The sequence below is a fragment of the Triturus cristatus genome, chromosome 8 (assembly GCF_964204655.1).
Source record: "Triturus cristatus chromosome 8, aTriCri1.1, whole genome shotgun sequence".
Taxonomy (NCBI): domain Eukaryota; kingdom Metazoa; phylum Chordata; class Amphibia; order Caudata; family Salamandridae; genus Triturus; species Triturus cristatus.
The window spans coordinates 154344081-154416169 of NC_140591.1; the positions used below are offsets into that span (position 1 = coordinate 154344081).

At 43.8% G+C, this 72089-nt stretch overlaps 1 protein-coding gene across 1 annotated transcript; it reads right to left on the reverse strand.

The window, feature by feature from the left end:
* Positions 1-988: 988 nt before the first annotated feature.
* On the reverse strand, positions 989-36956 carry LOC146801733 (uncharacterized). The gene is made up of 6 exons (XM_085621198.1): positions 36855-36956; positions 34052-34192; positions 32584-32730; positions 12869-13018; positions 8013-8159; positions 989-1273 (listed from the first exon to the last, which is right to left on the reverse strand). The coding sequence occupies exons 1-6, from the start codon at positions 36934-36936 to the stop codon at positions 1260-1262; spliced, it is 681 nt and encodes a 226-aa protein (XP_085477324.1). The 5' UTR covers positions 36937-36956; the 3' UTR covers positions 989-1259.
* Between the last annotated feature and the right edge of the window lie 35133 nt (positions 36957-72089).

A 72089-nucleotide genomic window follows, 5' to 3' on the forward strand; every position in this document is an offset into this window, starting at 1 on the left:
GAAAAGGTTTATTGCTTAACAAAGAAAGTCCTGGAGGGATGGCAGTTAACTAATGCTAATTGTAATCACCAATACTGAAAATTCAAGTGTAGAAGGTTTTGTCTTTCTTCTTTGGCACTCAAGACTAGGTAAGATTATACAATGACCATGTGCAGTGCTCCTTTGCCTTTTTACTAGGTTTGCACTATAGAAATACCTTATAGTTGCACACAAACATTCATATATATATTTTTAGCTCTCTTTCTTCTCTCCCTTTTTTCCTTCTTTTTCTTCTTGTCCTAATGTCTATTGTTGTTAAACTTTACATTTTGAAAATCTCAGAAATTAATGAAATGATTGATTGAACTCAGTAGTTGCCTTTTTTAAGGACATGTCATTGCAAAAAGTACTTCACAGTGACTGACACAATATTCTGCATAGTCTGTGAGACAATGTCAAGTATAAAAACAAAAACACAAATAGTTGTGTACTTTTCACCGAGTTGTTCTTTAAAATGTAGAAAGTAAAGATGGAAAAATGTTATGGGCACTTTAAAATGGACACTCTGGACTGCAGGACTCTATGTTCCTGTGGAAGGCAAGCACCGAAATGGGTTGACTGTCCCTGCAAAAATTGCACTAATGGTGATGTAAATAAAGTATGGAACATCTAGCCCTGCGGTGCCGCTTTATTCTTACTGCATTGAGAGAAAGCAGTAGAACGAATCCAAACGTATATATATGTACATACATACGAATAATTTATATTGTTCCTTCCATAAGACAAAATTGTTGACTTAGAAAACAGTTGAACTTGATGATTGTCTTGCTTTAACTACAAAAGCCAGGCCTCTCAGAGAATGCTACACACAATTTCCCCTTAATGTTGGGAGTAAGTGAATAAAAAGATTAAGAATATGAAAAGAACATTCATTATCCTTCAGTCAGTTCCTTTTGATAACTATGATTTGGCAAGAGACACGTTTTTTGATGGCAGAAAAACATTGCACTTTATTCTCAATGTATGTTTATTGGTTTTATCTTGATGCAAAGCAAACATTGTGAAGTTAAAGCAGACATTAGGAAATGATTACTTAGTAAAAGCATTACATTGACAAATGGACAGACTAGCGGAAAGGCAGCAAGCCATTTGGAAGAAAAGAGTGGTGTCACCATCCATGGCTTTGTGAAAAGCAACGTTGTGTTAAATTAACTGCAGCTTGATGAGGTGGTGTCTCATGAGGGATCCTGGGCTTTTAAGGTCCTTCAGGAGGATACAAGTTAGAAGGAGATCACTAGAAACAAGAGAACAGAAGAGTAAAATTAACTGATTTCTTCATATAAAGAGTAAGTAACAATTCTTGTTCTTGAATATTAGGAATGTTGAAAGATGATCATATACATGCCTTTATTCTAACTATAGTAAACCCAGGCATATATATCTTACACAATAAATACATATCCACTAGAACTAGAGGAATCCAAATCTGAGTGGTCTATTTACGCTCATGCTGGTTATTTTCTCAATGTGCTCTATAGGCTCAATGGGTGAGACTCTTTTCCTGGTGGAAAAGTCTTCCTACTGATAAGGAACAGTGTTGTACAGAACAGCGCCCTGCGTTGATAAGGGGTCACGGCTGTGTTTGCATGTGGTACCCTAAATATAATCATAATCATCTGCCCGTTTTAAGTCATCAGTGGAGGACCAATGGTCAGAAGATTCCTGCTGGTGCATGTTACCGACAGAAACCTCTGAGATTTGCACAATGGGATGTTAGCTTATGCTTTGTATTGGGCATACCTTGTTCTGTGATCGGTGTTATGGTGTCACAGCAAATCTTAAATAACAAATGCAACTTGACTAGAACATTCTGTTTTCTATATTTGAAAAGATTCCGTGAACAAATCAGCAATTCAAAAGTCTTCGTTTATTTGTTTATTTTTGTGATCTGTTTGGCTTTTTTTTAGTGGAGTAATTTTCTACTTTAAAAACTATTTTATTTTTCATAAGTCCTCGTTTTTTTACATTTTGTGCGGGTAATGGTTTTGTACATGACTCCTTCCCACTTTTCTTATCCCTACATAAGGGTAGCTCTGTGTGTAGATGTTGTCATTTGAATGTTCTAGTTATTGTGCTATCTTAAATGCTAAGTGATGTAGCACTATGCCAATTATGTGCCATCTTGTTAAAGGGCCTATTCGAAATAAAGAACTAGGACATTGTAGCACTGATCCTCTAAGCAGAGCTAAATAGGCATTAAGATCAAGATGGGGCCAATAAGCACTCCAAGGACACCTCTACAAACCTGTAGACCTGCGATATAGAAAGTATGCTATAAGCATTGTAGGCTTTCTCCCAAAAACTCCAAGCATGCAAATCATGCTGCTTTTCTCACCCCAGAGTGTGCTTTTTAGGCTCTGCTGAGGAGTCACATACTGATGGAAATAGAGGCCAAGACATGGTTGGTTGCAGAAGAGGAAATCTGCCTACAGCCAGAACATGTGCAGTCTACTGGTTCACTCGTGGACTGAGGAACTCAGAAACCTGAAATCGAATCCCTTTTTACCTCTAGCCTAAAGACAGTTTTAGTGCTATACCAGCGCTTAGTAATCTTACAAAATCATAACTATAAATAATTCATACAGACACATACAAAGAGGGGCCTTTGGTCAGTTCACTTCGTCCATTGATCTTTTCAAGTACTTTCACATTTCTTCCTAAATCAGCTTACAATATTGTGTAGTGGGTCAGCCCACTTCAGCCAGTGGTGCAATTGCACTGTAAGTGACCGCGTTTTGTCTGTTCACATGTGCACTTCCGTCTAAAGAATAGTGCGCTTCAGGTTCAGGCCTGGTAGGACAATCTTTTACTTTTCCATTGTCTCCTTTGCCAGGTTTCTTTTCAATTGTTTAATTTATTTCTTTTGTGTCTATTTTTTATGAGGCATGTCAACTCTGTAGAGAGTGATGGAGCAGCGTAATTAAAGGCTCCACACCATTACTAATTGCATGTTAATCAAGACGCTAATATGTTAATCTGTGTGTTAACGTGTGGCTGGATAATGGTGTTATTAGGCTGCACTCATATAATCGAAGGATAATCAATGTATTACTTATAACATAGCTGAAATCATAATTAAGATTTCTAACCCCTTAGCTTGATTGCGAGCAAGAGTAAGCATGACCAAACCCTTTTTAAAGTCTTTCTCATATTTTTAATGCAATGGTCTTCTCAGAAAGTTCTCAAGCTTTCTTTCATTTTCCGTTGTCCCATCCACTTCATTAGTTAGAATGGCCTTTTGCTTATGCTGAGAAACTGTTAGATAGGGAGCACTAACAGAAACTTGGCTGTGGGTATGTAGTGTGTGGGGATGGGAGAGAGCCACCTGTACCAAGCAGGCCAGACCAGCCATACTTTCCAAGTTTGTGCAGCTGTGGTCTTCTTTGTTCGGTGATGGAAACATGGGGAGTTTACCTGTGCCCAGAAAACGGTGTAGTCTCATTGCCCCATACAGGAGTTGGTGCGGTGAAGTTTCCAGAACCTTCCATTTCGCATTAATTTTGTGTTTCTTAATATAGCTTAGCAGGCCCTGACTTTGCTGAGAGAAGTCCTTTCCTGAACTATGCTGTTTTCCACTACCCGTGCTTCATGTTTGACCACCTGCACCTATTTTTAACCCCAACCTCAACTTGGTTCATCAGATACTGAAACCTTCCTCTTAAAATTCCCCCTTGCCACTTTCAGTGCATTATTTAGCCTGGGTAAGCTCCTTTATGGAACCTATTTCCTATTTTGTACTCTGTACATTATTATAGTTTACATCTTCTTCTTCATAATTTACACATTGAAATAGCATGACCGAATGGATACATGTGCTTATTTGATGAATTGATTTACTGATTAATTGATTTGTACCTCTAACTAAATTTGTTAATAAAGCCTTCAGTGTTGGGACACCATTCTATCTGATGTTTCCATGGAGACAAATTAGTTTCACTATAATGGAAATTTTATGCTGATGCTAGCTCCTTTCATACACTCCCTGCCAATAATCAAAGGTCTATGTGACCAGTGGCGCAACTTCATAGATGACTACACTAGAGTTTTAAGACACAGTAAAGTGCACTGCATCATTGATAATGGGCTACTTCCTTGCTGGAGAACTGCTCATTTCATATGTTATGTATTTCAGCTCCAAAGGTAATCTTTTTAAGTATTTTGATTGCACATTTAATCGAAATTAGGGGTGGGTGATAAATTCCACTCCACTGGTGGAGTTTGCGGTCTTTGGCACCTCTGCATTACAAGCATAGTGCAGAGTGGAGTTTTTATCTTGCATGCAGATCGCAAATGGTAAGCTGGCAAGTGCAAGTGAGAATTGGCGTCGGGCACCCAGCAAGATTTTCTCTATGTGGGCGGTCGCGACCGCTTGAGGTGAAAAAGCTGCTGCTGAAGTAGAAATTCTACTCGAACGGTGTAGAAAACTGGATTTTTGTTGCAGTTCCCCCCACTTCTTGCCTGGTATTTGATGCAACTTTGACTGAAGTGCACTTGGTTCCTGCTAACCAGGTCCTCAGTGCCAGTGTTCTTTCCCAAAAGCTGTACAATTGTTTCTCTCAATTGGCAAAAGCTTTGCACCATCTATAAATCCTTAGTAAATGTTACCCATGGCACCTAGGTACCTGAGGTACTGAAGAGGGTTCCTAAGGGCTGCAGCACGAACTATACCACCGTAAGGGACCCCTCACCAAGCACATGCAGGGCTGCTACCGCAGACTGCATGTCTTGGTGCAGACAAAATGAAAACAGGACATGTCACACATCTCTGTGTGCCATGCCCCCTAACAATACATGTAATATTTGTAAGTCACCCCTATAGCAGGCCTGACAGCCCTAAGGCAGCGTGCTTAATATTACGTGTGAGAGCATACCTGCATGCACATGTATGCACCTGTGCTGGTAAGTCCTATTCCTGCCAGTAAAAGTGACCAGGGAAGCCATATTAAGAAATGTGCTGGACACAGGTGAAAACGAGTTCTCAAGCTACATGATGGCTTCAATGAAAATAGGGATGTTTGGTATCAAACATCTTGTATTCTTAAACCCACACTGATGCCAGTGTTGGATCTACCAATACATACACCCAGAGGGCACCTTAGTGGTGCCCCCTGAAAACCTACCAGCCCCTAGCGCTGACTGACTGGCTTTCATCAGCCTCCTACCAGAGACGAGTGACTGACCCCCAAGTGTGAGGGCCTCTGCTCTCTGGTGACAATAAACCAAGCCTGTTTGAGCAAGGGGTGCCCAGCAGCCCAGTCCACATGATGGCCTGTGGATTAGCATTCCAAGGCCGAGGAGCTTCAAAGAGGTCCACAACCTTTGGTATGTGAATCTGGTGTCTCTCACAGGGAAGGAAAACAACCCCCTTGTCCTCCCTCAGGTGAGCACCACTTCTAAACTGGTTCACCAGAAGTGGATGTGACTTTTTAGAAGTGGTCATCTTTGTGATGTCAAATTTAGGATCTCTGGGTCAGGGTTATGCACACTTCCCCCAGGAAGTGGTCATTTAGGGGCCGTAGTGTCCCAAGGAGTAAGTAACCCATTGGCTACCACCCTACAATCCCTTAATGCCCCTAAATCTAAATTCTGTATTTTTGGGAGCCCTGGGACCAGAAAATCAGATCCTGCTGACCAAAAGAAGAAGGACCAAAGAGCTGCAAAAAGCAAGAACTGTAGAAGAAGAAACTGACTTGGTGCTAACCCTGCCAGCCTGTCTACTGTTCCCGTCAATTGCTCCAAATTCGGCTCATCTGTGAGCTGTTGTGCCTCCAAAAGCCTGGGAGCACTGCCAGACCTTCTGCCATGACTCAGGAACTCCTGCGGAGCAGCAGAGCTGCTTTCCCTGCAGGCACCCAAAGAGATCTGAGAGGACTCCGGACAGCCAAAACCCAACACCTGAAAGCACTGCTGCACCAAGCTGGTCCTCCGGCCCTCCAGAGAACTTTCCAAAGCCACCTTCAGCCTCTGTTTGTAGGACGCCTCCACAGCAAGTGCTCCCTACTCCTGAAGACACTTCTGCACCCTTTGCCACTGACCCATGGAGAAGAGGACCGAAGGTTTCCCCAAATCCCCAAGCATTGTGAGAACCAAAACCCCCTTGTTGCTCAGACCGACTGATTTCCCAGTCCAAGCCTGCAGCCTCTTTTCGACTGGACCCATCCCAATAGGATAACATTAGACCCCTGACGCGGAAAAAAACTTCTCCACCCGCCGCACCAGTGCCGCTCGAGATGACCTGTTGGTGCTGCTTTGAGCCCTTGCCCCATACTCACCTTAAGTCCCGGAGATTGGTCCAGTAAGACACTGAGAAGTGCCAAATGCGGTACATGTTTTTCCTCCATAGGATAACATTGGGCACCCAATGCTGAAAAGCACCTCTGCACCCGGCTGCCCCAGTGCCGCCCTAGGTAACCTAAGGGTGCTGCCTTGGGCCTTGCCCAAATACTCACCTCAAGTCCAGAAGATTGGTCTCGTATTTCGCTGTACTGTACCGGACTGCTGATGTTTTACATTCAAAAGTATTCCTCGTAAAACGTACTTACCTAATCGTATTGATTCTAGTGCCTAAACATATATAAAGATATGTGCTATTTATATAAATTGGTGTGGATCTCCTTATTGAGTCGTGTGCATTGCTTCCTGACTATTGTGTGTATTTGCAGATAGCTAACATTCCTCTCTGCTACACCTAAGGCTGCTCATACATCCCTTAATGAGCACCTTGGGATTGCTAGAACAAGCCCCTGCCAGTAAGGGAATACCTGGACTCTTATCATGGTATGCCTCTTTTTGGTATACCATATAAAAAGCAACTTCCTATAAGCAGCAGCAAACAAGCAGCGCCCTCTGGTGAACCGTGTGGTGCTGTTCGCGTTTTCTGTGCTGAAAATCAGAGTGATGCGTCATTTTCAGCCCATTTGCAGAACTCCATAGAATCTTGCTAAGTTTCATGTAACTCCTTGGAATTCCACAGAGTGAAACTCCACAAGTGCTGCCCACGCCTAATAGAAATCCATTCTACTGTTATTCTTTTAATGCATGTTGCATGTCTTTGAAAAAAACATAAAGAAAAAAATATATACATGCATTACCTGCATTCAACTTAGCTTGCCACGGCCAGACCTATTGGATTTGCTAATGCTTGTTCTTACTTGAGAAAACAATTGATCTTAAGCAAAGCACTTTAGCTTCTTGTACCTAAGATGTATTATCTGCAAAAGGCAGATACTAATAGAAACAAATGGGATATGCATGTGTGTTTTATCAAATCTATTGGGTATTAAAATGGGAACAAAGTCATTTTTAACTGCTTTCTCCAAACTGCATGTATTCTAAAAATGTAAATGAGAAACAATATCTGAAAAGGAAATAAAGCAGACTAACAAATTAGAGACATAGCATTAGCCTAACCGCAAAACAATGGAGCTATTATATAATGTGTGGTGGGGAGTAGAGGCATGACGAGAGAATTTATTGGGGGTGCACATTAGTGGACTGGATTAGGAGATGTTAAACCAAAGAGATGAAGGGAGGGGTAGTGAAAAAGGAACAGCAGAATAAATTAAGTGGGGGTACATGGTGGACACACTGTAGGCAGGTATCAAAAGTAGAGAGCGGTTTCCTGGGATGGGTGAGGTGGAGGTGGACAGGGAGGACAAAACAGCAGGTAGCGGTAAAAGCAGGCGAGTGAAGTTGAGAGAGAGTGTTGATGAGGTTGTGGCACATCACAAAAGGGGGGGCCCATCTGGCTACATTTTTAAGGACAACAAGCTAGGGGGCGGCAGATGATCAGGTCGATAGACTGTGAAGCATGGTAGAAACCAGTGAGGAGGGTCTTCTGAGAATGATGTAAAAGGAGATAGCATTTTTCAAAATGTTAATTATTTTAAGTTCTTTGGCATATAGGGGTTTATAAATAGTTCCTTCACCGACCATAACACAGACTTGTTGCCACGCTTGAAGCAGCACATTACCTTCCTCTATGTGAGGATAGAAGCACCAAATAGTATCTGGATGACTTGAGTCGAAGCAGCACCCTTTGCTGGTGCATTGGTCACGGCTAATGCCTGGATAGCCGCAGTTGATTCTTGCTTTTGGTTGCAGGCCACATTGGACTATATCTGAAATAGAAGCACAGATTTAGCATATTTCCTCCACTCATCATTAATACCTTGAAATTTAGAAATAACCTAATTTAAAGTATGAACTCTGTATTCTGAAGTTGGTGAGTATTATTTAATTTTCACATGTGGTACTAATGCAATATCTAGTTGGAAGGGAAAGCTCTAAGTATCTTAATGAAGCAAAAGGGTTTTAAGAACCCACCTGAGTTTCTTTGTTGGTCTGCTAGGGGTGTCTACAAGCTGGGCAACAGTCTCTAAGTGATGCCTAATGACTAGTTGGTGGTGTCTGGAGATGAGATAGAGGTGTTTCAGATCTGGCTAGGTATGCATAGCTGGCAAGTCAGAAATCTCCAGAGCATGACTGAGGCATCGTCGAAGGCATTCTGGGAGTGTGAGAGTTCATGCTAAGAATTTGTGAGCCAAAGTTTCATGGGATGTTGAAGGATCAGTCATGCATCATCTAAGGGCTCCTGGTGTTTAGGTAATGGTCTCTGAAGACTACATGGAGGTAATTGAGCACCAGCTTAAGGGTCCACTGAAGTGGACGAAGCAAGGTCTTTATGGGTTGTAAGGTGGGTCAGCTGGATGACGTTTCCCCATGCCAGCACCTCTGAGGACCTCAGATCTGTGATTCAGTTTCAGATCAGAGAGGTAGCAAGAGGTGAAAGACGTGAAGCCTCGCTTTCATCAGGCCTGGTGCTGACAAGGAATGTTGTTTAAAATAACAAATGATGCTTAAAAGTTACCTCTGAACTGAGCTCTGTTTAGGGCCAGACTCTTTCGGTTTCACTTTCCACATACAGTACAATGTGGCAATCTGGCTGTGCAGAACATCTACAGCTTCTCTCCTCTGAGTACGTTTGTGTTTTTCTAACATGTACCCAATATGCTGAGTTTCGTTATAATACAGCATTTTTTACCGTGACTGCATGGAAATAACAGACCTCGAGTAGATGTGTTTTGTTCTGCTTTTTATTTAATGCGTACTCTTACCAAAAATTGACTGATTTAAAAATAACTGATTTACATTTTGAGCAATTAGGAATTAATTCACATCATTTTGCCAGAGTTTCCCATAATTACGTGAAAGCAGATTGCTCGAATTTAACACACATTTGCTGTAAATCCCTTTGCTGCTGACCTCATAATTTAATTATGGCATTTCTTTCATATTAGCTTTTCTGGTGTTTAGGTTGATATACCGCATCATTTCTTCCTCTTGAAAGCTCCTTGACTGTAGTGCAAGTTTATGGGAAAATTAAATTATGCTTCTCTCGATTTTATTCTCTAAATTTCCTTCTCAGATGTTCCCCAATGGTAGCCCGTGTACGGGAGTTTGACAAGCGGGGGGAGGATCTCATCTGATTTTTATTTTATGTTTACCATTAGTTGGTTTTCAAAACACACAAAAAATAACTAATTAGGGGGCATAATCCCACTTGCCAAGTGTCCACATTCCATGTGTGGCATCTTCAGTCAGTTGTGACCACTTTTTTATTTGAGCTAAAAGCAGTTTAAAACCTTCAGTTAGTTGCAATGCTAAACCTGCAATGAAAGGTTCCAGAATACATGTCCAGATGCCCAAAAATCCAGTCATGGTACTGGGGTGTCTTTCCTTTACAGCACGAGATAGAACAATCAGTTTATTTTACAGCTGCAGATAGAACAATCAGTTTCCTTTACAGCTGGAGATATAACAATCAATTTCCTTTACAGCACGAGATAAAACAATCAGTTTCCTTTACAGCACGAGATAGAACAATCAGTTTCCTTTACAGTTGGAGATATAACAATCAATTTCCTTAACAGCACGAGATAGAACAATCAGTTTGCTTTACAGCACGAGATAGAACAATCAGTTTCCTTTACAGTTGGAGATATAACAATCAATTTCCTTTACAGCACGAGATATAACAATCAGTTTCCTTTACAGCTGGAGATATAACAATCAATTTCCTTTACAGCGCGAGATAAAACAATCAGTTTCCTTTACAGCTGGAGATATAACAATCAATTTCCTTTACAGCACGAGATAAAACAATCAGTTTCCTTTACAGCACGAGATAGAACAATCAGTTTCCTTTTCAGCACGAGATAGAACAATCAGTTTCCTTTACAGCTGGAGATAGAACAATCAGTTTTCTTTACAGCACGAGATAGAACAATCAGTTTCCTTTACAGCTGGAGATATAACAATCAGTCATCTTATCTGTATCCTCCCATGTTTATAATACGGCATAACAGATATACTTCTGCAGTGATGACAGCAGTGTTTTGGGAGTCAGACTCAGGTGTGTGCATTGCACTCTCCCTGCCTCTGTGGTGCTGTTTTGTAGCAACAGTTAGTTGCAGCACCATTTAATTCATGTCATTGGCAAACGCTGAAAGACTAAACAGTGTCACCTCATTTGAATGTATATGCTATTTATCTTGAAAATGTGATTTAACAAATTAAAAGAGCAGAACGCAGGACCTTAATTGGCAGCAGCTGGCTGGATAAACTGTGTTATGTGAGAGAATACGATTTGAATTGCTAGAGAATTAAGATGCCAGGTGCAGGTCCATCCCTTCCATCCGTCCCAGCAAGGTTGCTTATTGTAGCCACAAAAACAAAACAAATTAGGACAAAACAACTGAAAACATTGTTTTCTTAGTGGATACAGAGCGCGGCGGAACAATGAACATCCTTACACCATTACTGTTGGGGTGAACTGATCTGTATATTACAACCCAGTCTCTCTCAAAAAAGCTAGACTCAGAGAGCTGTGTAAATACAGAAGTCTCTTCGGAATCAAATGGTCAGCCTATTTAAGAAAGCAGGTGGCCAGACACTTCCTTTCTACTGATGCATGGCCTAAATTAACATATCCTGAGTCCCTAATATGATTGGTCACTGGTTTAAAACGGGCGTGCTCTCAGTTTGTCATGAAGTAGTCTATTGAGTGTTTTTCCACATTGAAGCTTTACAGTTTTTGCCACATGGGCAAGGTTGTAGGTAGGCTAGGTGGAGATTTAAATTCAGGGTTGTATAATTTGCGTAATTTTGGGAATTCTGCATTACGCTTGTCACACAAAATTTCCCAAATGATGCAATTAAGCCATGTCACATCCTTTTTCCGCTGTCCACTCCACAATGATGGAGCAGTGGCATGGGAACAATGCGAACAACCTGAATGTGAGCGCTGTTGTTCATGTCAATAGTTTTCTTTGCGCTATTTATTTATTGTGTGCCCCCACATCCCATTTGAGAGACCTCTGTTTCATTAAAGGGAACAAGAACCTTTTATGTAGTCATGTCTTCATGGTAAGGAGTAATTTTATCTTCTCAGCCTAATGTTATTAAAATCCGCAATCCTCTGTATGCCATTATAGTATTCCATGTTTCCACCAGCTGGTTGTCACTCCATTCGAACCTCCTGATTACACCCCCATGCACCCAGCCGACAGGTGTGCTATGTAACTTGCCCCCTTCTTTCAATGCTGGCAACACTTGTTTGACCTGGTAGTGTTGAGTAGGGGTCTCGACAAGTTAAACCAATGCCAATATCCCTGAGGCTTGTCAGCGACTCACCAATGTAGATGCCTTAGTTGTACCAAATTACGAACAAGGTATATTTTAGGTCTGACGGAGCCATTAAATTTCAGGGCTCACAGTCTCAGGTACGTACTGTTAAACAGATGCACCAGAAGCATTATATGTACCCGAATGTCTTCAAGACTTTTTGGCAATACCACTAATGGCCATTTTAGTAGGGAGGATAGGGCCTGGCGTTAGCTGGTACACATGTTCTTGATACATAAGACATCTTTAGATCTCCAGAGATTTCTGGCAATTCCTCTGGTGGCCTCTTTGGCTGGGTTCCTTGGTATCATGTCCAGCTCAGTAGTATACCTGCAGAGGCCAAGTGTGAGGCACTGTATGGCAAAAACATTTAGGGGCATATTTATGGGAAGCTTGCATCACGTTTGCACCACGCAAAGTGGTACATGCGTGACGCAAGCCTAAAGACAGATTAATGAAGCCACGCAGAGCCACATTGGGTGGCTTTGAATAGCTTCATAACTCTAGAGTAAGGCGGACCCGGCGCAAATCGCAGCGTTGCCTTGCTCTGCGCAAGGAAGCAGTTCCATTGGCTTTGTGGTGGATGTTCCCACGCATATCCCATGGTTTCTGACGCATTCCCAGATTCACCAAACCTGGTAAACCTGGGAATGAGCCAAAAAGATACGTGTCCCCAGGTGAGGCGTAATGAGGAGAAACATCTTTATTTCTCCTTGTTTTTTCCTCTTTCTATGTGTGTTGCATTATGCAGCACACATAGAAAGAGAACATTGCCTCTATGGATTGTTTTTGTGCAGGAAGGTGCCTACAACAAAGGCGCTAGGCTGCCAAAACGGCACCTGCACAGGGGGAAAGGATAGTAATGCACCCTATTGCTTAAATACAGCGCACGCCTGCCCTTTCCCTGTGCCACAGGGCAGTGCAGCAAAATTAATTGCTGCACTGCCCTGCACCACTATTTTTATAAATATGCCCCAAAGTGAATATTGGTCAGGTAAGCTTCAGCACCCATTAAAAAGTTCTTAATTTCCAATCAATGCAAATTTCTAAATTGTGACAAATATCTTACATTTATTTAATTCCAGACAGAGTTGGTGATGCTTAAACAGGCAGCCCCCTGATTCCCAAAGACTTGTTATATTACCTTTCTTTATTTGAGGTTTGAAACACCAGCTCACATCTGGAACGCTGGAATCAAAGCAGCAGCCACTGTCCTTGCACTGACTTGGAGTTACACCAGGAAGACCACAGTTGATTCTGTCTTTTGGGTTTACCGTTGCGCATTCGATTACCACTGACAAAAACAAAAGACGTGTTAAAATGTATAACTTAACAACTTTTGCTATGTTCCCTCTCCCTTTTGATCACAATTTCTGTACAAGTCCTATTTCAGAGGTGTAATTGGACCAGTTCGAGCCGCACTCAGGCCGCACTAAGGCATGAAATTTTCAACATCCTGCAAGAGAAAAGTGTATTTAATCATTCCCTTATAAAAGTTATTGAAATGTTTGAGATTGCTTAAATTGGGGATCTCCCACTGCCAAAATCCCTTTTAACTAAACAAAGATAGGGAACGCAGCCAGGGGATTTGATGCCGCACAGCCTTAAACAGTCACTACACAAGACAAGGAAACAAGTAGCGTTGCCCACCTCAATGGTCAGCTGCACATTGACCATACATTAAACACATCTATATACAAAAAACGAGAGGCAACAGGAACATTTGAAGAAAATCCCTTTTAAAAAGCTTTTTGAAAAAATCTTTGCTTAAAGTAAGCACGAACAGGGATCTATTGCCCTGTACGCTTCACATGAGAAATATGGTTTTCCGAGAAAGTTGTATATGGAAAAACCCTCAGACTTACCTTATTTGGAATCTCCCTCATGGAGTGCATATACTCAATTTGTTTTAAAGCTAAATTTACTCCCTTTGCGTGTGATCATAGGGATATGGGAAGGTGTATCAAAGGAAGAGAGACTTTGTGAATTATACTCCTGTTAGGAATTGGGTCTTGATTTGGCAGAAATAGGCACCCTGTCCAAGCAGAGACCACAATCCTAGTCAAGGTAAGCTAGTTTCACACTAAAAGATAACCTGTGCTCACACTCTGGTAGCTTTACACAAAGTTGTCAGGCTTATCTAAAGAGGTAATCTGTAAAGTATTTGTGAAACACACACGCACAGTAACACAATAAATACACTACAAAAAGACTCCACACAGATTTAGAAAAATAGAGAATGTTTATCTGTGTCAAACAGGACCAAACTGCCATAAATTCAATAAGTAGAAGTTGAGACATTAATTTTTAAAGATTAAATCCAAAAACAGTATTTAGAAGTCAATAGCACTAAAAAGTAACTTGAGGTCGAGCTGGACTTGGGTAAATCCAAAGTTCAGGCCAACCGCGATAGAGGGCAGACTGGCTACAGGACCCAAGCAGGGTCTGCTGAAAAAGTACCTTGGGTGGAGCAATGTGTCAGTGTTGAGAGTCTGATGTGTTGATTCCGATTCATGCAGTCGGGTCAATGCATTAAAGTCAAGCCCTCCAGTCCAGACCTAGGATCAGCTCTACTTCATCATCAAACCTCGCAGTCGGTCCCATGTTGTCGTTGAGCTGCGCACTGAGGATTAGCACTGCGTTGGCATCCAAGGGCATTGCGTCGGTTCCGATCGGCACAATGGTGGCGATGCATCAATTTTGTAGCAAATCAGCTGCAGAACCCACTTCTGAGGTCCAGGACTGGAGGGGGCACCTCAGGCAAGTGTAAGACTCACAAATGGCAGAGGCCAGCAGCACCAGCAGAATTGATTCCTACCCTCAGACTTTTTTGAAGCTTGGATTCCTCCAGCTAGGCAAGGCTGCAGGCTTTAGCTGTTGAGGTTTGCACAAGGCTGGATAGGATACCTCCTTTGTCAGTTTTTGCTAAATAGGATTTGCTACTGCAGAGAGAAGCATATAGAGGGAGCTACAGGGATCTTTGGCCCATCAGCAATTCACCTTTGTCAAATTAGCTTGGTAGGCTGGTCTCAGTATCCCATTGGTTCTCGAAGCAGGTCCCAGGTTGCACGATTTGTGGCTAGGAGCATCATTTGACACCAGCAAATAGTCCAAGACCTTGAGAACAGCACTTAGGGGTCAGGACTCAATCTAGCAAAAGCCAACAGTAGGTTCCAGGGTAGTTTGTACTGGTCAGCTGGAAATTCAGTACAAGGTCCCTTGGAGCTTGTTGTGTACCTGTAGCAAAACGAGAGGCCAGCTGTATAATCCTTGGAGTCTACTCCTTTGCCCTGGGTGCAAGAGGGAGAGCAGGCCAATCTTCTTAACTCTGCCTGGCTCTCAGACAGCACTTCTGATCCTCTTCTGTTCTTCTGCAGCTCCAGTATGGGTTCTGATGAGAGTACAGAGGGTGCCACGTTTATGCCCAATGCTAGACTGTGGGTGGGTGAAAATCCTGGTGGTTCCCTAACCAATGTGGTAAAAGTTCTCAGGGTTGACCCTACCCACTTCTGCAGCACTTCATGTGTGTTTTAGTGCAAGCAATTCCACAGTGCCTCTCTCTCTTCTCAACACCAACATGGCTGAACCTTCCTATGCTTCTAGTGCTTCTGTGTCCACCCTTGAGGTGTGGCCAGGGAAATGAGCAACCCATGCTCTGTGGTCACTCAAAACCAGTTCTGAGGGCAGTTCCTATCCCAGTGGGCCTGCTGCCTGATTGGCTATGGGGACAAAGGAAGTGGGCAGGCCCAGGTATTAGCTCCATCTGCCTGTGATAAGTTAGACCACTTTGAATTTAAATAATAGAATTCTGTCATTTGTGCACCAAAATTGAATGTATGTGCCTAGATGGCTTTGTGAATCGAACCCATAGTGTACTGTACTTCAACCAGTGTTCAAGTATCATACATCTAAGACCACTTTGATCCAGATTTACCAGTTTCATGGCAATATTTATGCACTCTGCTTCTCATGCACTAATATATATTGGTTGACAGATCATTCTTCTCTGCGCGTCAATTTGTGCAAATCTTAAAGGTTTATACACATCCTGGGACTGGGAAGCTGTGAAAATGCTGCTGTCGCTACATGTTTTTCCAGACCTGGCTCCTATTACCGGTCTTTTCCGACAATAATGGGTAAGAAACTTAGGGTGACGAAGAAAAAACTGCTAAAGAGTTCAGGAGACTTTACACAGTCCTGAAATGTAGGCAAAGGAAGGATTCACCTTGCTTCCTTTGCACTGTTGCAATGGACCATGGTTTGCTTCATCAAGCTGTACTGCCCGACAGCTGAAAAGCTCTATTTGGATGAAATCGGAGCAGGGCCAAACCATGAAAAGAAACCACAGCACAAACTAACGATTGCTAAAAAAAAAAAAAAAAAGTCCATGTACCTCACCAATAGAAATAAACATGTTTCTGTGCCTTTAAGCAGATCATCACAAAAGTAGAATTGCTTAAACGTCTAGTATAGACGCAATATAAATTCAGTGATTCCTCCATTGGCACACAGTGTTGTCCTCAGAGTGAAAGCTACACTTAAAGTGGAAAGGTACATTTTATTCAAAAAATAAAATGTTATTTGATGTTTTAAGTTTGGCCAGTTTTGGTTACACAAACGTACTTTTATTTACCTTAGCTTCACCCTTTTTATGTTATGCTCTATTTAGGCGGTGCCTTATCTTGGAACATGCCCCCAACATTTGAAGAACGAAATCAGAAAATGAGAAAATGTCATTAAGTATGGGTAAAAAAGGTGTTTTACCAGCAAAGTATAGTAAAAGGTTGCAAATAGATCATAAAACGCAGCAGAATCTATGGATGGAGTGCTTTTAATGATCTCATGACTGCACGGGTCATGGTGGGTGACAAGGTTAGGGCAACGTCCAAATGAGACGAGGTGGCTTATTTACAAGCCCCTTGCGTCACTTTCCCCATGTTAAAAGTGACGCAAAAGTGGGGCAAGGGTCTGGTAAATCTTCCCCAAGGTGTTTTGCTTAGATAGCAGCAAGCTGAGCGGTGGTGACCATGAAACTGAACTGAAGGATGCGCACGATTCTCTGTACCACGGTAACTAGTGAGCCACTTGTCTGGCTTTCCGTGATCCAAGGGACATGAGTATTTTCTGTATGAACACAAGGAGGTGAAGTGTTAGGAATTGGGCATAAATACACTCTAAATGGACAAGGGCGCTTTCTTTGAAGTATGAAGCCTGTGACAAGCAAAATGACTGGTTACTCAGCAGGGCCGGGTGACAGAATGTAACTTTTCAGGGTAAAAATGTGTCAAATTCCATGAAATTTCACGAAATGATGCTTTTGTTGTGAAAGTGCTCTGCCAGTATTCCACGTCGTTTTCTTCTGTCTGAAATGGATCCCAAGCTAAAAAGTTTCTCGAGATAATATTATGAGACTGGTTTGAGTAGAATATATGTGTCTCTTGGTGAGAGATTTTCTACTCAAACGATCCTTCTCTGGTACCTTGTGAGACAAGCTCGGATAAAAACACACTGTACAACATTGTGTGGCTCTGACCAACTAAAAGAGAACAATGCTCACTGTGGACTGACGCCTCTGCAGTGCGCAGGCTCGGTTTTGAATCATGCTGAGACAGAATGTTTGTGCAGAACCCTGCGAAGACGAGCTTCCTAGTCCTCAAAACAGGGTAAACACGGGGTCTCGATTACCAGCCGATCAGTGCACAGACTGACCCAGCCAGATCAGGGCTGCTGCATGACAAAATGGGCTCCAGGGAAATATCCTCCCTCTTCTTTTTCCCAATGTTTTTTCAGGTGGAAGCTTTGTCGCCCCAGAATGTTGGTTCAATGTGTGTTAGGGTTTTATGGTGACAGGTAAACCCTCAAAATGTGGCCATCTTCTTCCCAGCTCCGGTACTTTGTGAACGCCCGTAAAGATGCTTCTGGTGCGCCTTCAAGGACCAAGTGCGAGTGTTGGCTGTGCTTTGACGAATAATTCAATCAAGAAATGAATGTAGCGCCAAACCTTTACAGTAGGGCATCTGAGCACTGCCCACACTGCAGACTCCTGGGAATTGTTGGCTCGTCCAATGGAGACCGAAGGCTGCTGGGAATGATAGTTGGGGATTGGGTGCCTCAGAGCTAACTATGTTTTGTTACCAGGCAGCACCAGGTTGGCACCTGGTGGCATCAACAGATAACGGGGTGGCTGACAGTGGTCTGCGCTGCCCTCGTGATGAGCATTATCTGCAAGTTAAAAGGATGCTGTGCCACGAACTACTTCTCTGGCCATCTACGCAGTACAAGGAGGGTGAGCTGAATAGCATTAAAACAAGACTGAGCATTACCCTCACCTGCTGAGTTGGGGGCTGCGACGCCCAACACATGTCGGAATCCAAATGTTTCTTCCAGGAGGTCATGCTGCTATGATGCAGCGCATAAGCTGTTCTAGATTCATCCATAGGTAAACATTTCAATATTATTTACATTTTGTAAACAATGTGGTATTGTAACCCTGTGCAAGAGTCGAGGCTTTAAAATGGAACATGTAGTTGGTTGAGTTCCGTATGATGACCAAGAATAGGTCTTCTGGGGGGCGAGAGGGCTGAAGGGCCTTCCAGTGAACAAGAGGCTCGCGCAGTGACCTGTAAATACGGCAGCAGCGCGGTGCAGCTGCAGCCAGTAACATGCTTGCACAGAGCCATTAAATGGAGCCCAGTACTGGGCAAGGCCAGTTGGTGCAAGCACTATTATCCAATGGAGAATTAGCAGGCATTGGGCAGGTGCTATTCTCTTCTGATTTAAAGCCTTTCTGACTGGAATATCCTTTACTAAGAGTGAAACTGTGCTGGGATGGCAGCTTTATCCTGCTACAAAGAAAGGGGCAAAGCATTACGTTCGTTGCAGGGTCCCATTTAGGAGTTTGCAAAGTTTTTATGACACAAGCATAGTTTCAGAAAGTCAGTAGCCTTTTTCAAGCAAGTGCATGCCCTGCTCAACTTAGCACAAATATAATTGCTTGACAAAAAGTTAGCAAAAGTCCTGATTGTCCGGTGCAAATACAACGAATTAATAACTTGCAACTTTTCAATATTTATGTAGGTTTTTATTAATGCCTTTTTTTAAAAAAAAACCTTTGCACGCTCCTTGTCCAGCTGTAGGGATCACTTAGGTAAACATCCATGACTCTCAGTGCCAAAGCACCCCTTTCAGCCCCCCCCCACAACCCCCACCGCCACCCTCCCGCATAGGGCACGGGCACCACCTTTGCTGAGTAGAGAGTGTGGGGAGACATGGTGTTTGTTTTTCTGTCTGTTACGAGCATTTCCTACTGTAAATGGTGCCGGACGAAGGGGCATATTAACAAGCGGCAGCGATAATCATCGCTGGCCGCTCTTAGCGTGAGTAATTTTATCGCCGGCTATCGCAGGAAAGTATCGCCATGCTAGCGTTGTATTAACAACGCATAGCGCAATGGCGATAATTTCCCAGTGATAGCGATGTTTTCCATGGAACATCGCTGGTTTTCCAGCGATGTTCCATGGAAAACAGAGATAACCTTGCTGATACGACCCTGTGGTTGTATCAGCATAATCCGCCCCCAATGGTAAGTATAGCTACGTCTGCATTTTAGCAGACGTTAGTTTTTGGAGAAAACATCTTTTCTCCAAAAACTAACGTCTGCTAAAACCCGTGGGCAGCCTTGTAAATATCGCGATGTGTACATCAGTGATATTTACAAGGTTGTACTGCCCAGTGACACCCACTTTGCATCTCATTAGAGATGCAAAGGGAGGCATCGGGTAAAAGGGTGCTAACATGCGATAATGCATGTTATCACCCTCTTGTAAATAGGGCGATATTTTTATCTCCGCTTTTTTGGCTTTAAAAGCAAAAAAAGCAGAGATATGGCCCTTGTAAATATGCCCCCTAGGGGCATATTTACAAGCAGGCGATAAAAAATTATCGCCGCTTTTGCGGCCGTTTTCGGCCGAAAAGTGGTGATAATTTTATCGCCGAATTAGCAAGGCCACGCTAACGCGTGAAACCTTGCTTTAGCGTGGGGATTCCTAATGCCCAGCTTTGCATCCCTAATGAGATGCAAAGTGGGCGTTCCTGACCTAACATGACAGGAGAAATGTCGCTAAGTGACATTTCTCCTATCATCAAGCCCCACGCTATGAAGCATAGCAGCAGGAAAAGTAGCGATAACCCCTGTTATCGCTACTTTCCTTACGCCTGCTTCAGGACTGACTTAGCCATGATATCCTACGGAGGGTGGATATCATGGCTAAGTTTGTGAGTCCCTATCGGCAAACTAACGCCACACTACGTGAGATTATCGCTGGGTTTCCAGCGATAAACTCACGTTAGGCAGTTAGCATGACCTTAATTGCACGTTCGAACCCCTTAGCTCGGGAGACATGATGGGGTTGGAGGAGGATGATACCAGGTGGGGTATTCCCCCCCTAAGTATTCCCCCCATCAAAAAATGGTCACAGGTTGCAATACAGCTGAATGCACTTGTCTTGGAATATGGGCTTAGGGCTGCAAATGGTAGAACAATATCAGATTCTGGCGGGGCTTGCACGTACGATAGAATTAGTTGCCCATCCCGTATTGACTATATTTTAATAGATATACGACTGTGGAGAAATATAATTGATATGGAAGTTGTCCCATCTATCGACAGCGACCACAATCCTCTTTGTTTGAGTACTAAACTCCTATGGTCCTCTCCTGGACCAGTTTCTGAGGCAATTAATAACCTAATGACCAAGGAAATAGTTCCCTCAAACAGTAGGAGACATCTTAAGTGGTCTAAAATAGTCGTCAACGAAGCCAAGATGGCCGAAATTAATCGCCTACTGGTCAAAAATGTAATAGATCTACAAGAAGCATCCATTAACCTTGGTGCACCTCAGAAAGTGCTAGATGTCTACACAAGAATGGTAGAACAGCTGGGATCCCTGTTTATGACTGCTGCTAACCACAGATCTGCAAAAGCTTGCCCAAAAGCAGTCACGCCTGTTTTTCAAAAATTTGCAGACAGAAAAGGAAGGCTTTAGTCATAGCTATTAAAAGTAAAAACATCTCCCGTGTCCAACGTGCTAGGAAGGAGTATAAGGCGACGCTGCGACGTGCTAAACTAGATTGGGACGAATCGCATTGGCAGAACCTAAAAGACACGAGTCTGGAAAACAATGCCTACTCTTTCTGGAATCTTGTTAAGGGGGCTAATAGGAATGATCCAGATGTAATTCCCAACCATATATCTAGCCAAGTCTGGTTTGATCACTTTAGGAATTTGTACACTGGGACAGTCACGACACATAAGGGTGGAGCCTGTGTTAAGTTAATTACTCGCCTAACTCCTAGTATCACAGAATATTTTAACTTAAATGAAGTGACAGCAGCAATTAATAAAATAACACCTTTAAAAGCTTCAGGACCGGATGGTCTTCCAGGGGACTTATTCCGTGCAAGTCTTAGTAACTGGGCGAAGTACATCATGCTCCTAATTAACTCTATTGCTAATGGCTGCCCCACACCTGAGTCATGGAAGGGAGCTGAAGTGGTGCCTATCTTCAAGAAGGGGGCCAAGGAGGACCCTGCCAACTATCGACCAATTAGCCTGATAGATGCTATTCAAAAAGTAGTTGGCAGGGTGTTATTCCAGAGGATTCATTCTTGGGCCGACGATGAGACCATTCTCTCCCAATTTCTGGCGAGCTTTAGGTCCAAAACTGGAACAATGGACCAGGTGTTTAGGCTCCTTCTTTTTTACTGCAAGGTAGTCGCGATAGGTGGAGGCAGCCTCAATCTTGCCTTCATCGATCTAAAGACAGCTTTCGACTTGGTCCCACGGGACCAACTATGCGAAGTCTTGGCCGAAATGGGTATGCCTGTGTTTATTTTGAATCTGCTTGTCCGACTGCATGAGGACAATTATGCCCAAGTGAGATGGGGGTCACAAGAACAGAAAACTGAAAGAATCTCAGTGAATAGAGGAGTTCGCCAGGGCTCTGTTTTGGCCCCCACCCTGTTCTCTTTATATGTGAATGGGGTGGTTAGTTTTCTTCAGGAAATTCCATCTGATGCCCCAGCCCTGGCAGGAGATAGGATACCTACACTCCTCTTCGCTGATGATACCTTGTTGATCTCTAAGACCCCGTTCGGGTTGCAGAAGCTCTTAGATAGGTATCATCTTTTCTGCTCATTAAGAGGGTTGACTATTAACACCACAAAGACTAAATTAATGACATTCAACCCCTATAAGCCCTTTAGGTACATCTTTTCTTTGGGTGGAGCATCTTTAGAAAGAGTTAGCACTTTTGACTATTTGGGTATTCGCCTTTCCGATACAATGCAATGGAAACCCCACATCAATAAGATGCTTTTGAATCATAGGCGTGTGATCGGGGCAATAGGTAGGGAACATCGTCGCTCATGTAGCAGACCTGTTGCCCCAGCGCTCACGATCTATGCAGCAAGGGCAGTAAGTTCCGCCCTGTATGGTGCGGAACTTTGGGGGTTTGACAATATGCAAGAGATCAGCAGTTCGGAACATAAGTTCTTGAGAGAGCTTGTGTCCCTCCCCTGCAATGTTCCACTCAAGCCCTTGATGAGCGATATGGGAAGATGTTCTTTTAAAGACATTGCTAGATTAAGGCCATTGCTTTTTTGGGCCTGTTTGTTACGAACCCCTGAACTTGTTTGCTATACCACCGCACTTAAGGAGGTAATTGGCCTGGATTATAATCATAGGGTCAGCTGGCTCAACAACGTCAAAAAACTTGTGTTCACTCTGGGTCTCAGAAGCTGTTGGGAAGGCCAGAATCCGCCTAGTAAGGATGAGCTCAAAAAGGCAAACTGGCTTTGGGTTGATATGCAGGAATTTAGCAATCCAAATCTGGGGAGGATGGCAGATGAATTCTACCAGTTCAAACAACATATTTCCCTAGAGCCATACCTTGATTTTATCAAAATCCCAAGAGATAGGGCACTCTATATACAGTTTAGAGTAGGCTCTCTTTTGGTACGTGAGCTTACTGTAAAATGGAACCCCCCGCGCCAGACAATTGCGGACTGCCCTTGTTGCGAGGCACCAAAAGAGAGTGTGGCTCACCTCATGTTTGTGTGTCCAGCGTATTCAAGAGCTAGATCAAAGTGGCTCAAACCAATTTGTAGACAACTGGGCACTACAGCTCACACCTCTGCCCTGCGGATTTTGAAATCAGACTCTAGAGCTCTCTTTGTATGTGGTGTGGCGAAGTATCTTGGTTGTATTTGGTTTATCAGATCCAAATTTCTGCGCAGGGAGGTGTAAAATGAAATTGAAAATGTGATTGTGCTCCTTATGTTGGCTTTTCCCATATTTGTATTCTTTTAAATGACATCTAATAGCTGTATATGAAGTACGTCTTTTTTATTCTCATTTTAACCAAATTTATTTATTATAATCTGTTAAAAATTGTTAAGTATATAAATGGTATTTTTCTGGGTATGAAATTGTTACTTTACAAACAAAACAGTTACATCCTTTTAAACTCCTTTTGGATCCATTGTATATAATTGTTCCACTTTTATCGTCTTAATGATAATTCTGCTTTTATGATATTTGTTTATCGAAATAAAGCTATTGAATACAGTTAGCGTGAGGATTTTTATCGCTGAGGAGATAAGCGTTGCTAATAGCACGCTATCTCAGCGATAAAAATCCACGTTACCCGGCGATAATTATCCTCACGCTAAGAGCGCTGAGCGATAATTATCGCCGGGTGTTGCTGATATGCCCCATTGTGCGGCTTTTCTCTCCATGCCATTTCAAAGTTTTTACTTGCCTCACTTGATGGTTGCGCAGTCTTAATTTCTTTCTCTTTTCCTGCATCGCAGCCCTCTTTCTGAGTAGCCAAGTTGCTCTTTTGTCTTGTGCCTTCAGTAGGTCTTGACATTATAGCCAAGCCCTGGCCCTTTATCTAATAGCCGTTCGCTGCTTTAAGCTTTAACTTTTCCACGGGGGATGGGAGGGGGGTGTAGCTGCCATTGGTGCAGCAGGTGCATGGCACCGGGGTCCACCGAACCCTAATTTTTGCTTTAGTTGAATTTAAACAGCGGCTAGGTGCCCATTTACTTCCTTGCAGTAGGGCCTTTGACACTGGTTACACCACTGCTCTTGACAAAAAAGCCAGGACTGTAGGAAAGAAAGGGGTAGGTGTACCAGAAGTTGCCCGTCCTTGATCAAAGGGTAGAGCCAGAGTGCTCAGATGTCCTTAGAACTGGGAATCCCCTGACCCATTGTGACGTAGTCCATAGGGAGGTGAAGGACAGAGCTGAGTGGCTAAATAATATGTTGTTTTGTAGTTCCAATATATTCAAAAAAAGGACCACTGAATGTATTGGAACTGCAAAGCAACGTCCTACATATCCCTTCAGCTCTGTCCTTCACCTCTCTATAAAAAGCCAGGACTGACTGAAGATGTCACACATGCCATGAACGAGATGCTTTTCCTGGACATTGAACAGTTCAAAGTCTGGTTCTATGTGATCTCCTGGTGAACAAGTGTTACGAGGGAAAGGGCGTGGCGAACATGGTGACCTGAACAGATGTGCAGCTTGGTGCTCTGGAGAAATCATATACAATCCTATTCACCCACTCCCCAGGGCCCATCAACATTTAGCAGCAGATGGAGCTTTCTTGGACAGACTCGGGCAGAACCCCTGGAACGAGCTTGGGGCCGGCTCTGGAGATCTGCTTGCATCGCGGCAGCCGCAAGGAGGCTGGGCACAGTCATGCGGCCTAGATGAGCCAGGGGCAAAGGCTGGTATATGGCAGTACCGGAGAATGCCACAGCTACATTGGGGGCGGTGGCACTGGACCCAGACCAATGTCAAAGTGTGGAGCATGGCACCCGCTGTCAAGGCCTGGGAGTGGGTGCTCGGAACACAGGTGGCAAATCTTGGGCTCGAGTTGAGCTGACAGATGGGGTCCACATTAGTGTACTGCGTTCTCTGGGCGTGGCTTGAAGAGGACCCTGGACCCCTACATTGGTGACCCCACCGTCACTCTAGACCAAGGTTGGTTCCAAACAGGGGGGTCTGGCACATAGAAGGCATCGCCTCCTTCGTGCAGCAAGTGAACTGAACACCACACTTCCACTCACAGCAGAAGGCCTCCTGCGTGGTGCAAGGGGGGCACTTTGAAAGCACCCATCGGAGATAGGGCAGAGGTCAGTCTCTCAAAGGACTTTGGACAGAGGGTCCTACTGGCCTTGCGTTGATGGGGGACTCTGCTGGATGAAACCCAGTGTGTTGAGCCACCGGTGCCATCCTTTACTCATACTGAACTGGAGGCTTGCCCTAGCCCTGGGGAAGTTTGTGAGGTAAACACCAGCGCCTGGCCTGAGCGTCAGGCCGAGAACACACACCTGGAAAGCATGGTGAAACCTAAAACAGACAGATTCTCGGCCATCACACCCCACGGCGCTGGGGATGCCTCTGTGCCTCATGCCCCGGACAGAGACATAGTAGGCCAGCTGGAGCTAACTTTGGAAAAACATTCCAGTCAGTTCAAACGGACCCATTCAAGAGACTAAAACTGCGCTGGAGTCAAAGGTTGACACTGTTGCTATAGAGATGTCCCTGCTACATGATGACCATAAGAAGGTGTTGGAAAGGGTCGAGGATGCTGAGTCGACTCTTGGAGTGCTCCAACCTGTAGTTCACGAGACGCAAGATCAAGTACATCAGCTCATGAGAGACATGCAACTCCTGCAGGAGCAAGTGGAAGATGCCTAAAGCTGCTCCTGGTGCAATAACTTTAGAATACTAGAGATCCCAGATTGCTCGGAAGGCGCAAGTGTGGAATTATTACTGGTGAGCTGGCTGACAGAAACAGTTCTGGCTGGAAAACCCCACAATTCTTTTCCATCGAAAGTGCGTCTCACATCCCAGGGCGTCTGCACAACCAGGGGTAGCCTCATGCCCGATCAGTTCCCATCTGTTTGACTATAGAGACAGGGACTAGATCTTGCAATTATTCAAACCACAGAACCCTGGAAGGTGGATGGCTCAACTGTCACAGCCTACCCGGATTACACAGCAATGGTTAAGCAGCAACACTCCTCTTACGCTGCAGTGACATTCCAACTACGCACTATGGACCCCTGGCCCCTTGACGCCCCTGGGCTAAGTCAGCGCCTTGATGCCCCTGGGTAAGTTTGTGCTCTACAAAACTTATATTCATTCATGAGCCTGAAATACACTCTCCAGTTTCCTGCAAAACTCAGTGCGGTGAAAGGAGATTCCGCCCATTTCTTCAGCACCCTGAGGAGGCTTGAAACTGGCTCCATTCTACAGGCACCAACATGACCCAGAAGGGCGAAACATCAGAGAGCGTCTGGGAGCATAAAAAGATAAGGAAGTGGCGGGAGCACCACTCCCAAAACTGCCTCTCAGAGGAACAGGCAGCAGGGCCCGAACCCAGGTGAAAGCTGAAGTATCACAACACCCACTTTGACCTGCTAGCATGGGAGCAATGCTCGGATTCTGAGGGAAGCACCAGCGGGTTGGGGATCTCTCATTGCCCCCAGCAGCAGGGCCCGGCTCTAACACCTTGCCTAGCAGACGACCTCTCTGGTTAAAAATTTGGATACGCCAGGAAACTTTGTGGGGTGTCAGGTTCAAAGTGTTACGGGGAGGAGGTGGTTCACAGTGGGCTTACACTCCGGAGTGCCTGGTCTATCAGGACTGCAGGACTCCTTCCCAGGTGAACCTGGGCCTCACCCCATAGCACAAGGAGATGGGGCGTTATTTCCATCGGTCTGTGGTAGGATTCGAGCCTTGTTGCACTGCAAAGGTACGTACTGTTTGTTTGGACAGAGTGTTTCTTCTTTTCAGTCCGAGGAGAGGGCGTTGGGGATGTTATGGTTAAACTTGTTTTAATGTTGTCCTACATTACGGAGGGAGAAGCCCTCATTATTAATTCTGAGGAGGACCATATTGGTGGAAGGCACTCTATGGGAGCATTCGAATTTTACATGATGTTGTCTATGAAGGTCATAACTTGGAATGTGCTGGGACTTAATCCTCCAAGTACAAGATACAATGTTCAGACATTTCTGAAGAGGTGGAAGGTACAGGTGGACTTCCTGCAAGAGACTCACATGACAGAGGTGGAGGGTCAGGCACGACATAACCGATGGAGAGGCAGGGTGCATCGTATGACATTTAGCATGCGCTAAAGGAGTGCTTATATGGATACGACTTGAGGTCCCCTTCTGCCCTCATATATAGGGGATTCATCAGGAGGGCCGATTGCTCTACTGTCAGGGCAGCTGGGTGGGAAGGACGGGGCATTTCTCAACATATATGTACCAAATGTGGATCAATGAACCTTTCTAGACACACTGACCCTACTGCTGGCTAAACTTTCCAACTATCCATCACTGGTGGGAGGGCTTTCACTGTGCAGCCGACATATTTGTGGATAGATCATATATCCTTCTGCTGAACGCCCTTACACACAAAACTGGCAAGGGTTTTAGCAGCTGGGCGCAACACTGAGGCTTAGGGAACACATGGTGACTCCTACACCCTATAAAGTTGAAACTCATATAACTTGGGGATACACTCACTATATGGGCACTTAGATAAGATTCTATGCGTCGCTCCCTTACAGAACAAGGCCATATCAGCGGAATACCTGTCCAGAACTCATTCTGTCCGCAACCCACTGTGGTAACATTTGCTTGGGACGTGACTAGGCTATGGATCCCAACATGTAAACTTAACCCATTGTTGTTGGAGGACTCCGTTTTCCGCAATAGGCCGGCAGACACTAGAGATCCCTACTTTGGAGAGATTGGGGGAACTGCCTTCTCCCGACTGTTAGAATGGGACACCTCTAAAATGGTATTACGGGGCAATGCGTTGCAACGACGATGGGGTCCGAGAACAATTGCGTGCAGACATCCAGTTACAAGAAGGCCTCTTTCAGCGTCTGAAAAGGGAGTCATTACTAGCACTGATTGAGCGACTGAGGGGATATGATTACCGATCCTACATCACCAGGACTCACAACCAGCATGATGAGTCCGGCCACTCACTAGCCTAGCTCATTATCTCAGAAAAGAGGAGGTCGTAAATACTGAGCATTAGAATGGAACAGGAGGAAGTGGTTTACTCGCAAGCAGAGATTAATTAAGTGTTCTTAGAACACTATAAATCATTATATGAACCGGGCATAAAGTGTAGAGCACAGCTGCTCCACGATTAAATCTTCCAGCCACACATGGAAGGCCTTTAAGTGCAGGAGGTAGAGCAATTGGGAGAAGTTATCTACAAGGCGATTAAGGCCATGGCATGGGGAAAGGTACCAGGTGCAGATGGTCCCAATTGAATTAAATGCAACCTACTTCGATCACTTGGTCCCTAGGCTCACAACATTTGATACAGCTAGAGAGGCCAGAGTACTTCCTGGCAGGATGCAGGAATCTCCGATTACAGCACTACCAAAACCGGGGTGTGACGCAGAGAGGTCTGAATCGTACTGACCCATCTTTTTATTAAATGTAGACTACAAAATTCTTAACCAGATACTGGCGGATAGGTTGCTACTCCATATCCAGGTTCTTGTCCAGCCAGACCATGCACGGGTTATTCCCACGGGCAATACCTTCAAAAATACCCGGCGACTTATACAGGTGCTGGACCGCCCTGCAGAGTTTTCTCCAACAGCTATGGCTCAGGACTTGACACTGAGAACGCTTTCAACTCCCTAATCTGGGATTTTCATTATGTAGCAATGACAGGTATGGGACTGGGCAGTAGATTCATTGGCTGGACCAAACTACTTTACACAAACCCAGCAGCCCAAGTAAAGACCGGTGCAGTCATCTCAGATAGTTATAGGGTGGGTAGGCTAACCTGACAAAGGTGTCCACTATTCCCATGCTGCTTGCCTTGGCCCTAGAGCAACTTGCCAACGTGATCTGCCAAGGAACACAATATCAAGGTCTCTGCATTAATAGGACGATGCTTTATTTCTCACTATATGCGGATGACATGGTACTCTATACTCGGGGTACTATGGCAGATATCCATGGAGCATTTGGTGCATTAGTGCAATATTGTGCACTATCTTGCTTAAAAGTCAGTTGGCAAAATCAAGTGCATTCTTGTTGGTACCTACTAAGGAGGGGACTTTCCCAGCAACAATGGAAGACAAGCTATGTTGGACACCCACTATGATCAAATATCTTGGGTCCACATATGCCACATGGTGGAGCAACTTCTTAAAGACAATATACGGGTGGCAGTGGAAGCACTGTGCCCAGCCATCAGGTTTTTGTTAAAGCTCCCAATTTTGGTCATGGGAAGTATAGCCCGGACCAAGACGCTATTCTCATTAGATTGCTGTATTACTTTACGGCTCTTCCCGTGCCGATCCCTAAGGCGGTGATCTGAGATAGCGATGTTTTAGTACTGCAGTTAGTATGGGGGAAAAGCATAGCACTGGAGAAGCTATGACTCTCTGCGACGCAGGGGGGCCTAGTGGTCCCATCCTACATACATGGAGGTGTAGCTGCAGTGAGGAGCGCACTGATGGGAGAATTGTTGAGATAGTTGAGGAGATCGAAAGGGAGAAGGTCCTGGCTGATCCCTGAGGGACAATTTCATGCCCCTATTACTGGCCCCAACGGGTCCACCTCATGAGCGGACGGAAGTTATCCTGCTCTTCGATATGCCTGGCAACATGCACTTCAGCGTACAAAAACATGTGTTCCCTATACGAGGGAGCTCTCACTGCTCACCCTTCCCCGTAGGACAATTCGAGGGAGCAGACGTACTAGCCTGCGCTTGATCTCACGAGGGTGGGTGATTTATATATAAGCAACATGACAGCACATTTTGACCAGCTGCAGGACCGATATGGGATTCCTGCACTGCACTTTCAATTTCATGGTGCGCCGGTGCTGGGGATCCTGCAGTGGTGGCCGAAGGTCCAGCCAGGTGTGAAGTGATTTGTGAAATCTCAGGGTGGCACCATGCAACCTCGCTGCTATATAGGCCACTTCTAGGGCAAGCAAAAACAGATCTCCAGCCATTGCAGAACAAATGGGAGATGGACTTAGGACTTCCCAAAGGTGAAGCAGATTGGGCCAATGTGCGATTTAAACTCATTCAATATTACTTTCTCCATAGCACGTACGACACGCCCAGAAGGGTGAATCTGATATCCTTAGATGTGAATGAACGCTGCATTTCTCCATATGGGTTATGAGTGCCCGATCCCCACCCCCTACTGGAACAAAGTGATGGAAGCGCTATTGATGGCCATAGAATGCCCGCTGCCTGCATCACCTGAGACCTGCTTCCTGGGTCTCTTTCCTCGCCCGAAAACAGGTGCAGTCACTACCAGGTGTGCAGATATGGCCTTAATCCTTGCTAAACGCCAGTAGTCAATGGCTTGGAAGCCCCCAGAGGGACCCAGGATTAGGAGTTGGGTCACAGAACTCCAAAAGGGGGCTAGCTGTGAGAATGCAGCACTGAAAAGGGAAGCAGATAGAGGGTATTGACTAGGGAACTGGTCAGAATCCTGGACACACGTGCTGGATGATCTGCCAGAAATAAGGAAGGATGGATAGCTACTGAGATGGGATGCAGAACAGTCGGATGCCCCCTGAAACTCTTCTCCCATGTGATAATACCTAGTTATAGCCTGCACCACTCATGTTATAACACACCAAGCGAGGGGAAACTTGCCCCTAGAAAACTGAGCAGGATAAAACATCTAACTCCTCACAAGACCTATACCTCACTGTAACTGTGGCTTTATCCCTAGTTCCACCTTCACTCTCACAGGGCTGGTTTCATAGTTTAAAATGTCGTTATCTTGTTGTTAGTTTGACTGCATGATAACTTGCTTTTTCATAGTTACCTCGACTACCTACAGCTCAGGTAAGGGTCTAAGGGCCATATGTAGGAAGCCAAATTGTGATCGCAAATGCTGAAATTCGCAGAATTTCAGCATTTGCGATCGCAATTTGGGCAATGTGCTATGTAGCAAACAACAATCCACACGCAAAATACGGAATCGCAAAATTTGCGATTCCTTATTTTGCAAATGCATTTAAGGAATCCCAAATTGCGACTCCTTAAATGCAATGTAGGAAGCACCCAAGTTGTGCGATTTTGGCTTAAGGAATCGCAAATTACCACCAACTTCAGGTTGGTGGTAATTTGCGATTTCTTAGAAAAATGCACTTTTTTGCATTTTTCAAAGTGCCATGGGGCGCACATACATGCCCTTAGCGCAAGTATGGGCACCACAAGTGCACACATGTTTATTTCAGGGGTGCAAAAGGGTGTCCTATTGACACCCTTGCAACCTTGAAATTGCATTCTCAATTTGCGATTCTCTAATTGAGAATCGCAAATTGAGAATGTCTTCCCATTCATTCCTATGGGCATTCTAGCCCATAGGAATGAATGGCAAGGTATTCCTTATTTGCGAATCTCAATTTGCGATTCGCAAATAAGGAATATGTGGGATTCGCAAAATATTTTGCTACATTGCGTTTTGCGATTCTCTAATTGCGATTCCCTAAGAATCGCAATTTGAGAATCGCAAAACACGTTCTACCTACATATGGCCCTAAATGCCGTCGCAAATGCAAACGGTATGAGAACCTAAAGTGCTTGATTGAGCCTATAACTCAAACCTGGCTGATGCGGTGAAATGTAAAGCACCTGCAATGATATTCGATGTATTTGTAATGCAAAGATCCAATAAAATAAATTTGCGAGTGAAGAATATTGGTTAGGTGACCGGTTCACACTAGACTGAATTCTAGTTTCTACAACGTTTCCTCTCCCAGACTCTCCCTGACTTCTTCCCATTTTGCGTTATGATTTAATTCTGATTAGACTGCTTACTTACACTCCCAGCCCAAGCAAAATTGCAACACCCACGTCTTGACGGCAGACCTGGGACATTTCACGCAGAGATTTCGGCTCCTGAGAGCCACCAACATCTCTGGGTGAAATTCAGGGGAAAAGAGAAATTACTGGTGGAATCTGACCGAGAATCTGACAAAAAACTAAATATTCTTTATATCATTTTTCCCTTCTTATTCATTTCAAACATGGTGAAAAACATGCATTCAAAACCTCTTCACTAGGGAACAATGCAGACACTTGTCTTAGGGCCTCATCCCGACTTTGGCAGTCCTCCAGCAGTGCCGCCACCACGCCTTCCACTGGAGGAACGCCAAAACTGTGGTGCGCCCGCCAGATTAGGATTTAAATCCTGGTCTGGCGGGCTGTGCTGTGGCGGTCTGACGGCGACTGTCTGTTAGGCTCATGAGGAGCCTAACTGGCAGACCGCTGCTATCAGAGCACCAACAGCACATCCCTGAATGGTGTGGCATGCACCATGCCATGCATGCCACTCTGTTCAGGAAAGGGGAGGCAATTCCAATGGGGGCACAGGACCAGAGATGGCAAGGGGCCCTGTTTGGGCCCCCTGAGTTACCTCTCCACCACCCTTTTCATGTCAGGCTCACCGCCCTGAAAAGGGCAGTGGAGAAGCCATTCGGAATATGCTTGTGGTGCCGCTGCGGCACTGCCAACATACTCCTGTCTCTGACCACTGCACGAACGCCGCAGGATCTTCGATCCCTGGTGGTTGCAGTGGTCCTGTGGTGGTCTGACCGCCACACTCAGAATACTGCAGGCGGGCCCACAGTGTGGTGGTGGTCGGATGTTCTGTGGACCGCCATACTCATAATAGGGCCCTTAGTGTATTCTGTGCACATTCAGTGCCCTACTTGTGGAGGGCCAGCGCACACAGAGATGATCTTCCATAGGTGGATGTATTACCTGATTGCATGGTGGGCTGGAAGCACCAGATCACGTCAGCAACGCTGGAGTCGAAGCAGCATCCTTTGACCCTGCAGTCCTGGGTGCTGATGCCGGGATAGCCGCAGTTTACTCTTGTGTGTGGATCCTGAGCCTGGCACTCAAATTCTGACAATAAAAATAAAACATACATTACATCACCTTGCATCAAGCACTTTCTTATTCCAATCTGATTTTATGTGTATGTTCTATGTATCAATGTGTCATATCAATCTTTGAAACAAGACTTTATCCTTTGGGCAGAATATAGATAGGGAGCAGCAGAGTATTATGTCTTAATTTCTGAGGAATTTAATTTCAACCCCATGTTTTGTTATGAAGCCACGCCCATAAATAATGTGGTATATAACTTGATTGCATTTCATATTTATCTAATAAAGAGATGTGCAGAGGATTATTCAAGATGAAGCCGTAGTGTTCATACAGCTGATATCAGCACTTCTTGGGGAGGATAACTGCTCAGGAGCGGTGCACCCGACACTTCAGTGGCACCTGAGAGTAAATCAACGAGGAAGCTGCCTGAGGATGAAGGAGGCTCTAATCCTTATAGCACGTGGCGTCTTGCTGGGCATAGAGACAAAGCTCCTCTCTCCTATGAGGTTTAGCTTGGAGAGAGAAGCATTTTGCGAGGATGGGACTACTTGTCAGTGCCCTGGCAAGGAGCCATGTGTTGTTTCAAATTATTCTCAGTCCGAGGAAAAACTCTTCATACTTGGGCACATTCATGCAGCTGTCCTCAACACTGGAAGAAATGAACCAGGAAGAATGTATTATAAGGGGAACAGCATGGAACAATCCAAGTGCTTCCATTTACAATCCCCACCTCCCAGTTCATTTCTTCTTTGAGTGGAGAGGGGTGGATGGTGAAGTGGAAGTCATAGGATTTGAACTGCTTCTCCCAAAACTTCTCCTACACATCTCCCTCCCTTCCCTACCTCCAAAAGAGGGATTGGGCTGGTGGGCATAGCTATAGAGGAGCAGCGGGGAAAGATAGCCCTTGACCCTTCTCACGGTCGCATCAATCAACGTGATCTTGGGCTAGGGAATGCCCGCAGGTCCTGCCGATACACTTCTGATGGCACCAGTGCTATCACACACGATGTAGCAGTCCAGAAGTGAGCGCTGTGCTGCTTCATTCGCGAGCTGGCCTGTGTGCAGAAATGATTGGGAACTGACAAACCTCCTCCAACCACCCCAGCATCAAAAGAATGTTCTTCTCCTTATGCAGACAAGAAAAACAAAAAATGCTGCCCACCTGGCCTGGGGAGGCATACTTATATCTAGAAGGACGTCATGTGACATGAATGCATCACCAGAGCAGCAGATAATTGAAATGAAGGGATAAGTGATTTGGGCACTCGCAGTTAACAAACTGTGGGTGATGTAGTTGCATCAAAACACCCCAGGGCCACTTGGCGTGACTCCTTACCTTGGAGCTGGAGAGGGTTGAAGCACCAGATGCTGTCAGGATCACTGGAATCAAAGCAGCAGCCTTTGCTTATGCACTCCTCTTCGCTGATGCCTGAGTAGCCACAGTTGTCTCTTAATTTTGGTTCAATCCCACACCGATCTGTTGAAGACCAAGTAGATATTTTAATCAGCAAATTTAATTTTGTTAAGTTCTGATGGTTGTTTTCAGGTATGCGAAGTCTCACATGGACGTTCCTGTAATGCCAGAATGGGTGAGGGCTTAGATTTTGGGTTAGCATTCCCCTGTATAGTGGTTCTCATTACTTATGTACTTCTACGACACAAAGGTAACTTACACGTTTGAGTAATTTTCACTTATGAGTAAGTTTAGTAATTTTTGGCTATTCACAAAATCTGAGTGTCAATTTACTCCAAAAGTGTAACTTATACTCTGATTTTGTGAATAGCAACAAAATTGTATACTTACTCAAAAGTGTACAGCCCCTGGTCCCTCAATTTTGTGGAGAGATGTACGTTACCCTTTTGGAGCAAATTTATACTCAGATTTTGCGAAGAGCCAAAAAGTAGTAAACTTATTGAAAAGTACAATCTTTCTTAAAAGTGTAAATTACCTTTGTGAATCAGGCCTGATGTGCCTGATTCACAGAGGTAACTTAGACTTGTGACTACTTTTTCACTTTTGAATAAGTTTCCTGCTATTTTATATTCATGAAATCCGACTTTAAGCAACAAATAAAATATAAATAGTAAGTCCAGCACTACACATGGCCGACCACTTGTCTTACAACAGCAGCCCATAGAAAATAATGGAGCTATCTACACCATAGTATATATTGCTAAATTAAACTATATAAATTAATTAAAGATATAAATAAATATAATTTAATGTTACAAATATCTAGCAATAGTATAAATGTATTGTGTGATCATAAAAATATTGTAAACTATTTTGAATTTAAAAAAGAATGTAACGTATTAAAATAATTACAATGATTTTAAATACTTTTATACATCACTTTTAATCATTATTAATGCACAATCAAAAAAATGTTTTTGCTTTATGTAAGAATTTATTATTTTATTTAAACTTTAGAAACACAATTTTAATTTCATTATATATATTTACATTAATTCAAGTTTGGATTCAAAATGAATGTAATATTGCTGCCTCATTTTGTTTACTTTGCTCTACATTTGGAGTAAATATATAAAATGAATTTACATTAATATTTAACATAACATATTTTCATTATTTATTTTCTAGTTAAACATTTTTATTTTTTTATATACTCTACTATGCAAAGATCCCCGACCCGACAGTGGATACTTCATTTGGTAAAGCATAGGAAAAATTTACAAATGTTTTTAACTCGAAAATAAATATTTTACATATTAATGTACATGAAAGCCTTTCTGTTTGGGCCATGCGACCTAGGATGAACCAAGGGTTCATTACAGATGCAATTTTACCTTTGCGGTCCAGCTTGCTTGGGTCTTGTGAGAGAGTTCAGACACAGCTCTCACGTTGGCCCCCCTCCTTTAGCCTAATTTTACCTGGAGTAAGATCAACTCCTTATTGTTTATTCCAAGGAGTGAGTATAAGGAGTTCTTTGATTATTTCAAAAAAGAATCTGAGGGAGTATGTGTAGAAATCCCTGAAAACGATGAATGTGCGCGCAGTACAGAAGTAGGTTACTTCATAGTGGAAAGTTCATGGCATATGCTGAGTTGATAGGTGCAAACACAATTTTTTTAAATTTCATTTTCCCCAACAAGGATAATACTTTTCCCATTAAAAAACGATTTCCTTTCCCTCCTAGAAAGGCAAGTGTTCCTACATTCTACAGGAGAAGTCTAAGTACGTGTACAGGAAAGAAAACTACCTGCAATGTGGAATATGCTGTGATTGGCTGGAGAGTCAACACCTTCCAGTAGTTTTGAGTACTGAGGAAAACAGTGTTTTAAGCTTTGCTACTGGGGTTGCCTGCCTGCCAATTCAATATAGTAGTACAAATACCTCAAAAATCTCCTTGTTTTCAAGGAAACTTAGAATTTATGGGGACTGTGCCCATTTTTCCTTAATCGGCCAGTGCCTGCTTTTAAGGCATGGGCAAAGCCGGCAATCGCCCAGGGCCCCCATCTTCCAAGGGCTCCCTAAGAAGGTTATTTCTCTCTCCATTAGAACTCCATCTCTTCGGTTTCTCTAGCACAGCATCCCTCACTCCCCCTTCCTTCCTTTGACTCTCACTCTGCCTCTCTACTCAGTGTCATCCTAGAGGTTTTTGGGTCACTGGACAGGATAGTTTTCAAATATTTTTGTGTGATTCTGTTTCTGAAATGTTAACATATATTCAGTAATATGTGGCCTGACGTGGACTTAAAATACCGGAAAATGGACAATAATTGTCAAAGTTGTTCAAAATATGTCTTGCTCAGACACTCAAAATCTTTACCATAACACTGTTATCGAAAGTACGTTCTTTTTACATTTGCACTGAAATATCATTGTGTTGTCCTGTTTGCTTAATTATGCGAATCACAGCATGTTGCCATTAGATTGACTCTGCCCTGGCAACGTCTTTAAACTAAGTATCATTGCGGGTGTAAAAATGGTAGAAACACACCTTTTTTTGATGCTCCTGAATTTTGCTTCTGCATTGGAAAATGGAAGCCTTCAATAATAGAATCAATAAAAGACATGGCTATTCTCATCTGCTGTAGTAAGATGGAATTTCTCCTTAAAGTTGGCTCATGTATTTACATTGAAAAACGAAGGTGTGCTGTAAAATGTAGAGACTTACAGAGATCTGGTTGGGCGCTTCCAGTTGCACGGGCTGTTCCTATGGCCAGGGCGAGAGCTGCTAAGAACATCTTGGCTGCCATTGCTACTTTCGGAGTCTGCCCACAGCAATGGATGCTTGGCTGAGTCCCGACGCCATTTTATACTCTCAATCATGTGTGTGGTTCAATTAGTCTAGATAACCTTTTTCGGGTAATGTGTGTGTTTTGAGTGACTGGCCTTTGATTATCAGTAGCTTACGCAGACATAATTACGTGGCAACTAATCTATCCCATGGGTCGCCTTTATCTGCCACGGGGTCAGTCAGCAGCCGCACTTGTTATCTTGGGCAGTTTCCAAAACGCTCAAAGGGGCAACATGCCATCGCTGCTGCCTAGTAATCAGTAATTCCTTTTACGGTTTTACTGCATTGGTTGCACACAATGTTAGAATAAAAGTGCTTAAAACTACGAGCAGAAAACATTTCCACAGAAAAAGACATGAAAACGGTCCCACAAAAACGGACAATGGACATCATACAAGTTCTGCCAGCAAGATCTACTGAGGACATTGGGTGTTTAAATATCGATAAATAGTTGAAGAGTAACATTAAGACTGAACGGCCAATCAATCTTGCGATTATTGGAATGTTATTTTATTTTGGCACTTTATTAGTCTTTCACTGAGAATGTTAGATAGCCTGTCCAGAGGGGCAATGTAGGATTGATCTGACCCCACAAAAGCACCCTTTCCAGCTTCTAGGGATATGGACTGTTCCACAGGTAAGTCAGAGGAGAGCACTATTCCTCTGGTTCTTTTTAGGTTTAGCATTATTAATGTCACCTAGCAGTACACAATCCTGAATGTTTAAGGGCAAATGGCGCTGCAAGTGGAATTAATTGTCTTGCAATTAGTAGAGCTGCCTGTTTCATGCTTTAGTAGAGGAATGTAGCTTCTTTTCAACATTCTACAAACAGCACCTGCTGTTATCAATGATTTGGAACTGCTATTTTTTGTGTTTATAGTAAATAAACGCACTTGCCTGCTGACGTGTATGGTGCGGTACAAAAGGGGGTGGTGATGGACGGAGCATCAGAACCAATCAAACACTCACACCCAGTCAACAGATCTGGGTATCCATCACCGTTCTTTAGCCCACTCTGCCACCCCAGTTCAGACATGGCCATATGCAAATCAGTCTGGCCCTGTGCCTCATGGGAACAGTCCAGCCCGAACTGCCAAGCCATGTCTTCCCTGGACCGGGAACAAGCTTCCTAGGACCGGTTTCTGGCATTTCAGCCGTCTTCAGCCAGGTTTGCTTGAATCCAGTGGCAAAGTGAGCAAGGGACTCACGTCTGAGCATACCCTGCCAACTTATGGCGAACAAAGCGGTACAAAAGGGGGTGGTGATGGACGGAGCATCAGAACCAATCAAACACTCACACCCAGTCAACAGATCTGGGTTTGATCCATCACCGTTCTTTAGCCCACTCTGCCACCCCAGTTCAGACATGGCCATATGCAAATCAGTCTGACCCTGTGCCTCATGGGAACAGTCCAGCCCGAACTGCCAAGCCATGTATTCCCTGGACCGGGAACAAGCTTCCTAGGACCGGTTTCTGGCATTTCAGCCGTCTTCAGCCAGGCTTGCTTGAATCCAGTGACAAAGTGAGCAAGGGACTCACGTCTGAGCATACCCTGCCAACTTATGGCGAACAAAGCGGTACAAAAGGGGGTGGTGATGGACGGAGCATCAGAACCTATCAAACACTCACACCCAGTCAACAGATCTGGGTTTGATCCATCACCGTTCTTTAGCCCACTCTGCCACCCCAGTTCAGACATGGCCATATGCAAATCAGTCTGACCCTGTGCCTCATGGGAACAGTCCAGCCCGAACTGCCAAGCCATGTCTTCCCTGGACCGGGAACAAGCTTCCTAGGACCGGTTTCTGGCATTTCAGCCGTCTTCAGCCAGGTTTGCTTGAATCCAGTGGCAAAGTGAGCAAGGGACTCACGTCTGAGCATACCCTGCCAACTTATGGCGAACAAGGCGGTACAAAAGGGGGTGGTGATGGACGGAGCATCAGAACCAATCAAACACTCACACCCAGTCAACAGATCTGGGTTTGATCCATCACCGTTCTTTAGCCCACTCTGCCACCCCAGTTCAGACATGGCCATATGCAAATCAGTCTGACCCTGTGCCTCATGGGAACAGAGCGATCCAACAGAAACGGCAGAGGCATCACCATATTCTACATGGAGACCCTTGAATGCTAAACCACCACAGACGACTCCACCCCCTTCTTGAAGCACCCCCACTTCCTACTCTGTACAAACAGCAAAACCACCATCAGAGGCACGCTCACCTGCAGATCTCCAGGACCCCGTCCTGCCTTCTGTAATGCAATCCCCAACTTCATCGCCCCTTTCGCCGTCGACTCATATCTCAAACCTAGGAGACCTCAACTTTAAACTTGGGAACACCAAAGACTCCAACCCAGCCGACCTCCTAGATAGCATGACTGACCTTGGACCCAAGCACATGTCACCGACCACACCCATACTGCAGGACACATGCTAGACTCTATCTTCTCAGCCAGCAAAGAAGTAAAATACATCCACACAGAGAACTCCCCAACACCCCCACCGCCACTACCAGTGAGACACGGTGTAGCAGAAAAGATGTCAGAGCAACAACGGACCAACACCCTCAATGTCTGCCTACCCACCACCACCAAAGACACAGAACAGGCGCGGATGAAATTGCACAGTGGAAAACCACCAACCCTAAGCAACAAACATGTCACCCCAAATGGTTCACAGCAGAACTGAAAACTCTGAAGCAACTGCAGACAGAAGGAAAGAAGATGACGTGGCAGTAAGACCCTAGATGACCGAAAATGATTCAAAGATTCCCTCAACCAATACCACCACCTCCTGAAAATCCCCAAGAAAACTACCCTAGCCACCCACATCAGTGACCGCTCCAGCAACAGCAAGGAACTGTTCAGCATAGTCAAGAAGTTCACCATCCCTCACCTTTGCAAACTCTCTGGGGCACCCTGCAGACGTTTTCCACAACAAAATCAAGACTTCACTCCCCAACCTTCCACCATGGACAACATCAACCTCTTCATGCCAAAAACGCCCACCCACACCAGCTCATCTCATGGGATGCCCTCACAGAGAAGGAAATGGCAACCATCATGAGATCCATCCACTTCTGAGCCCTCAACCTCGGCAATCAACTCATCAGCAAGGAACTCACCAAGATCCTCAAATCCTCAATCCCTACAGCCCACTTTCCCCAGAAATGGAAACATGCCAAGGTAAGGCCACTGTTGAAGAAACCATCCTTGGACCCAGGAGAACCCAAGAACTACCAACCCATCTCCCTGCTCCCCTTCCCAAACAAGGTCTTTGGGAAAGCTAACTAGACATCTGAAGAACCACAACCTTCTGGACTTCCTCCCAATCTGGATTCTGAGCAAACCACAGCACTGAGAGATCGCTAGTCGCAGCCATGGATGACATCAGAATGCTGCTAGACCACGGAGAATCCGCCACCTTCATCCTCCTCGACCCCTCAGCAGCCTTTGACACCGCATCCCACCAAAAACTGATCAACAGACTCCATCAGATCGGAATCCATGGAGCAGCCCTTAAGTGGATAACATCCTACCTCACAGGAAGAACACAGCAGATCATCCTCCCTCCCTACTCCTAGCTCCCTAAGAACATCACCTGTGTTGCACTTCAAGGCTCAGCCCTCAGCCTGACCCTCTTTAACGTATACATGACACCCTTAGCCAACATCATCAGGAGCCACGGACTCAATATCATTTCCTATGCCAATGACACCCAGTTCATACTCTCCCTGACTAACGACTTAACGACCAAAAAACAAACTTCCATAGATGCATGAAGGTGTGACCGACTGGATGAACAACAACTACATCAAACTCAATGCAGACAAGACAGAAGCTCTCCTCTTCATTAAAGGCAAGGAGACCCTCTGAAACAACAAATGGTGGCCATCTGAGCTGAGCCAAACCCACTGAACACACCTGCAACCTTGGGATCATCCTCAGCAGTCAGCTTTCCATTAAGAAGCAGGTCCATGCCTTCTCCTCCGATTGCTTCTTCTCCCTTTATATGATCATGAAGATCTTCAGCTGGCTCCCACACAACACCAGGCGTACCGTCATGCAAGCTCTCGTCACCAGTAGACTTAACTACAGCAACTCCCTCTATTTGGGAATCACCACCCAACTCATGCAGAAACTCAAGACCATCCAGAACACAGCAGCTAAAATCATCCTCAAGCTCCCCAGACAGACGCACATCAAACCCCACCTCAGGAAACTCCACTGGCTACCAGTCGTCAAGAGATGCCAGTTTAAGCGACCTTTGACCCTGTCACCAGGCAGGTCGCTCCCCCCATCCGCCACGCAGCCCCCTCTGGGTTGAACCTCCGTTGCCGCTTTTGCCGCCTGACTGCTCGCTCCCTTTTTTATTCTGTACCCCTGCGCTTGGCTTTCTGTGCCACTTTGTATTTTTCATTCTGTGCCCCTGTGTTTTGCTTTCTGTACCCCTGTGCTCTGTTGTCCCGTCCTTTCCCGCCGTTTTTTCCCCGGGTTTTCCCCCGCCGCTGAGCCCCTGCGGCCCGCCCCCTTCACTCTCATTGGCCGCCCCGCTCCCACCTCCCAGCTGCTCCTCCCTCCCTCTTATGGAGGCCGTGAAGCGGCCGCGCAGCGGGCAAGCCCGTCTGCGCCCGTCCGCGCCAGGACCGCACCCAGCACCAGAACCCCTGGTCCCCACACCCCCCGCAACGCCAGACTGCACTACGACGCAAGCACCCTCCACGCACTCAACTCCAGACGAGACCACCCCTGCTACCGGGCCACCCCGAAACACACCCAGGGGCCTTTCGCCTGCCGGAACTGCAGATTTACCAGCATCCAACCCTCCACACCACCAGCCAGAGAACCCAACCACCTCCGCTGCATCCTCCTCAACACTCGCTCCGCTCGCAAGCACGCCATCGAACTCTGGGACCTCCTAGACTACACCGCCCCCGACGTCGCCTTCCTGACGGAGACCTGGCTGAACGCCACCTCAGCACCAGACATCGCCATAGCCATCCCACAGGGCTACAAGATCTCCTGCAGAGACCGCACCAACGGAGTGGGAGGAGGAATCGCCATCATCCACAAAGACTCCATCAAAATCTCAACGAACACCGATGACACCCTCACCACCGCCGAGCACATGCAATTCCATATCCACACTGACCCCAACACCACCCTCAGAGGAACTCTCATCTACAGACCTCCCGGACCGCGCCCACAGTTCAGTGACACCATCGCCGACCTCATCAGCTCCCACGCCCTCGCTTCCACAGACTACATCCTCCTCGGGGACCTGAACTTCCACCTCGAGAACAACAACGACGCCAACTCCACTGCCCTGATCAACAGCCTCGCCAACCTCGGACTCAAACAGCTCGTAACGACACCTACCCACGCCGCTGGAGACACGCTCGACCCCATCTTTTCCGCAAGCCCCCACGTCTCCTTCAACCACACCACCGAACCACACTGGACCGACCACAGATGCGTCCACTTCACCTTCAGGAAACCCACCACACACCACCGCACCCAACAGCTACCACGCCGCTGCTGGGGCAAGGTCACCGAGGACCAACTGACTACCGCCCTCGCCCTAAGACCACCCACCGACCCCACCGACCCAGACACCGCTGCGACCAACCTCACACAGTGGATCAACGACTGCGCCAACACCCTCGCCCCTCTCAAGACCTCTACAACCAACCACACCAACAAGAAAGCCGCCTGGTTCACCGAGGACCTCCGGATCTCCAAGCACACCTGTCGGAAGCTGGAGAAGAAATGGCTCCACGACCGAACACCAGACAACCACACAGCCCTCAAGAGCGCCACCTGCAGACACCACCAACTCATCAGGACCGCCAAGAAGACCGCCTTCAAGGACCGCCTAGACAACAACGCACACAACACCAAAGAGCTCTTCAGCATCGTGAAAGAACTCTCCAATCCCAGCTCTAACACCAACGACATCCCGCCATCTCAAGACCTGTGCGACTCCCTGGCCACCTTCTTCCACCGCAAGATCACCGACATCCACGACAGCTTCAACTCCGACCCTCCGCACCCACCACCGAGTGCACCACCCCTGCGACTACCACTCGCACCAGTCGCCTGACCGTCTGGTCCAGCATCAGCGACGAAGACTCCATCAAAACCATGAACTCCATCCACTCCGGATCCCCATCGGACCCCTGCCCTCACCACGTCTTCAACAAAGCCAGCGCAACCATCGCGCCCCACCTCCGGAAAACAATCAACTGTTCCTTCGAGACAGCAACCTTCCCAGAAAGCTGGAAGCACGCCAAGATCAACGCCCTTCTGAAGAAGCCCAAAACGGACCCCAAGGACCTCAAGAACTTCTGGCCCATCTCCCTGCTCCCTTTCCCCGGCAAAAGTGACCGAGAAGATTGTCAACAAACAGCTGACCCGCTACCTGGAAGTTAACAGCATCCTGGACCCTTCCCAATCCGGTTTTCGCAGCAACCACAGCACCGAGACCGCCCTCATCGCCGCCACTGACGACATCCGGACCCTGATGGACAAAGGAGAAACAGCCGCCCTCATCCTCCTGGACCTATGAGCAGTCTTTGACACTGTCTACCACCGCACCCTATCAGCACGCCTCCATGACGCCGGTATCCAAGAGAAGGCCCTGGCCTGGACCACATCCTTCCTCTCCGGCAGAACCCAGAGCGTCCGCCTCCCACCCTTCCGCTCCAAAACCACCGAGATCATCTGCGGCGTCCCACAGGGATCCTCCCTCAGCCCGACGCTGTTCAATATCTACATGGCCCCCTTCGCCCACGTCGCACGACAACACAACCTCAACATCATCTCCTACGCCGACGACACCCAGCTGATCATATCCCTCACTGAAGATCCCCACACCGCCAAAGCTAACCTCCACAGAGGAATGAAGGCCGTAGCCGACTGGATGAAGGACAGCAGACTGAAGCTGAACTCAGACAAGACGGAGGTCCTCATTCTCGGACCCACCCCATCAGCCTGGGACGACACTTGGTGGCCCACGTCACTAGGTACAGCCCCGGAACCCACGGACCACGCACTCAACCTGGGGGTCATCCTCGACTCCACTCTCTCCATGACCAGGCAAGTCAACGCCGTCTCCGCGTCCTGCTTCAACACCCTCCGTGTGCTCTGCAGGATCTTCAAATGGATCCCCCTCGACACGAGAAAAACCGTTACCCAGGCCCTCATCACCAACAGACTCGACTACAGGAACACCCTATACTCAGGAACTACAAACAAGCTCCTGAGACGACTCCAACGCATCCAGAACGCCTCGGCCCGACTCATCCTCGACGCCCCCCACCGCAGCCACATCACACTCCACCTGAGAGGCCTGCACTGGCTCCCCGTCAACAAAAGGATCACCTTCAAGCTCCTGATCCACGCACACAAAGCACTGCACAACACCGGACCCACCTACCTCAACAACCGACTCAGCTTCCACACCCCCACCCGAAGCCTCCGCTCAGCCAACCTCGCCCTCGCCACAGTCCCCCGCATCCGAAAACCCACCGCCGGCGGCAGATCCTTCTCCTACCTCGCCGCTAAGACCTGGAACACTCTCCCCACCATCCTACGACAGACCCAGGACCTGCTGGCCTTCAGAAGACTCCTCAAGACCTGGCTCTTCGACCAGTAGCACCCCCCCTCCCCAGCGCCTTGAGACCCTCTCGAGTATGTAGTGCGTTTTACAAATGCAGTGATTGATTGATTAAGCTGCTCACCCACACTTACAAGGAACTACAAAACGAAAGACCGGCCTACTTCAACACACAAGTGAATTTCCACCAACTCACCAGAGAACTCCATTCCAGTTTCCTCTCTCAAGCAGCTACCCAATGCATCCACTGGACAAACAGTGGAGGTTGCTCCTTCTCCAACCTGGCAGCCAAGACCTGGAACACCCTCCCCCTGGACCTCGGAGCTTCACCTTCGCTTGAGCAGAGGGACCTCAAGACTTGGTTGTTCAACCAATAGTAACAGGCAGCGCAATCCCACAGCATGATTCCACAGCGCCTCAAGACCCTCACTGGTGAAGCTGCGACACTTTAAAAATCCTGATTGATTGATTGAAGACTGTCATAGAATAGATACTTGTGTTATGTGTTCACCAAGTAAGTAGCCAAACAGCAATACTGTAAGCTAATGTCTTCTGGGTTCTTCAAAAATGAACAAACATTTTCTGTGTGTGGTGTACTGTAATTTTCTGGTTTGTTTTTTGTTTTCCTTTCCTGTGCTGTCCTCTCTGTCTGCCCTCCTGTTTCTTTTCTTCCTGTTCCCAGTCCAACTCTATTCCAATGGCAGAAGCAGGTAGTGCCACCCACAACCTCTGTGGCCGACACAGGCAGGCAGGGGAGCGACCCTGCCCCATCTTCAGCAGGAGCGACAATTTGAAAAGTGAAGCATTCTGACGGGGCCAGGGATCTTTATTGCTCCTGGGCTATCTCGCACCCATGGAAGTCAGACATCCGCGGGAGCAAGTGCTCTGAATGACTGCCAGCAACATGAGAAAAATGCTGCTGGCAGCCATTGCAGGACTTTGTCCCCTATCCTGTCCTGAACATTTTTAAAAAACAAAATATGAGGGGGCAACGTAGGGATACCCTGACCCCCTACGGCCCATTGGATGACCCAGAGTGACCCACCCTCGAGCCAAAAACAAAACAGATCAGCAAAAATGCAGCAACAAAAACCAAAATGGCAGCTGGGTTGCACGGAAGCCACTCCCGGGGCTGTATTCATAAATGGGAAAAGGTTGCTTGGAACCCCTCCCCGAGCCCTTGATAGCCCTGGGGAGTCAGGGGCTGAAATGTGCATATTGGGGGAATGTGGCCTCCTTCCCAGATCCTTTAGACCTGCTGGGGAGCCCACCCCGGGACCCGTAAATAATTTATAAATCAGAGGGAGGCTGCCCGATCCCCCTCCCCTAGCCTCCAGGGGTTCCAGAAATCCCATGCTTAGGGCAAAAATAAGTTTATATGGGGAGGGAGGCCGCACCCCCCTCCCCAAACCACTAAAGTTCTTGGAGAGTCAACCTCCAAAGTCCAAATGGAGAGGATGACCATGCAGCCACCCCCCTTCCTGTTCCAAAATTAGTTTAAATGAGGAGGGGTCCAATCGGTCCCCCATCCTGAGCCTTGAAAAGCCCCAGGGAGTCCATCCTCAGGGCCAAAATGATTTAAAATAGGGAGAGGCCGTGCAGCCTCCCTCTTTGAGAAATTAAAGGCCCTGTGACGACCACCCCCAGGGCCAATAACTTTAAGGGAGGGGGTTGTGCGGCCATTATTAATGGCTACGGGGTCCCATTTACCGGGGTCGTCTCACTAGGTGAATTAAGATACCTCATTCCTGCTCTCTCTGCACTGCTACATTGAATGCTGCCTAGCGCGCCAATATAGACACCCAAGTGAAGGTGCAAGGGTGCCATGTTACATGGCACAGCACACTGGATTATTTTGTGCAGGAAAGGACACATCTCTGCACAAAAAAAATTCTTAGAGGCAAGGGCAAAACAAAGCCTTGATAGAGTAGTGGTGCATGGTGCCAGCCTGATTGGAGGATGTAGGAAGTTAGGAAAGTAGGAGGGAAGTGGAAGTCAAGTGAAGGATACTGCTAGGATTCTGTTTCAGTACGAGCTAGGCAGATACTTGCTTGGGCGGATCTCAGTCATGATTGTCAACTCATTATATCACTCACTCTTACACTGGTAGTATATCAGGTGTGCTGCATAACATTCATTCTTCTCTGTGGATGTATGTAGCTCATACCCCAATCTCCTGGATGTGCAGTATACACAAGGGGACTGGGTTGACTCATAAGAAGGACACAGAGAAGCACAGATCATTATTTGGAATGCATGAATAGTTCAACATGTTATTTTTTGAGGTTTAGTATTATGAAACAAGGAATAGGCTATCTGATTTAAAAAGTACCATGCCTGCCATTTTTTGTTTTTTGTACAGAATACCACCAATCACTGTTTTTTTATCTTCTTTCTTAAGCACCCCGGGGTAGAGGGCATCTGGGCTGGCTGCCACCAGCACTGTATCGGGTGCGAGCATGGCAACCACTACTGCCACCACCAGCACCAGCGCCGCGGACATGGCAGATAGTTCTGCTGCCCCATGTAAATCATTTCTTGATGCCTGTATTTCCCTGTGCTTTGCTGTATTTCCTTGTTCCGCAGCTGACTTTCTCCTGTCTGTAGCTTTAATCTGCTCCTTTTTTTCATAGACTTACCCTTGCCCCAATTTGACATATCTCATTGTGTTGTGCTAAGAGAGGGATATGCTTTTTGTAACCTAAAAAGGATTGCACAGCCAGGCCAAAGTATTCTAGTCACCAAACAATTGTGACTTAACTGTTATCATTCCTTTTCCTTAGCTACACCTTTCCTCCTGCTTAGCCCGGATGAGTGCTGGAGTGCTTGGTGATGAATGGAATGCTAAATGCTTGTTGATGTGCATGGGTGCCTGGTGATGTGCTCAGTGTCAGTTAGAGTTTGCAGGCGGAGCAGCAGGGAGGCTGCTCCTGATGGGGCTATCTTTTGTCATCTACCTACTTACCTGGAACTTACCCTGTAACTAAGCTTAAATAAACCATATATAGAATATACACCTCAGCTAATGGACTTTGTATTACAAAATGTTGGTGATGTTTTGAACACGAACCTACGTATTGTGGACTATGTAATGTAAAAAACTGTAATTAAGGAATATACTGAAGAAACTGGAATTAAGCAAACTGAATCTTGAAAGAAAAGCAACACCCTGGTCATCCACACCAGTGTTCCTCATCACCTGGACAGCCTGCAACCTGGGGCGTTTGACCTTCTTGAAATTAATGAACTGATCCCAGGTAGCCCACTTCTTTGTGTGCCCCATCACAGTGAAATAGACTTCAATGAGTTGTGCAAGCACCAAGAATTACTATACATGTCCATGGAGCCCTCTGATTTAATGATATGAATTTGGATAATTCAGCTAAAGCAACTGGCAGTCGTTACTTTTGGTGGAATGGGCAGCATTGAGATTGGTAGAAACAGCTGTGCATCTTTGGAGACAATTGGCAGCATTTTTTTTGAAGTAGCCAGCAGTTTTGTGAACATACAACATCAGATAGGGCAACTGACAGTACTTCTTTGATCAAATCAGCCAGGGTTGATCTGTTTTGAGTGGATAACATAGAAGCTGCTGCATGAATTTGGAGGAAATCAGCAGCATTTATTTTGAAGTTGTTATCATATGGCGTTTGGTTTGATGAACCAGTTGCTCAATCCCTGTGGTACTAATGGTGAAGGTACGGTGGAAATTATAAATAACAGTGAGTTCTGCAATGCTGTGGGGCAACCTCACTCTGACTATGGCTTGCTGTGGGTAGTGTGGAGAGTGTGCCATTTTACCATTGGGTTTTGCATGATTCAAACTTGTGCGAGACTGTCATCTATATATGGATTGTGTCCACTTACCAGGATGTGAGGTGGCATCTGAAAATGCCCACATGCGCTGCCCTGCGTCATAGATGTGTTCTCTCCTGCTTCCACCCGAGTCTTTGATACGAGCACTGTGATGCGCTGTGCATGAGTCAGCAACAAGCTTCACTTGGCGGTGGACCTTCACACTTGTCCGAGTTGCGAGACAATGAGGGAAGCGCATCGTCACTGTGATGACTGCTAGACCGCCAACTAGACCGCGTATCTGTCCACGCACTGCTTGCTCTAAGGATACAGGAAGTGGTGTGCAGCGTGCGTGCATCGGAAGCATGAGGTGAGCGGATTTCTGTTGTGCGGTGGCCTTTATCCCATCTGTTATTATAGATAAGAATTTGCAAATTTGAATATGCACATTGAGGTGCAGACCTGACAGGAGAACAGGAGATAAGGGAACATTGACGCTGTTGCACAATACTTAGGATTGGAAGCGGAGTGGTGTTTTGTTTCTCCAGTGAGGAATCGCTCACCAGGGGAATTTGAAATAGTTTTGAGACTGACTATACATTCCCTAGTTTACTGATGATGTTTTATTACGTTTATTGTATTTATTTCTGTGGCCATTATGCTGCAATGTTTATTTCATGTCATAAGAAGTTTCTGTTCATGTTGATGTGTGCTAGTCTTATATTTGGTGTGCATGTTCATTGTTTACATTATATGGTGAGGCTTGAGGGATGTATGCTGTTCTGTTTTTCCTACTCAAGTTTATGCTAAATGGGAGTTGAATTTACTTTATCTCAATGATTAGAGTCTCGCATGCTGGCTTGCGATCTTGTGTGTTTAATAATGGTGTGCATGTGGTGAGATTTTACGTTCTAATTTGCAGTTGTAGGGTTGTGATTACCCTAGTACCGAGTTGTAGGGTGGGGAGTACACTGATGCAGAGTTGTAGGGTTGTGAGTAATTCTGTACAGAGCTGTAGGGTGGTGAGTACCCTCGTACAGAGATGTAGGGTGGTGAGTACCCTAGTACAGAGTTGTAGGGTTGTCAATACCCACAGTGCAGAGGTTTAGGGTGGTGAGTACCCTAGTACAGAGTTGTAGGGGGTGAATACCCTAGTACAGGGTTGTAGGGTGGTGAGTACACTAGTACAGAGTTGTAGGGTGGTGAATACCCTAGTACAGAATTGTAGGGTGGTGAGTACCCTAGTGCAGGGTTGTGAGTTTCCTAGTACAGAGTTGCAGGGTGGTGAGTACCCTCGTGACGGGTTGTGAGTACCCTCGTTCTGAGTTGTGGGGTTGGGTGTACCTCAGTGCGGAGTGGGTCTACTTGTGTGTTGCGTTGCAGGTGTGTGTATTTGATTACTGTGTGAAATATGGTTGCCTGAGATTCTTCTTGGGTCAGAGGTAAGGGCATGTTGTGTGTTTGGTCTTGGTAGTCTTGTATATTTATGTTCCCTAAGGAAGAGTAATGGGGGTAGATCTTAATGTATTTAATTGATTTGTTTGCTTCAGGAATATTCTGTAAATTCTTCTTCATGATCCTGATAGAGCGCTTTCAGCACTCTATTTTGTATGGGTGCAGTATAGTCATAGTTGTCATGCACCTATGTACAAATATATAGTGTGCAGTGTTTTATAATCACTGAAATGTACTCAGTAGAGTTATGCATATATTCACCGAAGTGCCATATTATAATATGATCATGTATGTATCATCATGCCTGTGTGTAGAGAAAGCAGGATGTATTCGTTTGTGTTTAACTTGCCCGATTTACTAGGCCCAAGACTGTATTTGCTTTTGCAACCTCCTTGGGTTCTCTGAAATGCATATTGTTTTCACGAAATAGCAGTGTTCTCACCCTACTGCAGGTATCGGAATGCCAACTCGTTATTTTGAGATGGGAGAAGATACAAGGAATGCTTTGAAGACAGTTGGAAGCGAGAAGGGAGGATATCTTTCGTGTCTGGCTGTTCTAGGACTCAAGGCCACTGCACCGTACAATGCCGGCTTAATTAGAAAGTGTGAACCTCCCCATTTAGAAAAAGTTGCAATGGAAATTTTTACCAGGATGAACTAAGAATCGAAACCTTTAATATATGATGCGTAGGGAAAGAGACCCCAGACTTCTGCTAGCTTTCGGAGAGAAAGGAGCATCTTAGACCTCGCTCCTAGGCTTAAGCATCCTAACCCATTTGACGTGAGTACTTCTTAGGAAGTCAACACGTGCTGACACCTTTGGGATCTGATAGAAAGACATTAGATGGGAATCCTTTTAGCATAGTGTAGGGACAGATTTGATTTATTGGCTCATGAAAAGAGAGTTTGACTCCGTTTCTATTTTAAGTTGTATCTTGCTCTTGGAGTTCACTATTTTATTCCTTTTGTGCCGAATCACTTATATTCGGAGGATCGGCTCTGTATGGATTTTTCTGTACCTATATATGATGGTCTTACGATGTGTGTACATCTTATTATTCTTGGCCTTATAATAAATTGACAAACCTAAAGTCGGAGTCTGTGGTGCTTTCAGGTATGATATTGTCATCGTGTTATGAAATGTCTTTCCCTTCCATCACTGTTTAGTGGGTAAATAAAAGATCTTGGGCGCTAATTGCGAAGAAGAAAATAGGGGTGCAATTTGGCGTAATCAATTCTAATGCATGTATACTTTAGGAATGTTCCATCAATCATTTACGAATGTAATGTATTTAATGATTTGGCAATGTAACTTTAGCTTCAGTTTTCTTCCTTTAGGGCTATATGCATGTTTTTGTTCTTTGCATGATTTCTGTTTATAGTTTCTCTAAGGAAAGGGAATATGTTGTGACTTAACGGTTACCATTCCTTTTCCTTAGCTACATCTTCTCTACTGCTCAGCCAGGATGAGTGCTGGAGTGCTTGGTGATGAATGGAATGCTGAATGCTTGGTGATGTCATTAAACGCATGGGTGCCTGGTGATGTGCTCAGTGTCAGTTATAGTGTGCAGGGTGAAACAGCAGGGAGGCTGCTCCTAGTGGAGCTATCTGTTATAATTTACCTACTTACCTGGAACTTACCTTGTAACTAAGGTTAAATAAACCATCTATTAAATATACACCTCAGCTAATTGCCTTTGTATTACAACACAAATATATTGGTTGTGTTCTTGATCAAACAATCAAAAAGTCAATCCTCATGTAACACAGCTGGTGCTCATGTAAAGCACTCTGATACCCAATACCTTCAGGTCAAGTTCGCACTATATAAAACTCAGTTAAAAAAAGTAAAAGTACAGGGGCAGAAATAAAGTAGTAGCAGTTTCCATGACAGTTCGTCATGGCAGGAATGGGATGCCAATACAATATGTCTTTTGCATTCCCTTCTAACCCTTATCCATTCGTAACCTTACCGTATGCACTTCCCTTATTATCCCTCCATTAGGAGAAAAAAAGTTTTTGGTTGACTCAATCATTACCTGGTTTTTAAAAGCTTGTCAAGCAACAAACAAAGTAACACAATCCTCCCAGAGAGATTACTTTCGACAAACCTAACTGTAGTAAGGCATTGCTGTACCTTGTGCAAAATAAATACTTAGGTGGCTATCTGGTAGCTTAACCTGGTGCAATATGTTTTTTCTCTAGGCGCACAGACCACCTGCAGTGTTGTCAGTGCAGACACGTCAGAGGAGGCTCAGCAGGTCGAGGGAGAGGCAGAAGTCCTAGTAGTGGCGCGGTCAGGTGGTAAGCCACCTTGCTTTCTTATTGACAATAGTGTATTTGCTAAGCAAAGCAGATATTCCAACCATCACCGCCAGAGTCCAGTCCCTGCCCCTGGCATTTCACCACCTAAAACCACAGGGAGGTTTAATTTAAGGCTGCAGTGCAGTCAGTGAAATCATGTGTGTTTGCTGTGGCTCACGAGCATGAGGAAACTAAGTCTACAATGCACAAACTGAAGACAAGGTGTATTCACCAATCCCCACTCAGGCTCCTACTAGTACTTCACTTGAACATTCTGTCTTTCTGTCCCAGCCTATCTAAAAAAATGTATTCTATCTTGGCACCTGATGTATGTGCCACATTTCTCTGCCCGAGAAAGCAAAAGACACACAATTGATGGACGAAATGCAGAACAAATCAAAACATTCACCCCCAGTCAAGAGATCTGGGTTAAATCCATCATTCTTTTGCTCACCATGCCACCCCAGTTTAGACCTGGCCATATGCAAATCAGTCTTGACCCTGTGCCTCATGGGAACAGTCCAGCCCAAACTGCCAAGCCAGGTCCTCCCTGGACCGGAAACAAGCATCCTAGTAACGGTTTCGGGGTTTCACCCCTCTTCAGACAGGATAGCTTGATTTCAGTGGCACAGTGAGCCCAGGACCCATGTCTGGGCATACCTGGCGCACTTAGGGCGAGAAAGCAAAAGACACACAATTGATGGACGGAATGCAGAACAAATCAAAACATTCACCCCCAGTCAAGACATCTGGGTTAAATCCATCATTCTTTTGCTCACCATGCCACCCCAATTTAGACTTGGCCTGGCAGTTCGGGCTGGACTGTTCCCATGGGGCACAGGGTGAAGACTGATTTGCATATGGCTGGGTCCAAACTGGAATGTCATGGTGAGCAAAAAAACGATGGATTTAGGCCCAGATCTCTGTACTGGGGTGAATGTATGACATTGTTCTGCATTCTGTCCATCAACAGTTCTTTTTACGTTTCTCTGCCCAACTAAAGGCATATTTCATGGCTTCAATTACAGATTGACGGATCCAACTTTTTAGCTCTCCTTTCTAGGCCTGGGCTGTGACCTCTGCTCCGCTCGCGGAGTTTGCGGAGTTTCCTGCACTCCGCAGAGCTTGCCGCCCAGCTGAGTTTTTCACCACTTGCGGTCACCAACTGTAAGTTGGGGAGAGCTAGCTGCAACTTGGGTAGAATTTCTACCTGAGCAGCAGGAAGATCAGCACAAACGGCAGTTCGCGCCGCACGCCGCCGCTTGTGGAACTCCACAGAATCTTTTTGTCACTTCGCGGAGAACTCCACAAACTCCGCACAGGTCTGCTCCTATCAATCAATGTGACTAAGCAAAAGGGTTGTACCTGATCAGTGCATTCAAGCATTCCATTGCTAAACCTCCACCTAGGGCAATCCCTATAACCTACTGCCAAGTAAAGATATTTCTTGAGAAACATCTGTGTTGGAGGCCTGGGTGCAATGTGGGACTAAGGGCCTGATTTAGAGTTTGGTGCATGGGATACTCTGTGCCAAATGAAATATCCCATTCACTGTACTACAGTTCATCATTTATATTCTACTGTAATACAGAAAAAGGAATATCCGTTATCCATCAAGTGTGTCCCATCTGCCAGACTCTATCAGCCTAAGTCTATGAACCTACGTTTGGACTTAAGGTGGTAGAATTGAAGAGGGAGTTAGGGAAGAGTAAGGCCATTGGACAACACACTGGAGAATAAGCAGACCTGCCAGCATGGCTCCTTTAATGTTGCATAGACAAGTGTTAATCGTGCAACATATGGTATATAAAGTATATATATATATATATATATATATATATATATATATATATATATATATATATATATATATATATATATATATATATTACCTACTGGCGGTCGCCAGTAGGTAGTTATAGTTAGGACCACGTTTCCATAGGAAATCCGCAACATTCTATTTTGAATAACTTTGGCGCCGGTCGACGAATCCTCGCGAATTTTTCAAAATAGGTGGGGCGCTACGCTCCGCTCCTACCCTGAAAGTCTCGGGGGGATTCGTCAAGCGGGGGCTGAGATAAAAGGGGGGTCCCAAAACGCGTTTTTCCCATGCATTTTTCCATAGGACCTTTAGACAGGGCTACAGCCCGAACGGCTGAACAGAATTTTATTAAATTTGGCAGAGAGGTAGTCCCCAGGTCAAGGAAGTGCCTTTTGTAGGTTTGGTGTAAATCTGTTAAGTAGATTCTGAGAAAATAGCCTTTAAATCAATATATATATCTGAGCCAGCTTACGGTGCGCTTACGGTACGCTTACCGTACGCGTACGGTGGCGTGCGCGAGCGCGATTCTGACTGGCTCTTAGATCTTAGTAAACATTCGAATCGGTCGAAACCAGGAAGCGGCGGCCGCCATTTCGTGTGTTTCACTCAGAAAAAAAAGAGTGATATCTTGAAAAGGGGGCAAGGAGGAGAGTTACAGACCCCCTAACATTTGTAAGGGGGTCAAAGAAGGACAGAAAAGTACAAAGAAAACATTTATTGATTTTAAAAAAAATCGCGGGGTACGCGTACGGTACGCGTACGGTAAAAAAAACAAAAAAAAGAAATGAAATGCAGATTTAAGTGTTTAGATATTAGGGGGCTCTAAAAAGAGCCGTTGTGTTTATTAAGTGATTTTTTAGTGGTACCTACAAGTAAGTACCGATGCAGAGTCTAAGGTTCAAGAGGAAGACTCTGTTCCCTTCATCATTGAAGTGCACACCATCTCCTCTATAAATGTCTTGCATGTCGAAACGCAAGTTGTTGTGGTAAATGGAACCCATACCATAGTCACGGAGGAAAGCAGAAACAGATTTGTTGACGTGCTTTCTTGCTTTGACAATCTGCGGACAGAAATGATTGGACCAGTTCCATTTTTGCCTTTGGCATATGTTAGAAAACACAAAGGCAGTTTTAGGGAAAAGTGAAAACAGTTGTGCAAAGGTGTGCTTCATAAACATTTCCAGACCTACCCCAGTCAAAGTGCCTAGGTCATTGCACTATTATGAGGTCAGGGTGTTGGATTTGCATGAAGGATTTCACCAATGGCATCAATTGGTGCCACTTTAACCCTCTCTGACCAATCCATTTAATGTCTACATTTGGCAAAGCAAGGTCTCTCACCATACCTCTTTTTTCTGCAAAGTTTTCACTCCAGAAGACATAGCTGTGACCTACAATCCACACTGTGAACATCTTCCAAGGAGATCTGGATGCACTCAGGAGGTGTATTTCAGTAGAATGGGAAAAAGAAATGAAAGACAGTTTGGAAATGGAGGCATACATATTTTTTTTTTAAAAAAAGAACTGATTGGCTGTTTCATACCATTCTACACTAAAAACTAGGCTGTATGTGTAAATTTATAGAAGCATGTTTTGTATTGGTACAGAAAAATGTGTTACCAAAGAACAGTACTATGGATTTGCTGTTAGGTTTGAAAAGTCAAGCACTCCTGCTCTGTGGAATTGAAACATTGTTTGGTGAACTTCTGACCTAACTCCACACAGCAGTGTTCCATGAGCTGTTGCTATGGTAGCAGGCAGAAGTCAAGTTGGGGGAAGGGTACTAGGCAGAAGTCAAGTTGGGGGAAGGGTACTTTTGGAAAAGGGTTGGTTTTCAACCAATAAAAATGTGTGATTACATTTGAAAAAAAGGGGGAAGCACTGAGATTTGAAACTTACATGTATATGTGTGGAAAAATAGAGGGAAACTTTGCCATTATCCGGTTCTGCTGAGAGGAGAGAGGTGTAGAGAACAGAGATCCTGGCTCTGATAATCTGCTGTTTGAGTGCCACATTTCTTTCACAAATAACTAATTTTAAAGGTGAGTTTAGAGTTTGAGAGGGGATGTATATGGTAAATTAAGAAATGAATAATCGAAATGCAATTCTTTTTGTTGAAGTTGTGTTTATTATTTTCTTTTTTGGGAGAAATTTAAATGTGAGGAACATGTAAAATAATATGGACTATGTTTTCACGATAAATTAAGGTGTACTGGTATAAATAAAGAATACTTTAAGGGTTTGAGGTTGGACTCAGTAATGCAAATACATACAGCATCAGTAAGGCTGGTTGCCCTTGCTGGAGTGTAGGCAGTCACCCAGGTTACAAATGGTGCTGGTCTGAAAAAGCAGTTTGGACATGTGCTTTTTTAAGAATCTGAAAAGTGGATTCATAATGTGTCAGTCTGTAAAAGTGTTTATCACTTGCCAAAAAAAAGAGTAGTAAGTGTGCTTTCAAATTGGCAAAGAAATTTCGTTTTGTGACTAATGTGAAAACATGACTCTGTGTGCAAATAGGAATTACAGGCAGAGATTTATTGCGTATTGCTCTGGTGATTTCACAGTTGCATTAGATGGAAAGGAGGAGCCATTTTTTGGTGCAGAAGCAGACTCTTAGCACACACCCAGCTGCTTACCATGTGGAATCATGCACAGTATTCACAAGCGAGTGGGGTTTGAGGTTTCAGTCAGTAATGCAAATACATACAGCATCACTAAGGCTGGTTGCCCTTGCTGGAGTGTAGGCAGTCACCCAGGTTACAAATGGTGCTGGTCTGAAAAAGCAATTTGGACATGTGCTTTTTTAAGAATCTGAAAAGTGGATTCATAATGTGTCAGTCTGTAAAAGTGTTTATCACTTGCCAAAAAAAAGAGTAGTAAGTGTGCTTTCAAATTGGCAAAGAAATTTCGTTTTGTGACTAATGTGAAAACATGAGTCTGTGTGCAAATAGGAATTACAGGCAGAGATTTATTGCGTATTGCTCTGGTGATTTCACAGTTGCATTAGATGGAAAGGGGGAGCCATTTTTTGGTGCAGAAGCAGACTCTTAGCACACACCCAGCTGCTTACCATGTGGAATCATGCACAGTATTCACAAGCGAGTGGGGTTTGAGGTTTCAGTCAGTAATGCAAATACATTCAGCATCAGTAAGGCTGGTTGCCCTTGCTGGAGTGTAGGCAGTCACCCAGGTTACAAATGGCGCTGGTCTAAAAAAGCAGTTTGGACATGTGCTTTTTTAAGAATCTGAAAAGTGGATTCATAATGTGTCAGTCTGTAAAAGTGATTATCACTTGCCAAAAAAAAGAGTAGTAAGTGTGCTTTCAAATTGGCAAAGAAATTTCGTTTTGTGACTAATGTGAAAACATGACTCTGTGTGCAAATAGGAATTACAGGCAGAGATTTATTGCGTATTGCTCTGGTGATTTCACAGTTGCATTAGATGGAAAGGGGGAGACATTTTTTGGTGCAGAAACAGACTCTTAGCACACACCCAGCTGCTTACCCTGTGGAATCATGCACAGTATTCACAAGCGAGTGGGGTTTGAGGTTGCAGTCAGTAATGCAAATACATTCAGCATCACTAAGGCTGGTTGCCCTTGCTGGAGTGTAGGCAGTCACCCAGGTTACAAATGGTGCTGGTCTGAAAAAGCAGTTTGGACATGTGCTTTTTTAAAAATCTGAAAAGTGGATTCATAATGTGTCAGTCTGTAAAAGTGTTTATCACTTGCCAAAAAAAAGAGTAGTAAGTGTGCTTTCAAATTGGCAAAGAAATTTCGTTTTGTGACTAATGTGAAAACATGACTCTGTGTGCAAATAGGAATTACAGGCAGAGATTTATTGCGTATTGCTCTGGTGATTTCACAGTTGCATTAGATGGAAAGGGGGAGCCATTTTTTGGTGCAGAAACAGACTCTTAGCACACACCCAGCTGCTTACCCTGTGGAATCATGCACAGTATTCATAAGCGAGTGGGGTTTGAGGTTGCAGTCAGTAATGCAAATACATTCAGCATCACTAAGGCTGGTTGCCCTTGCTGGAGTGTAGGCAGTCACCCAGGTTACAAATGGTGCTGGTCTGAAAAAGCAGTTTGGACATGTGCTTTTTTAAGAATCTGAAAAGTGGATTCATAATGTGCCAGTCTGTAAAAGTGTTTATCACTTGCCAAAAAAAAGAGTAGTAAGTGTGCTTTCAAATTGGCAAAGAAATTTCGTTTTGTGACTAATGTGAAAACATGAGTCTGTGTGCAAATAGGAATTACAGGCAGAGATTTATTGCGTATTGCTCTGGTGATTTCACAGTTGCATTAGATGGAAAGGGGGAGCCATTTTTTGGTGCAGAAGCAGACTCTTAGCACACACCCAGCTGCTTACCATGTGGAATCATGCACAGTATTCACAAGCGAGTGGGGTTTGAGGTTTCAGTCAGTAATGCAAATACATTCAGCATCACTAAGGCTGGTTGCCCTTGCTGGAGTGTAGGCAGTCACCCAGGTTACAAATGGTGCTGGTCTGAAAAAGCAATTTGGACATGTGCTTTTTTAAGAATCTGAAAAGTGGATTCATAATGTGTCAGTCTGTAAAAGTGTTTATCACTTGCCAAAAAAAAGAGTAGTAAGTGTGCTTTCAAATTGGCAAAGAAATTTCGTTTTGTGACTAATGTGAAAACATGAGTCTGTGTGCAAATAGGAATTACAGGCAGAGATTTATTGCGTATTGCTCTGGTGATTTCACAGTTGCATTAGATGGAAAGGGGGAGCCATTTTTTGGTGCAGAAGCAGACTCTTAGCACACACCCAGCTGCTTACCATGTGGAATCATGCACAGTATTCACAAGCGAGTGGGGTTTGAGGTTTCAGTCAGTAATGCAAATACATTCAGCATCACTAAGGCTGGTTGCCCTTGCTGGAGTGTAGGCAGTCACCCAGGTTACAAATGGTGCTGGTCTGAAAAAGCAGTTTGGACATGTGCTTTTTTAAGAATCTGAAAAGTGGATTCATAATGTGTCAGTCTGTAAAAGTGTTCATCACTTGCCAAAAAAAAGAGTAGTAAGTGTGCTTTCAAATTGGCAAAGAAATTTCGTTTTCTGACTAATGTGAAAACATGACTCTGTGTGCAAATAGGAATTACAGGCAGAGATTTATTGCGTATTGCTCTGGTGATTTCACAGTTGCATTAGATGGAAAGGGGGAGCCATTTTTTGGTGCAGAAGCAGACTCTTAGCACACACCCAGCTGCTTACCATGTGGAATCATGCACAGTATTCACAAGCGAGTGGGGTTTGAGGTTTCAGTCAGTAATGCAAATACATACAGCATCACTAAGGCTGGTTGCCCTTGCTGGAGTGTAGGCAGTCACCCAGGTTACAAATGGTGCTGGTCTGAAAAAGCAGTTTGGACATGTGCTTTTTTAAGAATCTGAAAAGTGGATTCATAATGTGTCAGTCTGTAAAAGTGTTTATCACTTGCCAAAAAAAAGAGTAGTAAGTGTGCTTTCAAATTGGCAAAGAAATTTCGTTTTGTGACTAATGTGAAAACATGACTCTGTGTGCAAATAGGAATTACAGGCAGAGATTTATTGCGTATTGCTCTGGTGATTTCACAGTTGCATTAGATGGAAAGGGGGAGCCATTTTTTGGTGCAGAAGCAGACTCTTAGCACACACCCAGCTGCTTACCATGTGGAATCATGCACAGTATTCACAAGCGAGTGGGGTTTGAGGTTTCAGTCAGTAATGCAAATACATACAGCATCACTAAGGCTGGTTGCCCTTGCTGGAGTGTAGGCAGTCACCCAGGTTACAAATGGTGCTGGTCTGAAAAAGCAGTTTGGACATGTGCTTTTTTAAGAATCTGAAAAGTGGATTCATAATGTGTCAGTCTGTAAAAGTGTTTATCACTTGCCAAAAAAAAGAGTAGTAAGTGTGCTTTCAAATTGGCAAAGAAATTTCGTTTCTGACTAATGTGAAAACATGACTCTGTGTGCACACAGGAATTGTTTTTAGATATTTAATTGGTGAAGGTGCTATTGTGATTTACATTTATAGGAAATGGGTTTATAGTATTTTAAGATTTCTAAAGAACATAAAAAATGTAGTAATATATTTAAATAAAATAAAGGATTTTTTTTTTAGTTTTTTTCAGGTATTGCTGAAGAGCAGTGAACAAAATTTAAGATGCCTACAAAATCCAGAGTAAAGAAAGACCACAAAAAAAACCTATATTTGAAGACAACTGGAGGACCTAAGTTAGTTGGAGATGCTCATGTTGCGAAAAAGAAAAAATCTTCTGGTAAGCAGACAAAAAATTTTCTAAAGAACATATTCAAAAAAAGGAAAAATGTACAAAATGTCTGTACTGGAAAGAATGATTTCAATCGAAAAGGACAGGAAAAAATTGAGAATTTAGTTAATGCAAATATACCTTCTGCAACTAAAAAGATTAACTTAAACAGAAAAACAGCGTTTAAAGAGATACGTAGAAAAATGTTTCAGAGAAGAGTTATGTCCAATTTGATAAAGGATGTGAAGAAATATAAGCAAAAGGCTAAGTTTTATAAGAGAAAAAAAGAAATTGAAGCCATTGCAGCAAAGGCATTAGAATTAAAAAGGAAACTATTCATTTTAATTTTGAATAGGATGCGTACATTAGATAAAATGGTTAATGTACTGAAATCACAAAGCAAAAGGAAAAGAGTAGTGAACAGAACAAACTTTTCTAAAGTGTTTTTAGGAAAATGGATGCATAGTTCAAGTAGTGAACCTTTTTTTAATGAAGAGAGCTATTTTCAAAGTAATAGTTTGCTGCATGCAGTTGACACCAGAGGTCGTGCTTACGAAGTGAAAAATGGTTGCATAATGGAGAAGGAGATAATGGTTCCAAGAGATGAGGTACAAGTGATGGCGGATGAGGCTATGGGGAGACGTCCTAAAGCCCCAGTGTACACTTGGAATTGTAGTAGTATTTGCACTGTGCGTCAGGAATCTATTGATAAATTTCGTGAGTTTCTAAGAGAATATAGTAAAAAAAGTGTAAAACAGAAAATTAAGGTGCTTCAAAGTCTGGATCCATGCAGAGTGAGAGAGAATACTGGTTTGCAGGGTCATTCTCTGGCTTGTCTATCTAGAAAAGTGTGTAATAGTGTTTTCCATCATTTTAGGATGCTGGCTGTTCATCATACTGAAATGAGAAAGTTTGTGAGACGGTTGTATTTTGCTAAAAGTCCAGCAATAAAGTTAGATGAATTGAATAGGGCTCTGTTCCGTGGATCGTTATCAGATGTAGAGAAGGTTGTTGATGAAATTCAGTTTTGTTACTTTGGTCCTGAACAAAACAGTGCAGAAAAGGACACAGTAAATGAGGAAGAAGTGGAAGAGAATGTAGAACCCTCTGTAAGTAAGACATTTAATGATCACATAACAAAATTTGCAATAATCTCTAATGAAAGACCAAATATTACTTGTATTTGTTGCCGCAGAACTCATTATAGAAAACAAACTAGGAATGTTGATCTCTACAGAAAGAGTGAAAATGAAGATAATTATAAGTGGAAGGATTTTGCCACATATATATTTCTTGAAAATTGTTTTGAATTGGGTGAAGATCAGCGTATTTGTAAATACTGTTACAACAAGTTAGAGGAAAATAGAATGCCAACCAGAGCTGTACATAATAATTTGGAATTGGATGCTATTCCTGCAGAACTTTCTGAATTAAATACATATGAGTCTATACTTATTCTATGTGTTCATCCGTTCCAGACCATAGTACGTATGGAGCCCAAAACTGGTAAATTACCTCCTTCAGATTTACTGAGAGGTTTAAAAGGAAGAGTGGTGTATTTGCCCTTGGATTTGAAAAAAAATATGGAAACTATTGATGCGGATACTTTGGAAACTGAACCATTAATTATTCTGGTTAATGGTGTACCTACAAAGAATAAGAAGATTTGGCAGGAGCTGGTAGATGTACGGAAAGTACAAAGAGCAAATTTGTATTTGAAAAGGAATAACAAATGGTATGAATCAATTTATATAGAAGAAGAAGAAGAAGAAGATTTACAAGAAGACACAGAAACACCAACTGGACAAATTGAAAAAGTGGACAAGTCAAAGGAAGAAGAAATTTATGAACATTTTAGCATACATCCTCTTCATTCAAAAGAAGTTATGGGAGACAATATTGATCTATTTCAGATGAAGAAAGCAAAAGGAACTCCCGTGAGTGTATGGGAGGAGAGCTTGGAAGCTCGATGTTTTCCCCAGCTGTTTCCTAAAGGAAAAGGAGGACGATACGATGAACGTCCGGAACAGATTCCAGCTTCTGAGTATCGGACTACAAGACTATATGCTGAAGATCCCAGATTTCGACAAAGTATTCCTTATTTGTTCCATCTTTTATTTGAAAGCGACTTGTCTGCACTGTCTTATGCAGTAAATCACATTTTAAAAAGTGGAGTACATTTACAAAATGTGTCTGCTAAGGATTTTATGGAGAAAGTGCAGCACCGAGATGATCATTTGGAAACACAACTGATCAATCTGATGGCTTGTCAGCGTGGGACAAATGAATATTGGTACAGACGCCATGGTGAATTAAAATGCATGTTACGGAATTTAGGAACACCAACATGGTTCGTTACCCTAAGCTGTGCTGAGTACGCTTGGGATGATTTACTGGATTTTCTACGAGAGGCAAATTCAAACATTAAAAACATCGAATACAAGACAGCAGGAGAACTGTGCTCATTGGATCCGGTTAATGTTTGCAGATATTTCAATCATAGATTTGAGGCTATGATGTCGTTCATCTGCAATAAAAAAAATCCACCTCTAGGAGAAGTAGTGGATTTCTTTTGGAGAAAAGAGTACCAGGCAAGAGGTGCTCCTCATATTCATATGCTGTTGTGGATCAAGGATGCCCCAAAGTTTGGAACAGATGCTGATGAAGCAGTGTTATCTTACATTGAAGAATATGCAACATGTGCTATACCAAAAAGCACAGAAGAGAAAAAGTTAGAGGAGCAAGTTTTACGTTTCCAAAGTCATCGGTGTGGAAAATACTGTCGACGGAAATACAAGAGCAAAGATAAATACTACACTAAATGTCGATTTGGATTTCCTAGACCTGTTCTTTCAAATGGAAGAGTAAACAGTTTAATGTCATCTGTGAGACATACTATCACAAGAAAATCACCTAAGAATACCTACAACATAAAAAGAAAAGAAGAATCAAAAAATATAAATGACTACAACCCAGTCATTTTATCCATGTGGAATGCTAACATGGATATTCAGTATGTAGCTGACAATTCTATTGCTGTTGCTCGATATGTAACGTCTTACATTACTAAATCTGAAAAAACAGAATTGAAGGAAATGTGGGAAGAGATTTCTCACGAGAAAACTGTCAGTAAGAAGCTGTACAGTTTCAGTTTGAAGATGTTATCGCATCGAGAAATTGGATCCTACGAATGTTCAGATAGGTTATCTTCTGCAAGTCTCTACTCGAAATCAAGAAGAATAATTTGGGCAAGTTTAGGCCTTGCAGCAATGAGAAATCGGGTACTGAAATCTGTTGGAGAAATTGAATATTTGGCCGAGAATGACCCAGAAAGTACAGATATTTTGAAATCAAACATGTTGGACACATATTATCCCAAGAGAAGTCATCATCTGGAGAACATGTGTCTCTATGAAGTGCTGCAGAACTACATTTATTCACGGAAAGCCACAGAAGACATCAACAATGGAAAATATAAAGTCATTGGTGAGGAAGGATGTTTGGTGAAGCAAACAAAAGGAAGTTTGATAAATCACAGGAAGCTGATTTGCGACACTACTGACAAAAAGGAATTTTACTACTTGGCTCTTTTACAGCTGTTTAAACCATGGCGTACAGAGGATGAACTACTGGGAGAATTTCAAAGCTATGAAGATTCTTTTAATGCTTGCAAAGACAACATACAATGCAGTACATTCACAACTTATCTGCAAATGTTAAATGAAGAAATTGAACAGGAAACTACAATTGCAGCTGAAGTAGCTAGAGACAGTTCTCAAGACAGCCAAAGTTCAGGAACACTCAGTCAAGATCCCCTAGGACAACCAATCGTTGAAAATGAAGCATCAATAGCCATGAATGAAGTGGAAACGGCTATGAATCAAGCTCAAGAAGAATTTATAGACTTACAAAATTTGGAAAGACAACTGAACGAAGAGCAGCAACAAATTTATGAAGAGATCAGAAACAAAATTGATCACGGATTTCTACATGAAAAAAAAGAGTGCTCATGCACATCATTTCATCCAATCAGGATGTATGTAAGCGGACAAGCTGGAACTGGAAAAAGTTTCCTTATAAAAGTCATCAGAAGCTACCTACAGCAAAAAACGGATTCTACTTTGTCTTGTGTGGTTACTGCTCCAACTGGGTTAGCAGCATATAACATAAAAGGAATCACTTTACATCGTTTGCTAATGTTACCAGTGGAGCATGAGAACAAAATACAATACAACAAGCTAATTGGAGAAGCATGCTTGGAAGTTTCAAGAGTATTGAAGAAGATGCAAGTTCTCATTATTGATGAGGTGAGCATGGTATCAAACTTAATGCTTGCCTTTGTGCATTTAAGAATGCAGCAAATTCTGAAGACAGACTATGACGTGTTATTTGGAGGAAAACACGTCATAGTTTTTGGAGATCTTTTGCAACTTACTCCAGTTAAAGGACAACCAGTGTTTAATACTGTGACACATGAAGACACGAAGAAGTCATTGGGAAGCATCGGTAATGCAAATATTTGGTCCTTCTTTGAGTACAAGGAACTTACTACTAATATGAGGCAAGCAAACGATGAAGAATATGGAAGTATTCTGAAAGATATCAGAATTGGACTACTCACTGAAGCTGGCACGAAAGCATTACAGAGTCGGCTGCTACATAATTTATTTCCAAAGGAAGAAATAGTTGCAGAGAAGATATACAAGAACATTGCAGAAAAGAAAAGTGTCATCTGCTTAATGCCAACTCTACGTGAATGCTCAATATTCAATGAAGAGCTTTTGAAATTGGAAAAGGAAGATATCAGGAAATTGGAAGCAGTGGACAAAATTGAGGATGGAAGAATTACTGTCACATTAACAGGCACACTGAAAAATAAATTGTATTCACTAGAGAAGAACATTTCCAAAACAGCTGGATTAGAAAAAAATCTATATGTTTGCATGAACTGTAGAGTATTTTTAAGGAGAAATTTGGATGTTGAAAAAGGTTTAGTTAATGGAGCTATGGGAAGAGTTGTGGGTTTTATTAATTATCAGAAAAAAGATGGAATTGAATGTTTAAAAATAAAATTTGATCAGATAGAAGAAGTTAAAGACATTTGTCGTTGTTCAGTTCGTTTCATGCTTGTGAAAGACTTATATGTACGTAGGAAGCAGTTTCCGTTTTCTCTAGCATATGCTGTAACTATTCACAAGTCTCAAGGATTGACTGTAGATTGTGCATTTGTGAACATTGGTTCAACTGTGTTCAAAGAAGGTATGTACAAAAGGGGGTGGTGATGGACGGAGCATCAGAACCAATCAAACACTCACACCCAGTCAACAGATCTGGGTTAGATCCATCACCGTTCTTTAGCCCACTCTGCCACCCCAGTTCAGACATGGCCATATGCAAATCAGTCTGACCCTGTGCCTCATGGGAACAGTCCAGCCCGAACTGCCAAGCCATGTCTTCCCTGGACCGGAAACAAGCTTCCTAGGACCGGTTTCTGGCATTTCAGCCGTCTTCAGCCAGGCTTGCTTGAATCCAGTGGCAAAGTGAGCAAGGGACTCACGTCTGAGCATACCCTGCCAACTTATGGCGAACAAAGCAGTACAAAAGGGGGTGGTGATGGACGGAGCATCAGAACCAATCAAACACTCACACCCAGTCAACAGATCTGGGTTAGATCCATCACCGTTCTTTAGCCCACTCTGCCACCCCAGTTCAGACATGGCCATATGCAAATCAGTCTGACCCTGTGCCTCATGGGAACAGTCCAGCCCGAACTGCCAAGCCATGTCTTCCCTGGACCGGAAACAAGCTTCCTAGGACCGGTTTCTGGCATTTCAGCCGTCTTCAGCCAGGCTTGCTTGAATCCAGTGGCAAAGTGAGCAAGGGACTCACGTCTGAGCATACCCTGCCAACTTATGGCGAACAAAGCAGTACAAAAGGGGGTGGTGATGGACGGAGCATCAGAACCAATCAAACACTCACACCCAGTCAACAGATCTGGGTTAGATCCATCACCGTTCTTTAGCCCACTCTGCCACCCCAGTTCAGACATGGCCATATGCAAATCAGTCTGACCCTGTGCCTCATGGGAACAGTCCAGCCCGAACTGCCAAGCCATGTCTTCCCTGGACCGGAAACAAGCTTCCTAGGACCGGTTTCTGGCATTTCAGCCGTCTTCAGCCAGGCTTGCTTGAATCCAGTGGCAAAGTGAGCAAGGGACTCACGTCTGAGCATACCCTGCCAACTTATGGCGAACAAAGCAGTACAAAAGGGGGTGGTGATGGACGGAGCATCAGAACCAATCAAACACTCACACCCAGTCAACAGATCTGGGTTAGATCCATCACCGTTCTTTAGCCCACTCTGCCACCCCAGTTCAGACATGGCCATATGCAAATCAGTCTGACCCTGTGCCTCATGGGAACAGTCCAGCCCGAACTGCCAAGCCATGTCTTCCCTGGACCGGAAACAAGCTTCCTAGGACCGGTTTCTGGCATTTCAGCCGTCTTCAGCCAGGCTTGCTTGAATCCAGTGGCAAAGTGAGCAAGGGACTCACGTCTGAGCATACCCTGCCAACTTATGGCGAACAAAGCAGTACAAAAGGGGGTGGTGATGGACGGAGCATCAGAACCAATCAAACACTCACACCCAGTCAACAGATCTGGGTTAGATCCATCACCGTTCTTTAGCCCACTCTGCCACCCCAGTTCAGACATGGCCATATGCAAATCAGTCTGACCCTGTGCCTCATGGGAACAGTCCAGCCCGAGCTGCCAAGCCATGTCTTCCCTGGACCGGAAACAAGCTTCCTAGGACCGGTTTCTGGCATTTCAGCCGTCTTCAGCCAGGCTTGCTTGAATCCAGTGGCAAAGTGAGCAAGGGACTCACGTCTGAGCATACCCTGCCAACTTATGGCGAACAAAGCAGTACAAAAGGGGGTGGTGATGGACGGAGCATCAGAACCAATCAAACACTCACACCCAGTCAACAGATCTGGGTTAGATCCATCACCGTTCTTTAGCCCACTCTGCCACCCCAGTTCAGACATGGCCATATGCAAATCAGTCTGACCCTGTGCCTCATGGGAACAGTCCAGCCCGAACTGCCAAGCCATGTCTTCCCTGGACCGGAAACAAGCTTCCTAGGACCGGTTTCTGGCATTTCAGCCGTCTTCAGCCAGGCTTGCTTGAATCCAGTGGCAAAGTGAGCAAGGGACTCACGTCTGAGCAAAGAAGGTATGGCATATGTTGCTTTGTCACGAGTGAAAACATTATCAGGTTTATTCATGATAGACTTTGATGACTCAAAAGTTAGTGCTGATGCAAATTGTGTAAAGGAGTATAATAGATTAAGAAGAAGCTATGCTCCTCATTTAGGTCAGTATCCTGTGTTGGAGAAACGTGTAGTTTCTCGTAAAAGGAGAAATGAGAATATCTGTAATGAAGATGTAGAGAGGAGGAAAAAAAAGAGGAGTGATGTAATTGCAAGCAAAAAGAAAAAGGAAAATGAAGAACAGGTTGTAGGATGTCATTTTGAAAATAGCTCTGGTGTCAACTGCTACGCTAATGTAGTGCTGAATGTTGCATTTTATCTGGAAAGTGTGCAAGAGCAGATAATAGTAAATCAGGGAAAAAGATTCTGTTCTGAGTTGAGTCTCCTTTTTCAAAAGCTGAGTAATGATAAAACTCAAATAGAAAGTGCTACTGAAATTAGAAAACTTTTAGATGTATGTTCAGGTCGAACACAGTTTTCTCAAAATGTACAGCAAGACGCACAGGAATTCTTGTTGTTTTTTCTTCAGGTACTGGAAGAAGAAGGGGTTCCCATTGAAAATTTATTTGGTCTCTCTTATAAATGGGAACATAGTTGTGAAAACTGTTATAATATATGTGGCTCTAATGTTGATTCTGAAAGGTTTATTTATTTAACATTGCCAGAAAGTACAACAGTCACTTTTGCTAAATTAGTTAAAGATGCTAATCATAGCATGGAATGCAGTGAGTGTCAATCTGACATGTTTTCAACGTTAATTTTAAAGGAATACGGACAGTATGTAATTTTAATGATGCAACGCTGTAAAGCTGATGGTTCAAAATTAGATACTTTAATAAAGAAGTTTACAGGACAGCAATTATCAATTTCAGGAAAAACTTTTGTAACAGTTGCAATAATTTTCCATGATGGACCTACTGTAACTTCTGGTCATTACACAGTTTATCTTAAATGTGAAAAAGGCTGGACACTGTGTAATGATTCCCAATTGATTTTTAAGCAACGTTTGCCTTTTGATTTAGCAAATTCCTATCTAATCTTCCTGAAACCTAAATTTTAGAGAGATTTGACAACATCTGGACAAAACAATTTTACCATTTTATTGGATTACCATTGGAATTTTCAAAAAAAATGATTTTACAAATTATCATTTGGCCTAATGGAAAGGTAACCAATTGTAATGTGGACTTTATCCATTTTTTAATGAAACTTTGGAAAACCAAAAATTTTGAAAAAATCGGTAACATCTGCACAATTTAAATTTTGAAATGTTATTGGATTGCCATTGGAAATTTATTCAAAAAAGATTTTTATAATTACTATTTGGCCATGAGGAAAGGTAACCAATTCTATTGTGGACTTATTTAATTATTAATTAATCTTTCGGAAAACAAAATGTTACAGAGAATCGGTGAGATCTGTACAATTTAAAATTTAGATTTTTATTGGATTACCATTGGAAATTTAATCAAAAAAAGAATTTTAAAATTACTATTTGGCCTAAAGGAAATGGAACCAGATGTATTATGGAGTTATTTGAGATATATTTTTGTGATTATACTTCTGAAACAAAAATGTCAGACGGTATTTTAAAAAAATAAATTTTGATATTTGTTGATATTTTTTAAAGAATATTATGCATTTCTATAATGTTATGTTTAAGTTAAAAGAGATCCTGGGCTTTTTTTATACAATCTTTGAGATTGTTATTTTTTTTTTGCCCGCTGTGAAATGATGAATGCAAATGCTTTCACAATTTATAGTGAAATGCATTATATTCTGAAAACAGCAAAAAACAGGCAAAAAATTGTTTTTGAAAAATATGTAAATATGTGTACTGTATTATAAAATGTTTTTTTAAATATTAATACTTTTTTCTTTTTTTTCAGATTGAGATAGAACATTTTCGAAAACTAGAACCATTTTTTAAGCAATTAAAAAAAAAACTTAAATGAATAAATATTGTTTTGAGTGGCTATGGTAAGTCAAAAATTTCATGGTCCCTTTTTTCCACTTCTCCACAATCACATTTTCAGTTTTTCATTGTAGTCTCTCAAGGACCTTGTAATGTGATAATTGATTTTTAGTGTTTTTTTAAAAAAAAAAATAATAATTACGCGTACCGTACGCGTACGGTAAAAAAAAACAAAAAAAAGTTTTTAAAAATATATAAAAAAAAGTTGAAAGGTAAGGTTGGCTCTTAAAAGAGCCGTTGTGTTCATGCAGGGACAGAGGAAAGAAAGAATGGGAATATTAGACGGTACGACAAATGTGCTGATCTATTTTATTGTTCACTAGGGAAATACTGGTCTCCCTATAACAAAGTAGATCATGACAAGTGGCGCACCGTATTTCAACTCTCAGAAACCGAGGGTTGATTTCCAGAGGACGAGAAAAAGGAGATGCTCCCCCCACAGATGAAGGGCTCACCTGACCTGCCGAAGATGGACTCGGCACTGCAGATGATGGTCCAGGCTGAGCTGCTGTGGATGTGCTTGGTTGACTTACTGAAGGGTTACCTTCAGTATGTCGAGCATGTATAATTCTGTGTACATCCTTAAGGTGTCTCAACATGGTGTGATTCCCGAAGGAATACTTCCTGTTGGGATTCCCTCTTGAAAGTACACGCTTACACAGCTTACAAGTCACTAAGGGTGCATTTACCTTTTGCTGGCCCTCTGGAAAAGAAAAATAATCCCATATGAAAGAGGTCTTCTGTTTCCTCGTTCTCTGCCTCAAGGTAGTGCTGCTAGCCTCACTCTCAGAAGGGCTCTGCTGTTCTGCCATCGTATCACAAAGACAACCCAGCTCCTTCTCCTAAGGGATCACAAGCAGAAATGAGGAGAATGGGTGTGGTGTAGGAGAGTTCTAGAACTGAAAGTTGTAAAAACCAATCAAAAGTCTTGTTTCTTGATCACATGACCTACCGTACGCTTACGGTACGCTTACGGTGCGCTTACGGCAAAAGTACGCATGCGCGTAAAAAAGACACGCGCATGCGCGCATGCGCAATACAGGCACGCCCCTTCACTTCCGCGTAACGTGCGCGTGCAGCGTACGCGTTACGCGCTGCGCGCGTGTGACGCGCGTCTACGCATATTGCGTAAAAGAACGCAAACAGCGTAGAAATCTAACGTAATTAAAGCGAGACGTGCGCTTACCGTACGCGCACGTTAAAAAAAATAAAAAAAAAAAAAAAAAAAGGTTATACTAATAAATCTTACCTGTTTATTTTTTAAAATGGTAAAAAATAACATATTGTAGAATTTTAAAAATTTAACCATAGACTTTAAAAAAGGATAGAAAATTAAAATAAAAATATGTAAAAAAAAAAAGAAAAAAAAAAAAATTACCATTTAAAAAACCTTGCAAATTCACTGAAAAAACCATGGGTTTCACTCACGTTATAGTTAGGAATTAGCATTTAAAAAACCTTGCAAATTCACTGAAAAAACCATGGGTTTCACACATGTTATAGTTAGGAATTAGCATTAAAAAAACCTTAGAAATTCAATGAAAAAACCAAAGGTTTCACACATGTTATAGTTAGCTGGACATTTCACTCGTAAAAAACCATTGAAATTCCCCCGTTATAGTTAGTTCAGCTAACTATAACTCGCGCGCCCGCAATGCACTACTGATGACGTCACATATTATATCACTCATGACATGGTCACTGACATCACTCATGACATCACTGATGACATCTCAAATGACATCACTGATGACATCACTGATGACATCATCCAGTGATTGTGTGTTTATCAGAAATTTAAATATTTTTTATATTTATGTATATCTCAAGGTCAAAGGAAGAATAAATGGGTATATAAGTGTCTAAATGGATGCTTTTTTTTTTAAATTTTTTTTGTGTAACTGACTGTTTAAGTGTATCATAGTGAATACATGGCTTACTGAGTAATCTTTAAATATTTAAATATCTGTATCAGTTTCTTACTTTGTGTATAAGTGGCTGCATGGGTTGGTGAGTAGCTACATGAGTGTCTATATAGGATATTAGTTGGTTTTTTATCACTATGAGTGTATGAGTTTCTGTATGGTTCGGTGGGGGGTATTACTTAGTGCATAGGTGCATGAATGAGTGACTCACTGTTTGTATGTGTTGAATACACCATGTGTGCAGGACTGTATGGGTGGATGAGTGTGTGCATGGGTGTGTTAGTGAGTGAATGACTGTCTCTATAGTGTCTTTATGAGTAACTACATATGTTTTAAACTAGTATATGTGATTATTTGTGTATATAAGTGAGTATATGTGAGAGTGAGAGATTGAAAGAGTTCCTGTATGAATAAGTATGTGTTTCTATAAGTGATTGTTTAAAAGACTAAGTATGTGTAAGTTTCTGTAGAAGTAAGTGTGGTGGTGTGTGTATAACTGCATATGCAAGTAAATGGATGTTTGATTCTTTATTAGCATGAGTGACTATGTGTGTGAGTAACTCTATGGATGAGTGGCATTGTGTAACAGGATGTACAGGTGTATGAGTACATATGATGAGTGAGTACATGTATGAGTGACTGGAGAGGACTGTTGGTGAATTACTGTA

What these genes read in the sequence shown, in the direction of transcription:
- LOC146801733 (XM_085621198.1), bottom strand. Translation starts at nt 36,936, where the DNA reads ATGGCAGCCAAGATGTTCTTAGCAGCTCTCGCCCTGGCCATAGGAACA. An exon ending in CAACCCTCTCCAGCTCCAAG is followed by an intron (nt 32,731 to 34,051) that starts GTAAGGAGTCAC and finishes TTTTATTGTCAG; the next exon opens with AATTTGAGTGCCAGGCTCAG. An exon ending in CCAGCCCACCATGCAATCAG is followed by an intron (nt 13,019 to 32,583) that starts GTAATACATCCA and finishes TGTTTTTGTCAG; the next exon opens with TGGTAATCGAATGCGCAACG.